The sequence below is a fragment of the Mobula birostris genome, chromosome 13, assembly GCF_030028105.1.
Source record: "Mobula birostris isolate sMobBir1 chromosome 13, sMobBir1.hap1, whole genome shotgun sequence".
NCBI lineage: Eukaryota > Metazoa > Chordata > Chondrichthyes > Myliobatiformes > Myliobatidae > Mobula > Mobula birostris.
Genome location: NC_092382.1, coordinates 39,342,152 through 39,414,240, shown reverse-complemented (window position 1 = coordinate 39,414,240; position 72,089 = coordinate 39,342,152). Strand labels below are relative to the sequence as shown.

At 44.5% G+C, this 72,089-nt stretch overlaps 1 protein-coding gene and 2 non-coding genes across 3 annotated transcripts; 1 reads left to right on the top strand and 2 right to left on the bottom strand.

Annotated features, from left to right (window-relative positions):
- The first annotated feature begins 24,854 nt into the window (after positions 1–24,854).
- On the top strand, positions 24,855–63,342 carry LOC140207902 (uncharacterized). The gene is made up of 7 exons (XM_072276446.1): positions 24,855–24,918; positions 27,863–28,197; positions 35,496–35,601; positions 38,120–38,215; positions 47,439–47,756; positions 57,007–57,133; positions 61,101–63,342. Exons 1-7 carry the CDS (start codon positions 24,855–24,857, stop codon positions 61,102–61,104), a joined length of 1,050 nt encoding a protein of 349 aa, XP_072132547.1. The 3' UTR covers positions 61,105–63,342.
- Positions 63,343–69,981: 6,639 nt separating this feature from the next.
- Positions 69,982–70,097, bottom strand: trnal-uaa (transfer RNA leucine (anticodon UAA)). Its single transcript has 2 exons — positions 70,060–70,097; positions 69,982–70,027 (listed from the first exon to the last, which is right to left on the bottom strand). It is a non-coding gene; the product is annotated as a tRNA-Leu (tRNA).
- Positions 70,098–71,405: 1,308 nt separating this feature from the next.
- On the bottom strand, positions 71,406–71,519 carry trnal-caa (transfer RNA leucine (anticodon CAA)). The gene is made up of 2 exons: positions 71,482–71,519; positions 71,406–71,451 (listed from the first exon to the last, which is right to left on the bottom strand). It is a non-coding gene; the product is annotated as a tRNA-Leu (tRNA).
- Between the last annotated feature and the right edge of the window lie 570 nt (positions 71,520–72,089).

The window sequence follows — 72,089 nt, the reverse complement described above, 5'->3', positions numbered from 1 at the left end:
GATTTTAAAACTTACGACAAGGAAGCAAGACTGAGTGGTAGAGCGAGGGAGAGCGAGAGCGATAGTGAGTGTGGAGAGCGCGAAAGTCAAAGAGAGACAGGGAGAGAATAAAAGCGAGAGGGAGACGGAGAGGGAGGGAGATTCGGAGAAAGGGGGAGTAAAAGGGAGAGAAAGACTGCGGAAGAGCATGAGCTAGAGAGAGAGAGTGAGAGAGAGAGATGGATTGAGAGAGATGGAGAGAGAGAGAGAGATGGTGAGCGCAAGAGTGGGAGAGCGTAAGGGAGAAAGTGGGACTGATAGCGGGAGACGGAGGGGCAAGAGAAACAGAGATAGAACGAGTGGGGGATAGAGAGAGTGTGGAAGAGGTAGAGAGATAGAGAGAGGGAACAAGTGGGGAGAGGGAGATCGAGGGAGCGCGAGAGCGATAGTGAGTGTGCAGAGCGTGAAAGACAGAGAGAGACAGGGAGAGAATGATAGATGTGATGGAGAGAGAGCGAGAGGGAGACAGAGAGGGAGGGATTTTCGGAGACAGGGAAAGCGAAAGGGAGAGAAAGACTGAGGAAGAGCGTGAGCTAGAGGGAGAGGGTGAGTGAGAGAGATAGAGAGCGTAAGAGTGGGAGAGCGTGGTAGAGAAAGTGGGACAGATAGCGGGAGAGGGAGGGCAAGAGAAACAGAGATAGAACGAGTGGGGGAGAGAGAATGTGGCAGAGGTAGAGAGAGAGATAGGATGAGAGAGAGAGAAAGAGAACGAGTGTGGGAGAGAGAGGAGAGGTAGAGAGAGAGAGAATAGCAGAAGAAGAACGGGAGCGACTGACGCGAAATAGGACCAGATATGGTCTACTCATATGCAAAGTGTAGGAGGAATCGATGTCAGGCAGCAACTATTGGAAATTGTGCACTCGCCGTTTAGGTCTAAGGCTCTTCAACAGGTTTGGGAATTTAAAAAAAAGATCCAGCTCTGCTTAAGGTTCTCAGCTCATTACAATGACTGCTTACTCTCTTCCATAGATGCTTCCTGGCCTGCGGAATTTCTGCAGCACTTTGTGCGTGCTACCTGGATTTCTGACATCTCCAGACTTTTACTTGTTTGTGATTCGTCTAATCCTGGTCAATATCAGAGTGATATTGGACGGTGCCAACACGAAACCGACCCAAGACAAACATGAAGCGAATAATGAATGAAAACGACCGTCTAATAGATTGGAGAAAGCAGAAATAGACACATGATAATTGATTGAACCAAGGTTCCGTTATTTTTGAAATCACGGAAGCGGAAAGTTGGACAGTCACTCTGAACAAGCACAAACTGGAAGATTATCATTCAGCGGACTAGAACACAGATTACTGGGCGACGCAGTGACTCAGCCATTACACATGTTTGCTTGAGAGAAGGGCAGGATTAGTAGCTAAACATTCCAGATGACTCACGCAGACCAGACGAAGGACAAAGAGGATGAGGAGCTGTGCTGCTGATGATGCAAAATGTCACAGAGGTAAAGTCATCCCAGATGCTCAACTAATCAGACAATGCGGAGCGAGCTCAAGAACTAGACATGTGGAATCACCGTAATGGGATTGTATCTGTAACCTGTAAGAGATATGTGCCGGGAGCTTATGGGCTAATGTAAAAAACAATAGGGCAGCGAAAGTGGGTGAATAATCTCCCCAGCGTGACTGTGATTCTCTTATAGCATTAGGTTTGGATGGGGTTTATGGTTTCGGTGTGTTCAAGAAGGTTTCCATAATCAACATGTAGTTGGAAGACCAGGGAAAGAGATATTCTTGACTTAGCATAGGGAAATAACATAATTGGATTTCCATTGGGAAATATTTACGGAGTATAATTCTGGAGGTTTTTCAAACGGTTATTGATAAGAGTAAGAGTGGACCTGCAGGAGGATAAATGCAGATTCGGAGAAGGTTAATGGCAGTAGAAATGTGCTGGAATTTTAGAGAGTTGTCATTGTGCCGATACTATTAGTTAAGTAAAGTATATGAATGTCACTTACCGTCCTGTTGGTCAAAATTCTTTGGGAGGAGAGTACAGAAGATGGGGACATTAAGGAACTTGGGATGATCAGAGATATTGCAGTTATTTTAACAAATTAAGAGGAATGATATGTGAGATTTAGGAAGCGGAAATATAATAAGATCCTGGAAGAACATTTAGACACGAAGAAACAAGTCATATTGTGAATCAGGAGAGTAAAAAATGACCAACACATATCCTCAGTGAGAGGATTAACAAGAATCATACACTGCATACACTGAAAACAACACTATACTGGGGAGAGCACAGCGCCACTGACGGGCAAAGAAAGAAGTTTATCCCTGGAGGCAAAGTTAATATGTGAGGAACAAAGTGAATATTTTGAATCAATTGCTGTTCACTAAGGAGAAGGACATCGATGAAGCGGGTCAGGAAGGATGTATGTTGATATTGACAGACGTGTTGATACTAAGAAGGAGGTGGTGTTGGGTCAAAGGGTACAAAGGTGAGTAAATCCTTTGATCGATTTTCCCGACTGAGGGAGTCAGACAACATATCGGGAAACATGCAGTTTAATTTTGTTGTCATGGCCAGCACACATACAGTTAGGGGACTTTTCTGTTCCGTACTCTTCACTGATGGTTGGTCAATAATTTGACGCCCAATGAGGAAAGAATCACACGGCCATGTGACAAATTTCTTATTTCCACACTGACTGTGGTTCTCATCTGAGACAGACTGCCTACAGAGGTGATGTGAACAAACAGACAGAGTGTTCAAAGAGAAACTGGACAGGTAATTCAGGATCATTAACCGTCCGGCTTGCAGCAAGAGAGTGGAAAACGGAACAGTGAGAATGTTACACCAGCAGTTCGATTGGATTTGACTTTTTGATTGGTTTACTCCATCCCGCAATGATCTCGTGCCCACTAATGATATCAAAAACTCAGTCTGGTCTCCCCGAGATTTGAAACTTACCTCGGAGTACACGGCCAGCTTGTGTAATAAGGACTCACTTCTGTAAAAATGCTGGTACTGTATTCCGAGAACTCTGATCTGCCAAAGCACAGCAAAGGCCAATAAAGGCAGTGACTAGTACAAGATTCTAACACATGGACAGAGATTTCTCGAAACATGACACTGATGACCCAGAGCTGGACAATCCCAGTTTTGCACTGTTACGCAGACATATAAACACCAACACTGCATAAAAAGGGACGCTGGCCCTTACAATACCGCACTGTAAGGACGCGGACCATTACAACAGCTCGCTCCAGGCAAAGGACAATGAAGTTTGCAGTAGTTAGCATCATGCTGTACGGACATAGACCTTAAACACAGCTGTTATGGTACTGTGTTGATACATATCGACACAACAAATCGCCCCATACGTCAAGGCCACCAATCTTTACAACTGTTAGCGGCATGGTGTAAGCACACAGGCCTTTACAACATCTGGTCATACTGGAACAGCAGTGGAGGGGCAAAACTTATTATTATACACGGACACTTTGCATGGTGTGAACAGAGATCTGTATAATAGCTGCAACGAACAGAAATTTAACAGTCATACAAGCATCATTATATTCTGCACTCCATGACAAACCCATAGAGCTGACTTACACAGAACCAAACTCGAGAAATACAAACCCCAACAGAACCAACACTGCTCTGTGATGACGCAGATTTCCAGTACAGACATTTGCCGTAAATAGAAAGACTTGAAAAAAAAAACACCTTGCAGTATGAAGACACATGCCAAAGCAAACAATATTCAGCCCGCTGTGTACCAGACTTCAGCAAAACTGGAGGTATGCAGACCTCTAAAACCATACTGCCCAGCATAGCTCCAGCACTGCACAGCAGGGAGGTAGACACGTATTAACCAAGCAGTGTACTGCAGAGACACCATTTGCTATAGATTAACATGGAGAGAAAGTGCAGGGTGCTCTGCATATGAGATCCTAGAGGAACAGTCAGCAGTGGACTAGAGGGACCATTTAAATTACAATATACAGACATTCATTACTTGGACGCAGACCTATAAAACTCTCAGCAACCTGCCGTGAGCACACAGAACTGTACGCACCCAGCATTGTACTCCACCGTTAAACACTAGTGTATCCCCAGCTCTACAAAGACAGAGACATGTACAACCCTGACACTGGAATGTAATTCATGGGCAATATTAATTACTTCCCTCCCATTGGGCATTTTTCAGGCTGTTGATAAATGATAAGCTTGAAATGCTGTGCGCTTCAGTTTCCAAAGGTTCCTGAAATGCCGTCAGCAGAAAGCGGAGCAGAAATGTAGGCAGGTAATGGAAAGTTGTTAAAGCAACAGAGTGTTGTGTGACTAGTTTCTCCATTTCTGACTGGGATGCATAGTGTGGAGGCTTAGAGGAGCAGAATTCGTTGGCAGCATCCTAGAAAGCGTCTCCGGTATTCACAGCTTATAATATATAAGTTTGTGCAAATTTAGCATGCCATCTATACTTTGACAAGCTTATATAGATGTACAGTAAGGATATTTTGACTGGCTGCATCTGGTCTTCTATGGAAACGCCAATGTCCTTGAATGGAACAGCCAATGGGAAGTTGCGGATACCGCCAGCCCTTCACAGTAAACCACTCCCCTCCACTGAGGCCATCTACAAGGAGGGAATTTACAGGAAAGTAGCTTTCATCATTAAGGACCAACCACCACCCGCACCCCGCCCCCCATCGTCCAGGTGATTCTTGCTTCAAGATATTCTCATCATGAACGAGTTACAGGAAAGTCAGTTCACGGAACACAAGGTTCAGGCTCTTGAAGCACAGAAGATAATTTCACACACCCCAACGAGGAGATGACATTCGAGTACTCTAAAACACATGTTCTCCATATTTGTTTCATATTTATTGTCATTCTTTTTTTTTCATTATTTGCGCAATTTATCGTCTTTGTTGTCTTTGTGTATTGGTTTTTTGGCCGCCGTTGTTGTCTGCAGTTTTTCATTGATTTCATTGTGCTTTCTTGTAAATGCGGTGTATTGCGCAAAAGTGACACTCAGGGTAGTAAAAGAACAATACATTTATTTTAAACATTGAACTTTACAAAGCATGTCTTGTGGGGAACAGTTGAGTAAGATTAGGATGTTTTTCTTTGGAGTGACGAAGGATGGGAGGTGACTTCAAAGAGCTATGCAAGATTATAAGAGGCATAATTCGAATAGACAGCAAGAGGATTTTGGAAGTGGCGAAAACAAGAGAACATAATTTTAAGGTGATTGTCCGAAAGAATAGAGGGAGTCTTAGGTTCATTTTTTAAACACAGAAAATGTGTGCAGTTTACTACTAAGGTAGTAGTAGTAGTAAGATAGTTTCGTTTCTCTTAAATTGATTTGGCCTATCATAGTGTAAAAACATGGTGTTGAATTTGTGAAATGTGCCCAAGAAAGCTTCTTTCCTCAATATAACGGCGGAGTGCTTGACAGGGTAAAGTACTGGATCTGCTCCTGAGAAATTAGGTAGGGTAAATGGCGGATGTGCTTGCCGGTGAGCACATTGCCTCCAATGAACAGAATACTAATAAATTTTAAGTGATTCTGGAAAAGCACGTGATCTGCTCACAAGTTAAATTATGAGGACAGACAGTCCTCATTTATTGTCATTTAGCCATGCATGCATTAAGAAATGATACAATGTTCCTCCAGTATGATATTACAGAAACACAAGACAGAACAAGACTAAAAAACTGACAAAAACACATAATTATAACATATAGTTATAACTGTGCAAAGCAATACCGTAACTTGACACAGAACAGTGAATTTCCTGAACAGAAACTGAATGAGGTTTGAGCAATAACGTTGGATCTTGCAGTGGTTAATGCTTACAGGAAAGTAGCATCTCACAAGTGGGAATGTTATAGTGATAAGAAGAGCGTGAGGTCAGGAGTTCAGGGCCTGCATGTTCCTGTTCGGGTGAAAGATAAGACTGGCAGGTCTCTGGGCAGCTGGCTAATGAGAGAAACTGAGTCTGTGGAAAGGGGGAAGTATATTCTGCACATAAGCAATTTTGAACTAGTTAATTTCTTGATAATTACACATGTTATTAAGGTTAGCAGGGTAAAGGTGGCTATGGGAAGGACCTGGAAGTCAAGATGAGACGAATTCCCAAGATTGTACATATATGACGAGTCAAACGGACATTAGGGAGAAAATATGTTCTGCTAAAAATCAATATCACCATCTGTGTGTGTTACAAAAGACATATAAATATTTTAATAAACATGTCTCTACGTTTTGACGGTGTAGGAACTAGCAGAAGTGAAGCAAAAACGTGAATTCATCAATGATGTTTCTTTTTCCGTAAGTTAATCAGCAAGCAGGGGTGTTAGATCCTTACAGTCCAGGAAGATAGATACAACCCCAGGGCCTTAGTGGAAAATGAGGAAACACCTTACAGAAACCCTTAGATTTGTTTGTTGCTTCATATTTGTCCTCTGGTGAGATTTTGGACAACAAGAGGGTAGACAAACTGTTACCATTTCTAAAATGGGTCGCAAAAACAAGTCGGAATATAAACAACCAGACGTCGATAGTGGGGAAGTCGCCGGAGAGGATACTGAGGGCCAGCATGCAGCAGCATTTCAGGAGACAGAGTCTGATACGGAACCGTCATTATGACACCGTGGAATGTCATGCCAGACAAATGTTTCAGATTATTACAAGGAAGCAGCTAGGATTGTAAATGAAGAGAACATAGTACATGTTCTCTGCGTGGATTTTAGCAAGGCCTTTGCCGAAGTCTGTCATGGCAGACTCGTCCAACAGGTTAGATTGCACGGAATCCAGAGAACGAGAGCTGATTGGATTCACATTTACCTGAATGGTAAGAGGCAGAGGGTGATACTTGAAGTTTGTTTCTCGGACAGGAGTCACATATTTACTGATGTCTCACAAGGGTCAGTCCGGGGCATTTGTTTCTTAAACTTTATATGAATGATCTGGATGTGAATGTACCCAGTTTGCAAATGATACTGAAACAGGTGGTGTTGCAGATAGTGTAGATGGCCAAGAAAAACATCAAGAGGATCATCTTGGAATGAGAGATTTGGATTGGCAAGACATGGAAAGTGTTGGTAAGAGATGGAATTATATCTTTAGAAAGGGGGGCATAAGGTTGGAGAATGTCGAATCTTTCTGGTGGAAGTTAAGAAACCGCAAGGGGGGAAAAAACACACATTTGAATGAATATAGCTCTCCAAGTTCTAGCCGGGATGTAGAGTGCTGATTGCAAAGGGAACTAGAAAATGCACATATTGTGGGTAATGTCACAATTGCAATGGGGACTTTAATCAACAAGAGAATTGAGAACAACACACATCAACGTTGCTGGTAACAAACTTCAAGTATCACCCTCGGCCTCTTACCATTCAGGTAAATGTGAATCCAATCAGCTCTCGTCCTCTGGATTCCGTGCAATCTAACCTGTTGGACGAGTCAGGACGAAGGGTCTCGGCCCGAAACGTCGACTGTACCTCTTCCTAGAGATGCTGCTTGGCCTGCTGCGTTCACCAGCAAGTTTGATGTGTGTTGCTTGAAATTGCAGCATCTGCAGATTTCCTCCTGTAGGAGAATTGAGAAAATCAGGTTGGCGACGTATTGCCTGAGAGGGAATTTGTTGAATGCCTGCGAGATAGCTTTTTAGAGCAATTTGTGCTTGAGCCTAGTCGGGATGGGCCATCTTAGATTAGATTATGAAGATATGTAGTCCTCTTTTATTGTCATTTAGTAATGCATGCATTAAGAAATGATACATTATTTCCTCCGGTGTGATATCACAAAACACAGGACAGACCAAGACTGAAAAAACTGACAAAACCACATAATGATAACATATAGTTACAAACAGTGCAAAAATACCATAACTTGATGAAGAAGTCCATGAGCACAGTAAAGTTCAAAGTTTCTCAAATGCCCCACTTCTCACGCAGACGGGAGAAGGAAGAAAAACTCTCCCTGCCATGCTGACCACAATCTGACTCTGAGTCATCCGAAAACGTTGAGCTCTAATCAGCTCTCCGACACCGAGTACTGAGAGCCATCTCTGTCCGAACGATTCGACCTCCTTCTTGTTCTCCAAAAGCAGGCAAGGCCGGGGATTTTGAGGCCTACCCTCCGAAAGATCCCGACCACACAGTAACGACAGCAGCGAACGGGAGTTTCAGAAAATTCTCCAGATGTTCCTCTGTGCTTTCATGTCCATTCGCCATCAAATCAGAAATGTCCACGGCCCCTATTTAACAGATACGATATCATTTTTCACCAGAGGGCTGCGCACACGCAGGCGCGCCGCCATCTTCTCCTGTTGAAAGAGGGCTGTGTAATAAACTAGATCTTATTAGGGTGTTTAACATAAAGGAACCCGTAGGATACAGTGATGATAATATGATTGAATGCAGACTGCAATCTGAGAAGCGCAAGTCAGATGTATCAGAATGGCAATGGAATGAAGGGAACTACAGAAGCATGAGAGAAGATGGATTGGAGGGAGATACTGGTGAGGTTGACAGGACAGCAGTGCTAGCTGAAGCTTCTGGGAATAGGTCACAAGGCGCAGGACTGTCCCTCAGAAGTAGGTCTCAAATGGCAGGAGTAGGCACCTGTGGCTTACAAGGGCAGTTAACGACTGCATAAACGTCAACGAAAGACCATATAATGAAGCATCAGTGAGTGGGGACTTTTAAAGTTCGGCAGTTTGAAGGGGGCACGACTGCGCAAGTGCTTGAAAGTCGGCCCGTGAGACAGCGGAAGAGTTTAAAAAGCGAGCAGATTAACGAAGCGGGCGTCGTAGGAGCGGGTGGAGGAGTAGTGGGAGACAGAGTAGGAAGCCTTGGGCTTAACGGGGCTTCGGCAGGCAGAGGCTGAGGACGAGCTTGCTCCCAGTGAGGTAAGGCCGGGTAGGTTCCTCCAATAACTCTAATTAACTTAGGAGTAGTCAAGTCAAGTTATTTTTTATTGTCATTTCGACATAAATGCTGGTACAGTACGCAGTAAAAACAAGACAACGATTTTCAGGACCATGGTGCTACATGAAGCAATACAAAAACTACACTGAACTACGTAAAACAACACAAAAACTACACTAGACTACAGACCTACCCAGGACTGCATAAAGTACAAAAAAAAAACACTGCAAGCATTGAAATAAATAATAAACAAGACAATGGGCACAGCAGAGGGCAGCAGGGTGGTGTCAGTCCAGGCTCTGGGCATTGAGTCCGATAGCTCGGCAGAGAAACTGCTACATAAATAAACAGCCGAAAGGCGGCGTCCGGGATTCCGTTGCTTACTGTGCTCCCGCCGAGTATTTCGTTAGAATCGGATGTAGTCCAATTTATTGTCCAGGTTTGCGGACACTGGAGAGCAGAATGGACGGGAGAACTGACCGGTTAGGGCTTTAATTTCGCCCAGCACGTACTCCTTCCCGCTCGCCTCGCTTCCGCTTCCTTGCACACCGCTTACGGCGTCCACACCTTCGGCCACCGTCATCAGGCGACTCCGAGGACTGCAGGCCCCAACCCCTCAGCAAGCCGAGGTCGCGCAATTTAACCAGCAGGTCTTCATGAAGGTTTGTTTTTGGGCGATCTCTGTATTGTAGCAGTATCTGCGATGGTAGATATTCGCTCTGTTATCCATGTACCCTAATAGAAAAATTGTGCCTTAAAATTAAATTTAAAAACTAAATTATAGTAACACCAGATCCGAAAGGCCGCTGCTGCCCGTGCCGTGCTGCCTAGAAGATAATGGAAGCAGCAGTTAGGGCAGTCGAGTACTCCGTTTGCAGTATGTGGGAAGTCAGGGCGGGAACAATTATCGCTGATGACTACACCGGTAATAGGTGCATCCAGCTGCAGCTCCTGACAAACCGAGTTAGGGAACTGGAGCTGGAGCTGGATGAACTTCGGATCATTCGTGAGGCAGAGGCAGAAATAGACAGGAGTTACAGGCAGATAGTAACCTCTAAAAGTCAGGAGGCTGGTAGCTGGGTGACTGTCAGGAGGGAGGGGGGGGGGAAATAGACAGAATGAGCAGAGCACCCCTGTGACCGGTCCCATCAATAATAAGTATACCGTTTTGGATGCTGTTGGTGGGGACGACCTACCAGGGACAAGTTGCAGTGGTTTCGTCTCTGACACCGAGGCTCAGAAGGGAAGGAGGGAAAAGAGGAGAGCAGTAGTAATAGGGGATTCGATAGTTAGAGGGAGAGACAAGAGATTCTGTGGGAGAGATCGAGAATCCCGAGTGGTCTGTTGACTCCCTGGTGCCAGGGCCCGCGATATGTTGGATCGGGTTGTCAGTATTCTCAAGAGGGAGGGTGAGCAGCCAGATGTCCTGATCCATGTAGGGACCAATGATGTGGGTAGGAAGAAGGAGGAGGTCCTGCGAAGTAAATTTAGGGAGTTAGGTTCAAAGTTGAAGGACAGGACCTCGAGGGTTGCAATCTCAGGATTGTTACCTGTGCCACGTGCTAGTTAGGCTAGAAATAGGACGATAATGCAAATACGTGGCTAAGGAGTTGGTGCAGGAGGGAAGGCTTCATGTTTCTGGACAATTGGGCCTTGTTCTAGGGAAGATGGGACCTGTTCCGACGGAACGGGTTGTACCTGAACTGGAGGGGGACTAACATCCTTGCAGGAAGGTTTGATAATGCTGTTCCGGGGGGTTTAAACTAGGTTTGCAGGGGGAGGGGTACCAGAGTGATAGAGCAGATAATGAGCTGGGGGAGGATAAAAGTCATGCGAGAACTGCAAGTATAGATCATGGAGTAAAGCCAGATCTAACATATAAAGAGGATTTGAGGAAAGAGAAAGTGCATGTACTTCAATGCAAGAAGCATCAGGAACAAAGGTGATGAACTGAGAGTTTGGATACATACATGGAAGTATGATGCAGTGGTCATTACAGAGACTTGGCTGGCACCGGAGCAGGAATGGACTCTCAATATTCCTAGATTTCAGTGCTTTGAAAGGGATAGAGAGTGGGGAAAAAGGGGAGGAGGGGTGGCATTACTGGTCAGGGATACTATTACAGCTACAGAAAGGGTGCATAATGTAGCAGGATCCTCTTGTGAGTCAGTAAAGGTCGGAGGCAGGAACAGGAAGGGAACAGTTTCTCTATTTGGAGTACTCTATAGGCCCCCTGGTAGCAGCAGAGATACCGAGGAGCAGATTGGGAGGCAGGTTTTGGAAAGGTGCATAAATAACAGGGTTGTTATCATAGGTGACTTTAACTTTGCTAATATTGATTGGCACCGGATTAGTTCCAATGGTTTAGATGGGGCACAGTTTGTTAAGTGTGTCCAGGACAGATTCCTGTCACAGTATGTTGACAGGCCGACTCGGGGGAAAGCCATTCTAGATCTAGTATTAGGTAAATAACCGGGTCAGGTCACAGATCTCTCAGTGGATGAGCATCTGGGAGATAGTGACCACGGGCTCCCTGGCCTTTAACTTTATCATAGAAAAGGATAGAATCAGAGAGGACAGGAAATGTTTGATTGGGGAAGGGCAAATTATGAGGCTATAAGACTAGAATTTGCGGGTGTGAATTGGGATGATGTTTTTGCAGGGAAATATACTATGAGCATGTGGTCGATGTTTAGGTATCTCTGGCAGGATGTTAGGGATAAATTTGTCCCGGTGAGGAAGGTAAAGAATTGTAGGGTGAAGAAACCATGGGTGACAAGTGAAGTGGAAAATCTAGTCAGGTGGAAGAAGGCAGCATACATGAGGGTTAGGAATCAAGGATCGGATGGGTCTATTGAGGAATATAGGGTAGCAAGAAAGGAGCTTAAGAAGGGGCAGAGAAGAGCAAGAAGGGCTCATGAGAAGGCCTTGACGACTAGGGTAATGGAAAGCCCCAAGGCATTCTTCAATTATGTGAAGAAAAAAAGGATGACAGGAGTGAAGGTAGGACCGATTAAAGATAAAGGTGGGAAGATGTGCCTAGAGGCTGTGGAAGTGAGCGAGGTCCTCAATGAATACTTCTCTTCGGTATTCATCAATGAGAGGGAACTTGATGACGGTGAGGAGAATATGAGTGAGGTTGATGTGGATGAGCAGAGGGATCTGGGGGTACATGTCCACAGATCCCTGAAAGTTGCCTCACAGGTAGTTGGGTAGTTAAGAAAACTAATGGAGTGTTAGCTTTCATAAGTCGAGGGATAGTTTTTAAGAGTCGAGGAGCAATGATGCAGCTCTGTAAAACTCTGGTGAGGCCACACTTGAAGTACCATGTCCAGTTCTCGTCGCCTCACTATAGGATGGATGTGTAAGCATTGGAAAGGATACAGAGGAGATTTACCAGGATGCTGCCTGGTTTGGAGAGTATGCATTATGATCAGAGATTAAGGGGACTAGCGTTTTACTCTCTGGAGAGAAGGAGGATGAGAGGACACATAACAGAGATATGCAAGATATTAAGAGGAATGGATGGAGTGGACAGCCGGCCCCTCTTCTCCCGGGCACCACTGGTCAATACAAGAGGATGTTGGTTTAAGGTAAGGGGTGGGAATTTCAAGGCGGATATTATAGGAAGGTTTTTCACTCAGAGAGTGGTTGGTGCATGGAAGACTCTGCCTGAGTCAGTGGTGAAGCAGATACACTAGTGAAGTTTAAGAGATTACTAGAGAGGTATATGGAGGAATTTAAGGTGGGTGTTATATGGGAGGCAGGGTTTAATGGTCGGCACAACATTGTGATCCGAAGGGCCTGTACTGCGCTGTAGTATTCTATGATCTAATCTATCTATTCTGTGATCTATGATCTGTGCTCTATCACAGGAGAAAATACAGTTTGGCTTCCTAATTATCTGCAATACCTGAATGTCAACTTGCAGCACTTTCTTTACAGGGATCCCCATGTATGTTTCACTATGCCACCGAGTTTGTTCCTCTCGGAGTGCATGGCGTCACATTTCCCCACTTTCTGTCCAGCTTTCACATCCTCAGTCGTTCACTTTTGCATCCCCAAACCCTCGCTACAGCCTTCTCACTACTGACCCTCCCACCCAGCTCTGTAACAGTAGCAGAGATGGATATACTCCCACATACAAATCACTGATGTAGGCCGTGATCAGATGTGGTCTCGGAGCAAATCCTGTGTTATGCTACTGGTCACAGCTTCCCAGTTTGAGAACGATCCATTAATTCACTCTCTGCCTTCGAACTGCTGCCTAATTCTTAGTCCACACAAGCACATTTTAGCAATCCCAGTTCCTTATCATTACATTTCTTAAATTCCACTATCCCCACATTCACCAGTTGCCAAATTTCCAATCTGTGTACCGTTTCCCTGTCGTTACTGTCCTCCCAGTCCCGTGCGTTGGGACTTGGAGTCTGAGTCTGCATCTCTACCTGTAGGAAACTGGTGCAGCATACAATGGAAATATTGATCATCTATCTGAAACTCTGCGTAAACGCTCTGTAGGAAATCTGTAACTAAGACTTGGTCTCAGTGTGAACCGAATGTCTCTGTGGTCTGCGACTGTGGAACTGATCAGCTGGCAGTGTCTCTGTGCTCTGTAACACACCTTGTGTGTGAGAGATGAGCGGCTGCTTCGTTGCTTGTATCTGAGTCTTCGCATTCTTTCATTCACAAAGAGCCATACAGAATCTATTCATCTCCCAATTTACGTACAGATTTTATTATTTAACTTCTCTGCCCATTCATTTGGATAGTGAAGCATTTCTTCTCAAATTTCATTTGCGCTCTAGCAGATTAGAGAAGTTCATGAAAGTCTATTACATTCTTGCACTTATGACTGAATGGTTTAACTTCAGGAGTCAGAAAGATTTATAAGCCTCAATTTAAGGTGCATCTGGAGTGTTGCATTTAGTTTTAGTCGCCCTATTTTAGGAAGGGTGCTGAACAGGGTTTAGAAAAGGTTTAAAAGAGGAGTTTGAGGAGGAGATATAAAAGGGGGAGTTGCATAAACTTGTCGTTCTTCCCAGAGTGCCAGAAGCCAAAGGTTTACAAGAGTCGTAAATAGAGTAGACAGCCGGTATCTTTCTCAGAGCATCAAAATACCGAAAACCAGAGGGCATGAAGGTAGGGTGAAAGGAGAAATCATTCAAAGGACATGTGTTTTGAAGTAACTAAAAGAAAAAAAAAACATAACAAAGAATGGTGGTGTTTGGAATGCATATCTGGGGTGGTGTTGGTGGCATTTTTGAGGCTCTTACACAGGCAACCAAACACACAGAAAATGAAGTGATGTAGAAAACATGTTGACAAATGGATTAGTTTAATTAGCCATCACTGGCTCAATGAGGCACATGAGAATATAAGCCAAAGCCAGCATCGGAAATATCTTGCCAGATTAACCTACTGCAAAGTTTTGAGGAAATTTCAAGCAGTGTAGATAAGGAAGATGCAGCAGATGTGGTGTACTTAGATGTTTAGAAGGCATTTGACAAGGTGCCACACATGACGCAGCTTAGCAAGATAATAGCCCATGGAATTAAAGGAGAGTTACAAGCATGGGTCGAGCATTGGCTGATTCTCAGACAATAAAGTGTGGGAATAAAGGAATACTATTCTGGCTGGCTGCCGGTTACCAGTGGAGTTCCACAGTGGTCAGTGTTGGGACGGTTACTTTTTACGATGTATGTCAATGATTTGGACTCTGGGATTAATGGATTTATAGCTACATTTGCCGATGATACAAAATAGGTGAAGGAGCAGGTAGTGTTAAAGAAACAGAGAGCCTGTAGAGAGACTTAGATAGTTTAGGAGAATGGGTAAAGAAGTGACAAATGAAATAAAATATTGGAAAGTGTATGGCCTTGCACTGTGGTGAAAGAAATAATCGGGCAGACTATTATTTAGATGGGGACAGAATTCAAAATGCAAAGATACAAAGGGACTTGGGAGCCCTAGTGCAGGATACACTAAAGGTTAACCTCCAGCTTAGGTCAGTGGTGAAGAAGGCAAATGCAATGTTGACATTAATTTCTAGGGGTATAAAATACAAGAGCGGGGATGTGATGTCGAGGCGCTATAAGGCACTCGTCAGATCACACTTGGAATATTTTGTGCAGTTTTGGCTCCTTATTTTAGAAAGGATATACTGACATTGGAGAAGGTTCAAAGAAGATTCACGAGAATGATTCCAGGAATGAAAATGTTACCATACGAGGAACGTCTGGCAGCGTTTGGTTTGTATTCCCTGGATTTCAGGAGAAAGGAAGGGGGCGGGGGGCGGATCTCATAGAAACATTCCAAAAAAATTGGATTAGCCCATGTTTAATTGGCAAATGGCCTATTTCTGCTCCTATATCTTATCGTCTTATGGTCATTTATGTCAGCAAAACCTCACAGAGCAGAGGGCCGCTTCCTGTTCTGCACTGGTATATGTTCTAACTCGAGAAACAATCACTGATTAAGGGAATTTATTTTACTCTCATCTTTAATAGCTGTTCCTTCTGTCCTTGACTGTGATCCATAATAATATAATTCTTATTCAGGGGAGACAGCCCTGCAATTGTTCTGAATAATATGAAATAATCCATCAATTATCTTCACAATTCCACCCAGTGCACTCATTCTCCCCATGCACAGGAAGCCTGGCATCGCTGGAACCAGTCCAGTCAGTGTGAGGAATCGTTCCTGCACTCCCACTGCCGGTGGAATAACATGCCTGAGGAAGTGTGAAGAGGCCTGTAAATAAGATTCAATGTGTATTCTCACCAGAGTCCTATAACACACATCTCAGTAAGACAACACTACATCTCTTTTCCAATCCTCCTGCATCACGGCACAACATTCCGTTTGTCTCCCTTATTTCATAATGTATCTTTACGTTAATGCTCAGTGATTTGTTTAGCAGGATCGTCAGGTTGCTCTGAAACGTCATGTCTGTCGCCATGTAAAAATGTCTTTTCCCAGTGTGTCTCTCCCGGAATGGATTACGCCACATTTCCCCATACTTCGCCCATCTTCCACATCCTCAATCTTTCACTTCAGTCCGCATCCCCAAACCCTCTCTGCAAACTTCCAGCTACTGGTTTTGTGAACCGAGCTCTACAACAGTGTCGAGTGGCTACTCTGTACCTCCTGCCTTGACAGGAGCTGACTGAAGTGTCTCCCTGTGGGTAGAAGGAAACTGTGTCAGTGATGGTGGCGGGAGGGGATAAAAGTCAGATTGTCATGTGAAGTGGTCGGTACAGCCGGTGCCAGTGTGAATCTGTCTGTCTGACTCGCTCCTTCTCTCTCCTTCTCACATTTCTAACATCCTAGCTGACACTTATTATTCACTTCCAGCCATCCTGTACCTAATCATCTCCCACTTTAGAGTATTGTTTTCTGTATTTTAACTGGTCTTCTCATTCCTTTGCAGATAGAATTATTTTTCTCAGTTTGTGCATTTCTGTGTGTGTGTGCATGTGTGTGAAGGAGCTGAAGGACTGAAAGACAGTTCAGAATGGGAACCACAGGGACAAATGTTAGGGTTCGGACGCTGTTGGTGAACTCTGTTTACAGATGAGCAATTAGCCAACAATAACGTGAAATCTGTTAATGTGGCTACTTCGTGACAAAGCTCAGTCTTTGTCATTAGTGCTCTGACATTATTTTCACCAGACGAATCACTACTGAGGTATTGACTCAAAAAATGTGATGTGTTTATCTTTAATCAGTCCAATATTTACATAGGAATCTATGGTGTAGAATTGGAGTGTTTGTTCAATCTACTGTGAGTAAGAAAGTTAGTCTGCGGTATAACCGTATCTCCGGAGACTGATCCTCTGTATAAAGCATAACTGTTTGGAATGCATTAACTCAGTGTCTGCCAGAACTGTGAATGCAGGAGCAACAACAGTCACAGATCCTCAGAAATGGAGAATCCTCCCATCTCGCGGATAGAAAAAGTTTTGTATCCTTCTGTTTCAGACTTTGGAATTCCCGGTAAGCCGCAGTGTCAGCTACAGTCGGTGGGAAATGAAGCTTAATTCCAATCTTATGGTGGCTTCAATCGCTGGAATCCCCTGCCACATGTCCAGTCTTAGTATTCCGATTTTCAAGAATGTAATGGAAACTCAGGGCTGAGGATTGTGTATCTAAAGACGGAACGCTGCAGAAATGCAGCGATTTGGCCAACATCTATGGAAATCAATGGATTCAGCAGCGCTCTTCCATCCGTTTGTGTTCAATGATATGATGTCTGGGTCTGTGTACTTTTGGTTTTGCAGCAGCTGCTCTGCATTTGCAAATATTGTATTTACTCATCCGCAGAGTTTATACCAATTGATTGTCTGAAATGGTATGTGAGCGCTTAGCTGAAATAAGCGTAGGAATCAAACTATTATTAAATGTGTGCACTGCGATTGAGTGTGAAGCAGTTAATGGACAACACGAGAGGTCATTGTTGAGCCAGTGATGACAACCAGAGTGTGGCTTCGTAGTTATCAATACGCCGTTACAGACATCTGACTACCGTACCGAGGTGTCATGTCTGTCTGTGAGGTTGTTTCTGATCGCGCTGTATCTGTTGGAATCAGTCAATATTCTGTTGTAAAGTCAATGAAGTGGCAAATACTGGACCAGGAAATAAACATGGGGAATGGTAGAAGCGCTAAAGCCCAAGCAGCTTGTATAGAATGCGAAACCAACTAACACTCTTGCCAGGAGCGTCTCTGAGAACAGAGCTCAGAACAGACACATTAACTGTTATTCCACATATTCTGTTTTGCCTGCATGTGTGTTTCCAGCATTTTCGGATCATGTTTTGTCCTTTGATGTTGTGTCGCTAACAGACAGCACCATGGAAGTTTGACTGGTTAATGGAAGAATTCCGGATTTACTCATTTTTACCTACACAAATCCGGGAGGCCTTGTTAGTAAATATTCCACCCACTATTAACTCAAGGAGGTAGTTACCCAAGTTATGCGTTCCGCTCACATTTCACATTTCGGTCATAGGGAAATTATCCGTATTAAGTTTACTTTAGTTTACGGTGTAAACTTCTTTTTCTACGCACTTTGTGTACCCTCTGTCGTACTTTCCACCGCTAAATGCAAGGATAATGTGGAAATATTTCAGGATCCTCTCAAACAGATGGATTGGCTTCTGCTCAGTATATCCTGAACTTGTTCTCCGTCTGTCTTCCAGCGAATCTGGTGGCGATTGTTATTCTTTCCCCGGGGAAGTGCGGTCTCTCCAAATGTGTCACTCGCTACATAGTGGGAATGGCAGCGGCCGATCTCCTGGTCGTTATCTCGGATCCGTTGCTGGAGTGGACTGCTTGGCATTCTTTTCCCCGATCATTCCTGCTCAGCACCCCGTTTGCAGATTCTGTGGATGGCTGGTTTTTGCGAGCACCGCGGCCTCCGTCTGGCTGACTGCCGCTTTCACCGTCGATCGATTTGTGGCTATTTGCTGTGAGAAGCTGAAAACAAAATATTGCACCGAGAGAACGGCGTCTGTGGTTATCGGGACAGTGAGTGTGCTGGCCTGTTTGGAGTGTGTCCCCTGGGGCTTTGTATAGGAGCATTTTGTAATAATTGATGGTGACCCTGGGGTTGTGTTCCTACACAGAGCTTCCAAAACTCTCCGCTATGGGCGACATTTGAGTTGTTTCACTGGATTTTAACCCCTTGTGTCCCATTCATTCTGATTTTGCTGCTAAATATTCAGACTGTCAGGCGGATTCTAGCGGCTAGTCGAGCCCGCAGGGGGCTCCGGGGACGAAAAAGTGGAGAGACCGGGAGATGGAGAAACGACACAAATCGATCGTTTGGCTATTCAGCATAACCGGTAGTTTCATATTGTTGTGGGTAACACAAGTGGTATTTTATATCTATGAACGGATTTCAATGAGAACAATGTATTATTCTGACACGGATCCCCGTTACGTCGTATTAGTGACAGCGGGAATGCTGCAGGTTCTCAGTTCCTGCACCAACACCTGTATTTACGCCCTGACTCAGAGCAAATTCCGAGAGGAACTCAAGAATGCGGTGAAAGACCCAGTGAATCGGATTTTAACACTCATTAAACGTTAGAAATAAATGCAGTGTGCATTAAAATTCTGCCACAGTCACTCCGCTTATTCTGTTCCCCCACTTGTGGGTAAATGGAAACAATGTGATAAACAAAGTTACAACACAAACACGAGAAAATCTGCAGATGCTCGAAATACAAAACAACCGACAGAACATGAGATCCTGATGGCTATGGTACAAGATCTTCTACCATATTCATATATCATGCCTTCAGTCCATTATTCACCCATTTTGATGTTGTCCACCTATTACGTTTCAACTCAACCTCTTGCCTGCAATGTTGTCTTATCATCAGCCTTTGCTTGATCAGAGTCTCACTACAAAATCCATCTGTTTTGTCAAACAACTACAACTTCTTCAGCACTATAACGGCGGTTCACATCTCAGTGATAAATTAATTTTAACCCACTCCAAAACACTTCAGCCAACCTGCCCGCATTAGACCATAAAGACAAATTAGGGCATCTGGCCCATCGAGTCCGCTCCGCCATTCAATCATGGCTGATCTTTTTTTTTATCTCGTCCTCAACCCCATTCCCTGTCATTCTACCCGTAACTTTTGATGCTGTGACCAGTCACGAACCTATCAATTTCTTCCTTTAATACACGCAAAGACCTTGCCTCCACAGCAGAATATGGCAACAAATTCCTCAAATTCACTACCCTTTGTCTCAATAAATGTGTCTGCTCTCTGTTTTGAAAGGGCGTCCCTCTATTCTGAGGCTGTGCCCTCTTGTTCTAGAATCTTCCACCATTGGAAGCATTCCTTTCCACATCCACTCTGCCTAGGCCTTTCAACCTTCTGAAGGTTTCAATGAGTTCCGACTTCCCCTCCCCCCATCCAACCACCACCATCCTTCTGAATTCCAGTGAGTATGGACCCAGAGCGATCAAACTTTCCTCGTACGATAACCCTTTCATTCCTGGAATGTGAAACTTCGCTGGACCCTCTCCAATGCCAGCACATCTTATCTAAGATTTGGTTAAAAAAAAACTGTCCATAATACTCAAGGTGAGGGCTCAGCCGTGCCTTATAAAGCCTCAGCATCACATCCTTGCTCTTGTATTCGAGACCTCTTGAAATAAATGCTAACATGGCATTGGCCTCCCTCACCACAGACTCAACTTCCAAGTTAACATTCAGGGTGTTCTGCTCAAGGACTCTGAAGTCCCTCTGCATCTTACATTTCCTGTTAAGAAAATGGTCTACACATTTGTTTCTACTACCAAAGTGCATGAGCATACATGTTGCAACATTGCGATCCATTTCCCACTTTCTTGCCCATTCTCCTTATCTGGCGAAGTTCTTCTGCATCCTGTTTCCTCAGCACGACTTGCCCCTCCATCAATCTCTGTATCATCTGCAAACGTGGCTGCAAAGCCATGTATTCCATCATCTAAATCACTTATATACAGCATAAGAAAGCGGTCCCAACACCACTTCCTGCGGAACACGACTAGTCACTGGCAGCCAAACAGAAAAGGATCCTTTTATTCCCACTCCCTGCCTCCTACCGATCAGACAGTGCTCTAACCCAAGGATATTGCACTTCGCGGGTTCAGGAGTAACCCGTCCCTTTTGTCCAGGTCGTACCTTCCCCAGAATCTCCTCAACAATCTCATTCAAAATCGTTTATGCCGATCATCAGAACGGCAAGAAATTATCCCTGAATTCAATGAGCCCAGCGATAATCAACACCCTTCAGCGATTGTCTGTCTGTCATCAGTGGTCGTTTAACAAGAGCTTCTGGTATACAACAACTGCTCATACGTCCATCCTCCAGCAGCTCCCGTGGCTGCACGTGAACGTGACTTGTGGGTGTGGGTGGGGCGCGTGGGTGGGGGGGGGGTTGCCATAATCAGACCCTACAGCATGCTGTAGTATGACCCGAACGCTAGCAGAGTTAAGCAGCCCCTTACATCTCTTTTATTTGGTCTATCTGCACAACATAATTCCGGACATTGCCCAAAGGTGAAGCGGATAAAGAACCGAAAGTACGAAAAGAGGTGCAGCTTGTTTCTTTTTACTTTTCTGATCTGGCAAAATGGTTGTATCATACCAGATATAACTGTGAAAATACCTGTATACCCGGAAACATACATAAACACTGTAAAATATTGTGAAGGTTGCAGGAAATAAATGTTCAGGGCTGTTTCTGTGCTGTAGTTTCTATGGTTTCTATGGCTGTGTTGCTTCAACCAGGCTCTATACAACAACAAAGAGAAATATTGCACATCACAAATCCGATTAATTGCAGTCAGAAATAGAAGCAGTTAGCCCATTGTAGTTCAGCACAGGCAGAAATATGGAATACGCCACATGTTGCTATAAGATGACAGTAAGACAGGTGATTATTGAGGATTTGCGATAATTTAAAATATTTGCTCCAATAGGAGTAAACATTTCAAGGAAGAGTTTTCTGCAGATGGGGACGGATGTGAGACACAACCTTGATCAATCTGCCGTAAATCTCCACTAATCACACTCAGACTCCTTTCTCTGGCCTCCAGGAGAGCCACTCGCTGGATTGGAACTGCCGAACAGCGGACACGAACAGACACATTAGTGGTAGAAGGTAAACTCAAAACATTTAGAAGTGTAATATTGCACAGTAGGTTGAGAGGGTTACCAGATAAGAGAAGGCAAAGTGTTTGCTCTCCTGGAACATGACAACTATCGTAGGCGCAGTTAATTTCCTAAACGGACCTGACGCAGCAATAAATAAAGCAGCTGCCGATCTTAGAAGAGAATCACCGACTCTACACAATCAGAACCAGAATGAGGTTTAATATCAACGGCATGCGTCATGAAATGTGTCGTTATGCGGCAGCAGTACATTGCAATTCATAACAATAAAAACAAAGCTAAATTATATCCGTGCAAACAGGGAACAAAATATCGTGAGGGAGGGTTTATGGGTTCAATAGACATTCAGAAACCCGATGGCTAAGGGAAAGAAGCAATTCCGATATTATCATTGCAGATCCAGACACTTCACCGACGAGACGGACCGGGCCCCTTATGATCAAACCCCACATCCGTGGTCACAGTGATAATGTCGCTGCATGTCCAGTCACATCATTGTCCACACGGAGAACTAAGCTGCTTGCCCTGTCCCAATATGCTCCACACGATTATTGTCACTGGCAATGCGAAAGTTTGTCTTTAAACATGTCGCTCAGCAGAACAATACCACCAAAGTTGATGTCCAAATATCATCGATACCATTGTCACAGGTTACGAAAGGAAAGTGTGACAATATTTGTTATATATTGAATTGCTAATGCCCGCTCACATGCCAGAAAATATAACGGCTGTTTGTTCAGCAAGACGCAAAAGTGCACAGTCAATACCTCAGCATTGGCATCACTGATTTTACTTGCAGGATATAAACTTCAAGATCATATGATTTTTTTTAAATTTCAGAAGAATATGAGTAAACAAACAAGCTGTTGCGGAAGAACACTCGCTGTGTTTTATTCTTATCATAACATCAGGCCGGGGTTACACTACGAGCAGAGAGGAGAAAGCGACTGTTTAACGCACAGAGTTACACACTCATAAGGCTAAGGGAATCTGTTGTACTTACACTGAAGAAATTTGTGACTTACAGGTTCAAATTTAAATCTGATCACTGCTCAGTTGGTAAAGCAACTGAAGTTACGTATTCATCGGCCTCTTGTATTCAGTGGCTGGACGTAATGGTGGCGTCAGGAGAATCTAACAATGTATTTAGTTCGACGCTTAGTGTGCAATGGTCTATAGAACAATTGTGCTTCTCTGATATTTTGTGTGACAAGAAATATGTTTTAATTTAACCTATATACTTTTAAACAAACGGTTAACAGCTTTAAACACCTTTCTTTCAAATGTACTGCGATGAGCAATGCCAATAAAAGTGCCCCTACGCTGTTTCTACATTTCTAAGCTTTAATAGAAGCTCACCGCAAACCACAACAAAGATTAATAACAGTCAAGAAGAGATAAGTTTCACGAGTTTCCATTCGACATTTGCAGGCTCACGGATATGCTATGCTACTAGTTTCGGGAAAATGAATACAAGACCAGTTTCCAAGGATTTTCAAATAATATATGAATGGGGTACTGCTCAAGTAGCAGAATAATGAACTTATCCTAATAACCGATTTAGAGCACTGGTGTTTCTCTGTTTTTGTGTGATCAAAACTGGAGGCTAAATTGTACAATGTTAGAACGGCATCGTTGCTTGCCAATAAATACAAAGTCATTTCATAGAAAGATGCGGATGCCCCTGGATTAAAGCCTGTTCTGTCATGGATCAGAATCCGGGAAGGCCAGCTTTGAGTATAACCGACTTTTTAAACCCAGCGGAACAGCACCAGCTGCAATGCAGTGACAATGTCTGTATGACTGCGGCGTGGACTCTTGTATAGTATACGGGTACGGGGTATGGGCTGTAAGGACATTATTTCTCTCCTTTTTCCCTTCTGTTTCAACAGCATCAGAAATTCGCAAGGAAGTGAGGCACTGAACACATACGAATATTATTGCCACCTATATTTGACAGCATCTGAAAAGAGGATGCTCTCCAAGTTGCATGCCATCTTGGACAATGTCTCACATCCACTACATAATGTACTGGGTGGGTACAGGAGTACATTCTGCCAGAAACTCATTCCACCGAGATGCAGCACAGAGCGTCATAGGAAGTCATTGCAGCCTGTGGCCATCAAACTTTACAACTCCTCCCTTGGAGGGTCAGACACCCTGAGCCAATAGGCTGGTCCTGGACTTATTTCATAATTTACTGGCATAATTTACATATTACTATTTAACTACTTATGGTTTTATTACTATTTAATTATTTATGCTGCAACTGTAACGAAAACCAATTTCCCCCGGGATCAATAAAGTACGACTATGACTATGACTATGGCTATGACTGTTTACTATATCAGGATGACACGAGAAATACTAATGAACCAGTTGTAAGACCACAGAAGGACCGTTTACAAAGAATACTTACCGACCAGTGAGTGATATGATGCACATTGTGCTGGAGGGAACCCAGTTACTGACAGTTAATTCCATTATTCCTGTTTCTGTATCCCTCCCCCATCTCTCTCTCACTCATTCTTCCCTTCCTCCCCATCTCTGCCTTTGTTGTCTACTTGTGACTCTTGTCTAACACGGAAACACGCTTGCAGAGAATGCTGATAGTCCTTTTCTCTTTCATAGAAGTTCCACATTCCAAGCTAATGCAGCTCTGTGTTCCCCATTTTACGCCAGCCAAAGAGAAATCTATATGTGATTTTTGACTAATTTACCTCTTTCTTTACACAGAATTTCTAAAGAAAATGCATTCTATTTTCTTATTTAAGGAATATGTTGTTTTGCTTTAAATAGTTAATTCCACCGAAATGTTGTGAGTTTTTTTTTGTAATTCTAATATATGTAATAACAGCAGCACTTCTCTACACACTCTTCCCTCAGCTACTGGTTAAACTAAGTTTAACTCTTCCTGTCATTTCGTGGAAAATAAATTATGTCAATTCAAGGTATGCTGCTGACGTCACCGGGGGGGGGGTTCTCTCTCTTATTAATAAGAGTCGCTTTCACTCAGTTCCCCCAGTTTCAGTGAGAGCAGCCTCTCCTGTCACGGACAGAGATCCGGAGGGGCACCGAGAGGAGAGTAAGGACAGACCGGCTCGTTCCGTCATGGATCAGAATCTGGGAAGGACAGCTTGGAATATAACAGGAAATGCGAAAAGTATCTTCTGCATGGTTCCATATATCTTTGCAGGTGATGATTCGCTAACGGTAGATTTTCGAATGATGAGTGTGTTTGTCACCATTCAAGAGATTTTCTTCCCCGTCCTCGCTATCATTGCTCTTCCCGGTGAGTCTCTTTCCGAAGATAACTTATGAAACCGTAATGAACTGTATAGTTTCCTTGTCACGTGCACCTCTCATAATTATAATTAAGGCTGCTCTCGCACACACCGGCTGTTGATTCAGCAAATCTTTACTCTATGAACTTCGGTAATTTACTGTTCTGAGGACCCGTGTCTAAGAAAATTTGTGCTGGAGGTTATGTTGATCCAGAGTAGGTTCAGGAGACTGATTCAGGAAATAAAAGATATAATGCTTGATGCGTGTTTGATAGCCCAGAGCCTGTATTGGCAGGAGTTAAGTGGAATAAGGCTGTGAGACCAGGGAAACTTACCTGTAATTGAAAGTCTCAGATGGAGCCGTCGTGCAGAGGATGCGTCCAACAATAGGAGAGTCTAGGGCCAGAGAACACAAACTCCGAATAGATGAATTCCTCCTCAGAACAATGCTGTGGAGGAATTTCTATTGCCAGATGCAGTGTGTCCGTGGAACGCATTGCCATAGACGGTTGATGTGGCCAGATAATTGGGAGTATTTTAAGCGGAGGTTAATAGGTACGTAATTAAGAGGGGCATCAAAGTTTATGGAGAGAAGGCAAGAGGACAGTGATGGGAGTGAAATGATTGAATGGCTTATAATCGCGTGCTTGGTCAGGCTGCCTTAGTTAATGCTCCGCATGCAATGGTCGAATTTCTGATGAGTAAACTTACTGTCACGTACCCTGTGACGGGTTAAAGAACCAGCAGAAACAGAAAACACTTTGGAGTCTGATATTGCTATTAACTAATGTTATTTATTAGTAACTACGCAATACAATAATATAAATTCATAAATATTAAATAGGTCAGCAGTGATTTTATATATGTGTGTGTGTGTGTGTGTGTGTGTGTGTGTGTGTGGAAAAAGGGGGAAAAAACAACAAAAACAACAAGCTTCTTCTTCAAGCCTGGGGGTAAATGGATACATTCTTACGGTGAAGAGTAGGGTTCAGTTCAGCTCGTGGTATTGTGTTGAGTAGTGCTGGAGAGAGATATTTGTAATCCAGGGTAAATGTAGAGAGATGGCAATTATGTCGATATTCCACAGATTCCACGGCAGCAATACAAGATAATTGTACGTTTTATATCCAAATTAGTTCCACTTCACACACGAAATATCACCGACAGTGATCTTCAACGAATATCCTTTCAAAACAAGTGGTGCCGCACTCGAATTCAGCTACGGGTCATCCTAAATTTGTGGCCACAGTATACTCCAACAGAATCTACATATGGATTATCACCTACAGTAGTCTATCACTGAGGGGACCCTCTTCAAGGGAACCACCACCCAGGCAAAGTTCAAGACACCGGTAGATTCCACAAGGTTACCCCAAACACACAACGTGATAGCCACTTATCCAGTTCCACGACATACGGAATAACTGTGGTTTGCCACGGGGGTGTCTTTCTTCCAGTGAACTACCACACCCAAACAAGGGGACCACACAAGTGGTACAGTATTCACAAAGGAACTCCCCTGACCATAGAACCCACTCCTGTGGGTTAACTACGTGACAACCACATGTTCGTGTTCTAATGAACTCAGACTCACCCTTACGAGTTACTTGGAGAGAGTCCAAGCAGTGACCTCTTTGTCGCTAGGTTTCATCTGTTTCAAACCTTCCTCTCCTCTCTTCTCTTCCTGAAAACTCGTTCCAGTTGCAGAAAACTTGTGAGAGTCATTTATCAATACTCAGGATCGATCTCAACTTACCCCTTTTCGGGCTACTGGAAGTTTAAACCAGGACCTCACTCACTGGTGTCTTTCATTGATCGAATCCAACTTAACTCTGAGCATGTGTTTCTCTGTGTCTGTAACTGTCCTTGATAAAAAAGTAAGCACGCTGCAGAGAAACCATAACATCGATGGTCCATCAAATAACGCCGCCCCCGGTTCCCATGACGACCCACGAGCTGCTCGGTGCTCTCCCTCTCCGAACTCACAAGCAGGCAGTCTCCTTGTATAAGTGTAAACATGCTTTAGAGCTAGTATAAACACCATCTCAAGGCAGGCTTCTTCCTCTCTCTCTCTCTGTAACAGCTCAAACAGTGACCAAAAGTCATTCTCATTCTAGCGACGTTTTCAAGTGACAGTCCACAGAAAATACGAACCTTAGGGCTTCATAACACCTCCCTCCTTTCGTGAAAATTTTTGATCAGAGAGCAAAATTCTTCCTTAACTATACGTTACAGAATATAAAGAAATACATATGTGATTATCATGGAGCACATTACAGAAGCGTATATAAGTACTAGTGACAGTCCACCAGAAAATATGAACCTCAGGGGTTCATAACATTGTATACAATCGTAGCACACAGCAGCCTGTCGGTGATCATGATGTATTTTGTCGGTAACAAATCACTTGCATTGTTGCTGAAAAAAACAAAGCATCATCGACACTTCAACGAATGGCATTCGATTGTAACGGCGAAAGTACAAGAAGGAGGCGGTGAGACTCGTGGTATGACTTGAAGGTGATGTCGACGAACAGCTACATTGATAAGGTTCTGGGCTGCTGCTCCATTTGTTAGTCCAGCCGCCCTGGGAAACGATCAGGGACGGGAATCTGCGCTTCAGCTAAACCTGGTAGGTGTGAAGGACACTTATTTCACGACAGTTGAGATTCCACAGATTCCGCAGGTGCATCATTCAGCTCTTTTCCCTTCAACACGTACGGAATTTCCCAATCATCAGCCATCTTTATCTGTGTCCGTCGTTTTCTGCTTTGTTGCTGATATTCGATAGAACAGATTGCACTGAGTTTCCCCTACTTTGCAAAACGGTTTAGTTGTATTGATTATAGTATTCTGTCAAGTAGAATAATTTCTATCATTGGTACCCATTACATGGTCGCTTTACGAGAACGCTTCCTGGTGTGTTTACGCCGATTGTTTATTTTGTTCGCAGTGAACATGGTGACAGTATTCATCCTGTCTCGGGGAAAGTGCAGCCTCTCCAGAGTTGTCACTTGCTACCTGGTTGCCATGGCCGTGGCGGATCTTCTGGTTCTTATCCTGGACCTGATACTGAGCAAGATTCCACTTATGTACACCCCAATCAGCGTTTTCATCCGATCAATGCCCAAGGGATGTAATATCCACGCTGCTCTGCTTTACACCGTCACCGACTGTTCGGTCTGGTTTACCGTCGCTTTCACCTTTGATCGATTTATCGCCGTTTGTTGCCAGAAGCTGAAAACAAAATATTGCACCGGGAAAACCGCGGCCGTAGTTTTGGGGACAGTGAGTGCGATCAGCTGCTTAAAGAATAGGTACTGTTATTTTCGGCTCTCAGAGGTATACACATGAGTAATCAATCCATTCATTTGTATTTCACTTGATTTCAATTTCACAACTCAAATTGACCTATTTTATTACTTCCTCAGGCCTGTACTCCCATTTGTTCTGGTTCTGGTGACGAATGTCTTCACCGCCAGACACGTCTTACTCTCAAGCAGAGCTCGTAGGAGACTAAGGGTTCCCGGCAACCGACAGGGTACCAGAGACACGGAGATGTAGAAACGCAGAAAATCCCTTAATCTTACCGTGTCTGTGCTTCCGCCCGAATCGCTACGAGAGCTGGACATCATTCTACACCTTCTGAGCTGTTGTACAAACACGGCACTTTACGCCGTTACGCAGACCAAGTTCAGAGAGCAGCTAAAGAATGTGTTAAAATCTCCGCTTGCTCTCATTGTAGTGAGGAAGTCGTGACGTAGCATCACCTCCCCCCAAACCTCCTCCCCCCCCCACCCCCCGCACCTAACCAACGTTTCATACATTGCAGCGATTTTCTGTTCCTCTGGGCCGGGGCTATTCTTCTTCTACTCACGTCCCCCAAGGTTCAATAACATGGAAGGGTACTTGATACAGCCGCAATGCACTTCCCTCATTCGCCGGACTATCTTCCCATCTCAGTCCTTCAAATCATAGTGCACTTTGTCCATAGTTCCACCGTGTAGTACTTCTGGCCGCCTGGATGCTTTGGTCCAGCTGCAAGGCCATACTCTTGCGAGGGCGTCTGTGTTCCCGAAACAACCATTTCATCCCCAACAGTGACGACTGAATTCGTGCTGACAGTCCATTGACGACTCAAATGGTGCTGCTTCCCGAACCCAGGCTGAGCTCGTCAATTTCATCTACGCTGCCTACAATCTCCCTCGCCGCCCTCAGACCAGGTTGGTCCCATTCTGACACCTCACTTGTCTCTCGATCACTCTGTCTCCAATTCCAGAGACAGATTATTGACTGACATATTTTGCAAAGCCATGCTACTGACTCTCATAGGTATCCTGACGATACCTCCTGCCACACGGATACTAGCAAAAGTGATATTCCGTTCTATAATTTCCGTGGATCAGAATTTCCTGCCAAGACATTTTACAGTAAATGGAGATTCCCTTCCATCATGATCGATGTTGCCGTCACCGACAGGTAACATCACTCCATCGCACTCAAAATAATAAAAGAAACAGGGTCTTTCCGTCCTCAGGTAGCACGTCACAAGCCTCCGTATTCAACATATTTTCCATAAATTTCACCATCTCCATAGCGACTCTACCATCAGGAACGGCTTTCCCTTCCGGATCTCCGCTTTCCAAAAATCGTTCTCTGGCGACTACGTCGTTTACTCGTCGTTGCTCACAAGTCTCCCTTATTCCTGTCACCACACTCTAGACATTATTTCCACACGGGCACTGGCTATTCAAACACAACGGAGGCCAGAGTGGTAACACACTTCATTTCCAGTGTTCGCTCCCTTGCAAGAAATAAAATGCTGATAATCCATCCAGCTAGAATCGACAAAACCCATTGTCAGCAGTTATGTCCTTTATAATCCCTGCCAGAGCAAGGTATTACCGATGCCGCGGAGAGAATTGTCCTGAAGGTTGTTCTGAGTTTGATATTTTACAGTTTGGAGGAGAGACATTTATGAACAAGGGCCCTAGCGAGTGACCACACGGACAGAGGCGGATAGATTTCAATTAACTTTGATGGTTGTTATTCTGTTTGCAGTAACATCGGGAATAGCCTAAACTGTTGTCAGAAAATCTCTCTGTATTATTTATTAAAAATCACATTGTACCCTGTTTATATTTGGAGGGATCCGATGTGACCGAATGCTTTCCCAACACGTGAATAGCTGCATAAGTGGTGACATTTTCTCACGTGAATCTCAGATTCATTTCTGTTGGAAGTTATCATGAACACATTGTAGTTAGTGGACAGCACATCTGCACCTTGTGTGCAATAGCTGAAGTCAATATGCACCGCCGGGAAACTAACAATAACATTGTAACTTCTTTCAGTGCAGATCGATGGGTCAACGGCGTTACACAGCTGACCTTTCCTCAAGTATTATATCAGCAGATACATTGCATGTGTCTTCCAAAAACATTCTGATAAATTCACTGCATATGGTGTCCCATCGCTGGAATCACAAGATCACAAGACAAAGGAGCAGAAGTAGGTCATTCGGCCCATCAAGTCTGCTCCGCAGCTCCCCCATGAGCTAAACTATTCACCCATCTAGTTCCAATTTCCGGCCTTTTCCCCATATCCCTTGATACCCTGACTAATGAGATACCTGTCGATCTCCTCCTTAAGCACCCTCAAAGATCGAGCCTCCACAGCTGTATGTGGCAACGAATTCCACAAATCCACCACCCTCTGGCTAAAAAAAAAAAAAATCTCTTCATCTCTGTTTTAACTGGATACCCTCTAATTCTAAGACTATGGCCTCTTGTCCTGGACTCACCCACTAAGGAAAACAACCTTTCCACATCTACTTTGTCCAGTCCTTGAGAGTTAAGATGTTTATGTAGTTCCATCATTTTATTTTTCACAATAACGTCGCTCCTTACCTTGTCGCATCACTAAGATAACGACAATATCCGAATTTAAACACGTCAGTCAGCAGAACCAAACTACCACAGATAATCCGAAATATGACTGTGCAGTAATGATATTGGTTATCCAGACCCAACTCAGATTATTTTCGTCTAAATGTATTGAACTGGCAATTCTCGCTGAACTGATCGCAAGTAGAGTACCTGTAAAAAAGTATTCACCCCAGCCCCTCCGCCGTTGGAAATCCCTTGTAGCCATGGGCACTCGCATGGTTGCCAGATATGCCCGCCTTTTGTCGGCTTGTGGAAGAGTTCATGTTCCATCCTACACTGACGTCATTTCCCAGCTTCTCCGTCGCTATATCGACGACTGCATTGGTGCTGCTTCCTGCACGCCTGCGCAGCTCGTTTACTTCATCCACTTCCACCCTGCCCTCAAATTTACCTGGACTATTTCCGACACCACCCGCCTGGATCTCTCTATTTCTATCCCAAGATATAGTTTATCTACTGTTGTCTATTAGAAAACCATCAACGCTCACAGCTACCTGGACTATACTTTCTCCCATCCTGTTGCTTGTAAAAATGCTATCCGCTTCTCTCAATTCCTGTCATCTCCGCCGCTCATGCTCTCAGGATGAGACTTTCATTTCAGAACGAAGACGATGTCTTTCTTCTTTCATGAAATGGGCTTCTCTTCCTCCATCATGAACGCTGTCCTCAACTGTAACTCTTCCATTTCGCGCAGGTCGGCCCTCACACCACCCTACCGCCATCTAGGATAGCGAGCTCTTGTCCTCACCTGCCATCCCAACAGACTCCCCGTGCACAACATAATTCTCCGTAAATTCGGCCACCACCAATGGCAACCCACCAACAAGCACACCTTCCCTCCCCCCTCCCCTCAGTTTGCGTTTTCCACGGGGACCGCTCCCTACGTGGCTCCCTTTTCCATTCTTCCCTCACCACTGATCTCATTCCTGGCTCTTATCCTTGCGAGCTGAACAAGTGCTACACCCACCCCTACACATCCTCTCTCACTGGCATGCATGTCCTCAAAACTGTCCTTCCAGGTGAGGGGGCACTTCAACCGTGAGTTTGCTGTGGTCATCTTTTGTATCTGCAGCTCCCGGTGTGGACTCCTGTGTAACGGTGAGACCCGACCTTAATTGCGAGACTGCTTCACCGAGCACCAACGCTCTGTCCATCAGGAAAGGCGGGACCTCCCAGCCGCCACCCCTTAAATTCCACATCCCATTCCCATGCAGACATGTCTGTCCATGGCTTACTCTACTGTCGGGTTGAGACTGACTCATTTTGGTGGTGCAACACCTTACATTCTGCTTGGGTCGCCTCCAACCTGATGGCATGAACATCGAATTCTCGAATGCTCCCCCACTTCACCATCCCTCATTAACCATTTCCCTCCCGAACCTTATCTCCACACCTGCCCCTCACCAACCTGTGGTCCTCCTGCTCATTTTCTTTCTTCTATGGGTTTCTGACCTCTCCTTCTGGATTCCCCTTTTCCACCCTTTATTACTTTCACCACTCACATATCTAGCTCTTTACCGCAACCCTGCCCCCATTCCCCTTTCAGTGGTTCTTCTTCTCCTTCCGCCAACTTCCAAATCTGTCTCATCTTTGGTCTCCAGTCCTGATGAAGAGTCTCCGCCTGATAAGTCGACTATTCACCTTTCCACAGATGCCGAGTTCCTCCAGCATTATGTGTGAGTCTTTTAGTAAGAGAATTCCATGAATATATGTGGGGGGAGGGTAGCGTCTAATGCTAGTTCACATCTTCACTGTTATGCTCTATGTGTTTCATTTAGCAGTTCTGTAAGGGCAACCTGTATTGTTGTCAGCCTGTTGGTTTCGTGTTGAAGATAAGCGATAATGAGGATCGTGGGCCATCCAATTAGGATGCTAGAACTGGAAGAAATCCAGAGCTAAGAGTCATAAGTTCAGTTGAAACTTTTACTTCTGAATTTTCTCCGGAATTAGAATTTTTTTCTGCACATTAATGCTACCTTTAAAGTGCATATTCCACACGTCCATATGCAGCATTCCACCAGTCCCTTCTGTGTCCTGTTTGCCAAACGGAACATTATTCTATAATCTGTCGACGTTTTCATCCTTATTGTGAATCCTGAAACATTCGAGAAATAACTGGCATTGATAACTTCTTTCAGGCAATAATTCCCGATTCTGCGAAAAAAAAAACACAGAAAATGCAAACATTAGGTAATGATCATCTTGGCACCTTGGTAGGTCAAATATGAAGAGACAGTACATTGGTAAATCCAAGACCCTTAACAGTGTTGATGAGCAGAGGGATCTTGGTATCCAAGTTCAATGTTCACTAGAAGTGACTACACAGATTGATAGGGTGGTTAGGAAGGAAAACGGCATGCTTACCATATTAGACGAGACATTGCGTTCAAAACTCAGGAAGTTATGTTGCAGCTTTATAAAACACTACTTAGACCACACCTGGAGTATTCATCCAGTCGCCTTATTTTTGGAATGGTGTTGAGGCTTCGGAGAGGTTTACCAGCATTTGACGTGGTTTAGATGGCAGGTGTACAAACTTAGGCTGATTTTTCTGGAGCTGCGCACTTAGAGTAAGACTTGACAGGTTTGTAACATTATGAGAGATATGGGTAGAGGAGACAGACATCTTTTTCCAAGGTTGAAACGCCTAATAGGAGGTGATGTATTTAAGGTCAGAGGGACAAATTTTAATGTAGATGTGGGGCAAGTGTTTTTTTTTTCACATGGAGAGTGGTGGACTGTGCTGGCTGCGGTGGTGGCAGAGGCAGATACAATAGGGACTTCTAAGAGACGTTTAGATCGGGACATGAATATTTGGAAAATGTAAGGATATGGACATTGTGTCGGCAAAACGGGTGCGTTTAGTTCGCAACACACACAAAATGCTGGTGGAACCCAGCAGGCCAGGCAGCATCGATAGGAAGAAGCACAGTCGAGGTTTTGGGCCGAGACCGTTCGTCAGGACTGTTCAGTTTAGTTGCCATTTGTTCGGTTCGGCACAAAATTATAGGCCGAAGGAGATGTTCCTGTGCTATTCTGTGTTCTGTATCCCATGTCGAGTGGTTTCGGGGTCACGGAGGCTAAACGAGAGAATGAAAACAACAGGTTAGCTGAAGTCCAGCGAGAGAAATGTGAGAACACCCATTTCTGCAGCAGAAACAGAAACGCCGAGTGTGCTTATATGGTGCCGGACTGAGGTGCGGTGGGCAGTGAGATAGCTCAAAGGTATGGCGTTTTTATTGGAAGAATTATTGTGTATCAGAGTGAAAAGGACGTTAGCAATAACTTGGGCTTTAGTGGAGTCATAGCCAACTATAGCACAGTAACAGGCTATTTGGATCATGTAGTCCGTGCCAGATTATTTAAACTGCCTACTCCCATTGATCCGCACCAGAATACTAACCCTCAATGTCCTTAACGTTTATGTGCCTATGCAAACTTCTCTTCATGTTGCACTGGGAACCGGTTCCACACTCTCGCTACCTCTTGAGAGAAAAGGCTTCCCCTCATATTACCTCAAAAACGTTTCACATTTCACTGTTAACCCATGACCTCCGCCTGTTGTCCCAGGGAGCCGCAGTGGAAAAAAAGGCTGCTTCAGTTACCCCATCTATGCGCCTCAGAATTTTGTACCTCAATCAAATCTCCTCCAAATCCTCTAAATTCCAAGGGGAAGAAATCCTAAGTGATTCATTCTTTCCTTACACCTCATGTCGTCTAATCCCAGCCATATCCCCGTGGGTTTTCACAGTACATTCATATAAGTGGTTTGAAATATACCGGCACATTTGCAGTTTGTGTGTGAATTGTGCGTTCGGCCAGGATGGAGATCGAATCCGTGATTCTGTGACCCAGGGGAGAGAAAATGGGAAGGGACGGGCGAAAGTTTTAAAAATCTAGATACTGAAAATATGACATGATTGGAAAAAATGCAACAGGTGCGCCAGGCCGGTTATGAGTTGTGAGGACCAGGGCGATAGTGATACCCTCCACCGATCACGTAATTCCGTCACCCGCTCCAATTTTCCTGCAGATCTGTAGCATCTGCGTGGTTGTTTAATGTGTATGTGAAGTTTCATCTTTCATCCGTTCAGACAAGGCACTGAGAACCAGATCTCATTGTTGATAGACAATTGTTTCTGGACTCCATTCCACTGTTGCGGTCTGCTGAGGTGCAGCCAATGTTTCTGTCGAAATTACGCTATTTATGCGAGAATTAATCTTTTGATTTATCTGGTCTTCTCAAAATTGAGTACACCAGTTAAGCGTCTCTCCAGAACTTCTAAGGCAGCAACGCAGGTTGTCTATTATTCCCAAATAATTAGATTATTGCATTAGTTTAAAGAATTTTATTTGTTTTTTTTAGCCGACGTATTTAATTTAAATACTTAATATATATATATACTTACGGAATATTCAGTTGTGTTTTTTTTTGCTCTATTATAATATCTTGCATTGTACTACTGCTGTAAAGACAACACATTCCATTACATATGCCCGTGATATTAAACTTGTTTCGGATATTGCCTTCAGAGACCCAACACCGGTCACATGATCCCGATAAGCGCCAATCTGCAGCATCTGTTTCCGAGGTCCCACCCCGATGTGTGAGGTGACAGTCACATTGCGCATGCCTAGTTCCGAAATGGCCGGTGGTTTTCTTTCCGTTGTGTATTGAAGCGGACAGCGTCGGGACTCTGGGAACGGATTAGTGTCTGTGGAGAAAAGACATCTATTCCCGTAGGTGAGTATAGAGGCCGGTCCCGACGGCTGTGATTTGGTGCTGGGCAGAGAGACCTTTTAACGTGTTCGAACTGGTGTCCTCGTCCCACTTCCTGGACAGAAACTGCCTGAGGCGATCTGGCGTTGTGGGATCTTCAACTGAAGCGCCTGAGACGAGCCGCCACTCAGCTTCTGGTGCTCTGGCCCTAAGAACGGGATGAGGCGGTGATGCCGGGACGACGCACATTCGTTGTACTTGGGGAACTTTCCGTCCATCATCCGGCACCGGTAGCGGATCCAAAGAGGAGGCTTGTTTCTGTGATATGTTCAGCTGTGACCACAGTTCTCTGCAGTCGTGGCAGAACAGTTGCCTTACCAAGGCTGATGTATCCTAGTGGGATACTCTCTACGGTCCCTTCATAAAATTTGGTGAGGGACAAATGACATATCGTTTGCTCTAGCCTTGTTATTTAGGATATTTTATACGATTGTATGTACTATTAATTCAGTATCAGTATCCCTTCTTCCGGAGGGTTTTCAGTGAATGTCCTTCATTCTCTTCGCCAACCTCGTTTCATCGTCTCGTTCCCTGCACGTCTTGTTCATCCTCTGTCCAGACTGTACCCACCCCTCAATGATATGTATCAACCATGTTGTTCAACCTCTGTCCAGTCTGTACCCACTATGTCCATGATATATATCAGCCACCTTTCTTCTAAACTTTATCTTACTTGTGACGTATTTTGCCCAACTGATTTAATTCTTGAATTGTGTTTTGCTTACTCGGCTTTATTGAACACAGCACGAGAGATGGTAAAAAAAAAAAAAAATTACAATTTTAACTTCAACATTGCAAACTAGTTACAGTGTTAATCATTGTTATGAAACTGGAGGCTTTTACAGTTAAGTCTGTTATTTCCTGTTTCGGTTATTTTTGTGTGAGTCACTTCCTCCTTTGCCAGTGCAACAGCCTGCCAGAACTGCATTCCCATTCTGACATGTCTATCCACGGCCTCCTCTACTGTAAAGATGAAGCCACACTCAGGTTGGAGGAACAACACCTTATATTCCGTCTGGGTAGCCTCCAACCTGATGGCATGAACATCGACTTCTCTAACTTCCGCTAATGCTCCACCTCCCCCTCGTACCCCATCTGTTATTTATTTTTATACACACATTCTTTCTCTCACTCTCCTTTTTCTCCCTCTGTCACTCTGACTGTACCCCTTGCCCATCCTTTGGGTTCCCCCCGCCTTGTCTTTCTTCCCGGACCTCCTGTACCATGATCCTCTCATATCCCCTTTGCCAATCACCTATCCAGTTCTTGGCTCCATCCCTCCCCCTACTGTCTTCTCTTATCATTTTGGATCTCCCCCTCCCCCTCCCACTTTCAAATCTCTTACTCACTCTTCCTTCAGTCAGTCCTGACGAAGGGTCTTGGCCTGAAACGTCGACTGCACCTCTTCCTAGAGATGCTGCCTGGCCTGCTGCGTTCACCAGCAACTTTAATGTGTGTTGCCAGAACTGCAGGGAGTGTTGCACATATTTATCGCTGGTCACTGCCCCTCATTGCGAGATAGTGGCTTCAGGGCTATATGCAACAGATTGATAACGGGGTGGGGAGGATGTTGTGAGCATTGACTGTACCAACCGAATTACCTCTGAGGAGGACAAGTGGAATTGGTAATCCGCAGCTGCAGAAATGAATGATATCGGGGGGGGGGTCGTCTAGTGTGGATAAAAGTCAGAAACGTGAAAGAGTAATCACTCTCGATGTAATCTATATCCCCGCCCCCCCACACTCAACCAAAAAAAAAAAACCCACTGGAATAATGAGGAGCAGATCAGTCGGCAGGTTTTGGAAAGCTACAAATATCACATAGTCGTCGTCATTGTTTCTGATATTCGTTCTCATCTCCTGATTCATAAATGTGAAAACTGGCAATATATGCTGGGTGTCGGGTAAGGATTTCTGACATACTGTGTAGATGGCCCATCTAGACGATGTTCCATACTGTATCTAGTACAAAATAACGAACCTCGTTTGGTGACAGAACTCTTCGCAGGTTTCCTTTTCGTAGATGGAGACCAAAACTGGGGAAATAGATTTAGGATGAGATGGAAAGATTTAAAAGAAACATAAACAGCAACATTCGTCACATAGGGGTGGCTGATTATGTGCAGTGAGATGCCGCAGGAAGAGGCAGAAGCAGTTTGCACGAGTGCATGGAGGGGTAGGGTGTGGCGGGATATTGGCCCATCACAGGAAATTGGGACCATCGTGGTGGGCGTCATCGTCAGCATGGTCTCGTTGGGCCAAAGTGTCAGATTCCATCCGGTATTGTCTCTGTGACTATCATTGGGATGCGCTAGATATCACTGGACAGACACACAGACATGATGTGGGAATTAATGGCAACGGGGAAAGCTTGGTCCCTAAGCCAACTGCTGTTCTGATACAGGGGATGGACATACCATCATACTTTGCAAAGTAATCATACTCTGTCTGACTGACTGTCTGCTTGTTGTGTGTAATTCAGAGAATCACCAGCAGGGGGAGGTTCCTGCACCGGGACAAAATTGTAAACAAGAAGAGGAGGATCAAGAATCGTCAGTCAGAGTCAGAATGGACACAGGTATGTTCACTGCGATCTGTATAATTAAACTTTTGTCCTGATGGTGCAAATGTCGCCAAAAAGCCCATTGAAAGAGACTTACACGGGCGCTAAGTGGAAGAGACAGAAATACCATCTAATGGGTTCATCAATCCTATAAACCGGCCTTGAGTACTGGAAAAACAAATAGGAACAGCACAGGAATATAGCACAAGAAATGGTCGAATTACTGTTCTCCCCATGAGGAAAGGGATCATTGTAGATAACTTGCATTTGCTGATGTGTTGCTTCATTAATGAATGGTCGGCCTGAGGGCCAAAGGTGTTTCATGTTCTTCTGTGAAATGTGACAGGACTCTGAAGGATATAAATAAAAGGTGGCTTGCACAAGGAACCGGAGGGCTATCAGGGCAATAAAGTAGGGTTAAATGGAATCCCAGTGCATGTTATATATTTAAACAGGGGCAATCTAACAAAGTGCTGAAGGAATTCAGAAAGTTAACCGTATGCATGGAGGGTGAGGAATAATGAATGATTTATGCCAAGAGTCTCCGTAGACTGATTCTATGCTGGCTTGGCCTCACAAAGCCGAGACAGGGCTGTCAAGGTGTTCATCTGAATAAAGTCAGATTTAATTGTCAGTCATCCATGAATAGCAATGAATACAGACAAATGCGACATCGTTACCGTGGGGTCAAGGTGAAAAACGTAGTGCCAACAGTCACACAGCAGAAAGCGCGCATCGCAGAGAACAAGATATCAACCATATAATGATGTCAGTATGATACAGCCACGAGAGAGAGAAAAAAAAAATAATAGTCCTGACCCGATCCGTGAACGCCACAAAAAAAAAAACGTAGACGAGGAGCAAATTATTTCACAGAAACATTACCCTCCAGCTCAGGAAATTGCTCCTCATCTCTGTTAAAAAAAGACGCCCCTATATTCCAAATTGTGCCCTCTGGTCCTAAACTTCCTCATTAAAGGAAATATCCTCTCCATCTCCAGTCTATTTCGGCCTTTCAATATTCGATAGGTTTCAGTGCGATCTCCCCTCGTTCTTCTTCATAGTATGTACAGGCGTAGGGGTTTCGAACGCTTTCTCCACGTAAGCGTTGATGCTCTGGCAAGAATATACGAACCTCAGCCTTAGACACACCTAATAACATGGTCTTCCATAGCTGCCTGTGACAAGGAATTCCACGGATTCACCACACTCTGGTTAGGAGATTAAAGAGATCTGGTATGCCACTGAAGACTGGAAAATGTCGACAGATACAATGTGGAAAGCATTCCGACTGGTTTCAACACCGTCTAGTATACAGGCTCCAAAGCACAGGATCGACAGAGATTGCAGAGGATTGTAGACACAATCACTTCTACCACATATCTCACTATCATAGTCATAGCACAAAAACAGGCCCTTTGATCCATACAGTCCACGGCAAACCATGAATCTGCCTACTCCCATCCACCAGCACCTGTAACTCGGAGAGCCCTCTGTATCGTTCTCAACCACAGATTTATTGCATATTCATTTCATATAATTATTTTATTTTGGTTGTTTTGCACAGTTTGTTGTCGTTTGCACACTCACTGGTTCTATTACGGTTATTATATAGATTTATTCTATCAGAAGAAAATGAACCTCCAGGCTGTTTATAGTGATGTAAATGTGCAGTGATAATAAATTTAGTTTGGAAGTTGAAGAATCCTTCAATGTGATGGAGCAAGTAACGTTGAGAGAACTTATACCGACCACCCCACCCCCCCGATTCGTCACCCCCTTTGATGCGGCCTATGCTTGAGGTGTCAGGTGGTGTCATTGGAACTCTGCTTAGCTGCAAAATCGTAAGCAGAGCAGGTAAAAAAAAAAAAAACTTGTTTCTTTTAAACTTTCTCAATCTCTGCAAAATCCATTGTCTACTCAGGGGCATATTCTACAGAAGTACGAGGGGTAGTGCCAAGGAAGCAGACAAAGGTAGGGCTGTGCATACCAAAAAAGTAGACGAAGAGGAGGCTGTGGATGTTGTCTACATTGACTCTAATAAGGCCTTTGACAAGGTCCCACATGGGAAGTTAGTTCTGAAGGTTCAGACACCAGGTACCCATGGAAAGGTTGTAAACTGGATTCGAAATTGGCTGTGTGTGAGAAGACAGAGAGTGGTACTGGAAGATTGCTTCTCAGACTGGAGGCCTGTGACTAGTGCCTCAAGGATCTGTGCTGGGACCATTGTTGTTTGTTGTCTATATGGTTGTGTTGGCGCGTGGCCAAATGGTTAAGGCGTTCGTCTTGTGATCTGAAGGTCGCTAGTAAGAGCCTTGGCTGAGGCAGCGTGTTGTGCCCTTGGGCAAGGCTCTTAACCACACATTGCTTTGCGACAACACCGATGCCAAGCTACATGGGCCCTAATGCCCTTCCCTTGGACAACATCGGTGCGGCTGATAAGGGATACTTGCAGAATACTGCCGGTCTTCCATACAACCTTGCCCAGGCCTGGGCCCTGGACCCAAATCCATGGCCTCACGAGTCTAACGGATGCTTATATTATCAATGAAATAAAAATATGTCAATGATATAGATAATAATGTGGTAAATTGGATCAGCAAGTTTGCTGATGACACTAGGATTGGAGGCCTGTGGACAACAAGGAAGGGGAAGGGGGATCATTAGAGGGAACTTCTTCACTCAGAGAGTGATGGGAGTGTGGAACGAGCTACCATCTGACGCGGCAAATATGGGCTCACTCTTAAGTTTAAGAATAAATTGGACAGGTACATGGATGGGTGAGGTCGGGAGGGTTATGGACTGGATGCAGGTCAATGGGACTAGCGGAATAATGTTTCGGCACAGACTATAAGGGCCAAATGGCCTGTTTTCTGTGCTGTAGTGTTCTATGGTTCTATAGGTGTTTGATAAGCTCGTGACCTAAGGCAGAAGGAGATGAGTTATACAGCTCTCCTTACATGCACGCGCATTTCAACTGTGAGTGATTATGCAGGAAGTTTGTTCATAACTCATACACACATACACACCTACATATATATATGATTACAAAGGGAGATAGCATAGGAAATATCTGAACTTTCACAACGCTTTCGTCTTCATTTCCAGAACAGAGAGGTACAGGGGAAAACAAACAAAAAAAAAAACACTTTTATGTTGGACCAAAAAGTGCCAATATCACAACAGCTAAATTAATGATTATATGCTCCACAGAATGAAAAAAACTGTAGTCGTTCTTTATTCATACTGTTTTTCAAAAGGATATTATGCAGAAACAGTCGCAGTTTCCCCGAATGCACGAAGAAAAATCTACTTTGCAGAAATAATGGTGAAGGGGTGTGTGTTGTTGTTAATACTGATAGGACGATTTAGACCATAAGACCTTAAGACAAAGGAGAAGAAGTCGGCCATTCGGCCCATCGAGTTTGCTCCGCCATTTTATCATGAGCTGATCCATTCTCCCATTTAGTCCCACTCCCCTGCCTTCTCACCATAACCTTTGATGTCCTGGCTACTCAGATACCTATCAATCTCTGCCTTAAATAAACCCAGTGACTTGGCCTCCACTGCTGCCCGTGGCAACACATTCCATAGATTCATCACCCTCTGACTAAAAAAAAATTCTTCGCATTTCTGTTCTGAATGGGCGCCCTTCAATCCTTAAATCATGCCCTCTCGTACTAGACTCCCCCATCATGGGAAACAACTTTGCCACATCCACTCTGTCCATGCCTTTCAACATTCAAAATGTTTCTATGAGGTCTCCCCTCATTCTTCTAAACTCCAAGGAATACAGTCCAAGAGCGGACCAACGTTCCTCATATGTTAATCCTCTCTTTCCCGGAATCATTCTAGTGAATCTTCTCTGTACCATCTCCAACGTCAGTACATTCTTTATTAAATAAGGAGACCAAAACTGCCCACAGTACTCCAAGTGAGGTCTCACCAGCACCTTATAGAGCCTCAACATCACATCCCTGCTACTATACTCTATTCCTCTAGAAATGAATGCCGACATTGCATTCGCCTTCTTCACTACTGACTCAAGCTGGAGGTTAACTTTAAGGGTATCCTGTACGAGGACTCCCAAGTCCCGTTGCATCTCAGAACTTTGAATTCATTTCCAATTTAAATAATAGTCTGCCCGTTTACTTTTCCTGCCATAGTGCATAACCATACACTTTCCAACATTATACTTCATTTGCCACTTCTCTGCCTATTCTCCCAATCTATCTAAGTCTCTCTGCAGACTCCCCGTTTCCTCAGCACTACCGGCCCCTCCACCTATCTTCTTATCGTCAGCACACTTAGCCACAAAGCCATCTATTCCATAATCCAAATCGTTGATGTACAATGTAAAAAGAAGCGGCCCCAACACGGACCCCTGTGGAACACCACTGGTAACCGGCAGCCAAACAGAATAGGATCCCTTTATTCCCACTCTCCGTTTCCCGCCAATCAGCCAACGCTCTATCCACGTATGCAACATTCTCGTAATTCCATGGGTTCTTTTCTTGTTAAGTAGCCTCATGTGTGGCACGGTGTCAAACGCCTTCTGAAAATCCAAATATAAAACATCCACTGTACGTCCCTTGTCTAGCCTACTGGTAATTTCCTCAAAAAATTGCAATAGGTTTGTCCGGCAGGATTTTCCTTTAATTAATCCATGCTGAGTTCTGCCTATCTTGTCATATGCCTCCAGGTACTCTGTAACCTCATCCTTGACAATCGACTCCAACAACTTCCCAACCACCGATATCAAGGTAACAGGTCTATAATTTCCTTTTTGCTTCCTTGCCCCCTTCTTAAATAGCGGAGTGACATTTGCAATCTTCCAGTCCTCCAGAACCATGCCAGAATCTATCGACTTTTGAAAGATCATCGCCAATGCCTCCACAATCTCCACAGCTACTTCCTTCAGAACACACGGGTGAATTCCATCTGGTCCAGGAGATTTATCTACTTTTAGACAATTCAGCATCCTGAGTACTTTCTCTGTCATAATTGTGACTGCGCACACTTCTCTTCCCTGCCACCCTTGAGTGTCCAGTATACTGCTGATGTCTTCCTCAGTGAAGACTGATGCAAAATATTCGTTCTGTTCCTCTGCCATCTCCTTTTCTCCCATTAAAATTTCTCCAGCATCATTTTCTATCTGCCCTATATCTACTCTCAACTGTCTTTTACTCTTTATATACTTGAAAAAGCTTTTAGTATCCTCTTTGATATTATTTGCTAGCTTCCTTTCATAGTTAATCTTTTTCCCTCTTAATGACCTTCTTGGTTTCCTTTTGGAAGGTTTTAAAAACTTTCAAATGCTCTGTCTTCCCACTAATTTTTTCTTCCTTGTATGCCCTCTCCTTTGCTTTAACTTTGGCTTTGACTTCCCTTGTCAGCCACGGTTGCATCCTTTTTCCACTCGAAAATGTCTTGTTTATTGGAATATACCTGTTTTGCACCTTCCTCATTTCTCGCATAAACTCCAGCCACTGCTGCTCTGCTGTCTTTCCCGCCAGTGTCCCTTTCCAGTCAACTTTGGCCAGTTCCTCTCTCATGCCACTGTAATTTCCTTTACTCCACTGAAATACCGACACATCAGATTTCGGCTTCTCTTTTTCAAATTTCACAGTGAACTCAATGATGTTATGATCAGTGCCCCCTAACGGTTCCTTCACCTCAATCTCTCTAATCACCCCCGGTTCATTACACAATACCCAATCCAGTACAGCCGATCCCCTAGTGGGTTCAACAACAAGCTGTTTTAAAAAGCCATCTCGCAGACAGTTTACAAATTCTCTCTCTTGAGATGCAGTGCCGACCTGATGTTCCCAATCCACTCGCATGTTAAAATCCCCCACAATTATCATAACACTGCCCTTCTGACAAGCCTTTTCTACTTCCAGTTGTAATTTGTAGTCCACATCCCTGCAGCTGTTTGGAGGCCTATAAATAACTGCCATCAGGGTCCTTTTACCCCTGCGATTTCTTAGCTCAACCCATAAAGACTCTGCACCTTCCGATCCTATATCACCTCTCTCTAATGATTTAATATCATTTCTTACTAATAAAACCACGCCTCCCCCTCTGCCTACCTTCCTATCCTTCCGATACACCATGTATCCTTGGACGTTCAGCTCCCAGAGACATGCATCCTTTAGCTAGGTCCCAGTGATGGCCACAATATCATACTTGCCAATCTGTAGCTGTACAACAAGATCATCCACCTTGTTCCTTATGCTGTGTGCATTTAAGTACAGCACCTTAAGACCAGTATTTGATACTTTTCGCTTTGATTTCACTGCAACTTTATTGCATTGCAACTCATCCCAATGGCTACAAATTTGCCTCATCACCTGCCTGTCTATCCTGACATCTTTACTGCTCACTATCTTAGATTTATTTCTGTTTTCTCCTTCCTCCGCTCTGTCATTCCGGTTCCCATTCCCCTGCCAAATTAGTTTAAACCCTCCCTGACAGCTCTATTAAACTTTCCCGCCAGGATATTGGTCCCCTTCGGGTTCAGGTGTAACCTGTCCTTTTTGAACAAGTCATACTTCCCCCAGAAGACATCCCAAGTATCCAAGAATCTGAAGCCCTGCCCCCTACACCAGTCTCTCAGCCACGCATTCATCTGCCTGATCCGACTATTCTTGCCCTCGCTAGCACATGCACAGGTAGCAATCCCGAGATTACTACCCTGGAGGTCCTGCTTTTCAGTTTCCTTCCTAACTCCTGGAAATCTCTCTTCAGTACCTCCTCCTTTGTCCTATCTATGTCATTGGTACCAACATGTACCAAGACAACTGGCTGCTCACCCTCCCCCTTTAGAATATTCAGGACCCGATCTGAGACATCCCGTATCCTGGCACCTGGGAGGCAACACACCATGCGGGTATCTCTATCAGGCTCACAGAATCTCCTGTCCGTTCCTCTGAGTATGAAATCACCCACGACCATCGCATTTCTCTTCTCCCTCCTTCTCTCCTGCACAACAGCGCTAGGCTCAGTGCCAGAGACCCAGTCACCGTAGGCGTCCCCTGTCAGGTCATCCTCCTCAACAGCATCCAGAACAATATATTTGTTGCTAAGGGGGACAGCCACAGGCGTGCTCTCCAGTATTCGGGCATTTCCCTTCCCTCTCTTGACATTGACCCAGTTTTCTGACTCCTGTAGCCTAGGGATGACTACCTCCCTGTAGCTCCTGTCTAGCACCTCTTCACTTTGCCTGATAAGCAGTAGGTCATCAAGCTGCAGCTCCAGATCCCTAACACGGTCTCTGAGGAGCTGCATCTCGGTGCACCTGGCGCAGATGTGGCCATCAGGGAGGCTGGAGGTCTCCCAGGATTCCCACATCAGACACCCCGAACAAAGCACTAACCCTGCAGGCATGCTATCTAATTCTACAGGAATGAAACAGGAAAATTACGTCTACTCACCCACTTACCTCGCCAAACAGGCCGGGGGGTGGGGGGAGAAAAAAAGAGTTGGTGCTTCGCTCTCGCCTCTTCCCGTTTACCTCCGAAGCCCGTTGAAGCCAAAGCCCTACACTCTGCTCCCACTCACTCCGCTGCCCGCTTCGACAGCTGCCCACTGTACAGGGTGGTCTCCTTTTTAAACTCTCCGCGCGGTCCTGTTGACATCACACGCCTGCGCAGTCTCACCCTTCTTGCACTCGAAGACGTTTTTTTTTAAACCTGCCTTCCTTCAGAATTCAGCTCCCACGACGCTCTGTAGTCCCGATCCAAAAGAGAGCCGTTAGTAGCAACCTGCCTTTTTAAACACTCCGCGCGGTCCTGACTTCACGCGCCTGCGCAGTTTCGCCCTTCTTGCACTCGAAGAAGTCTTTAAAAAAAACTTTAGGTGGGGAACACCGTTATTTTGGCATGAACCTATAGCATGCTCTATAGACATATATGATGCTGCTGTTCTAATAATAATGTTGGAAAATCGAAGTCGGAAATGTAGTTTAAAGTGCACAGGGTTTGGGGAAAATTACACATGAAATCCAGCGTACATTATAACAAGGTTCGGCCAAACATTCATTGAGAGCTGACGCTAATGGATAGTCATTGATCATGTATAAGAACGTTGGGAGAGATTGATAAGGTAGAGAGTGACAATTCTGACTTACACTTCCTTATTCTAAGATCGAAATCTGGACTTGGGAACCGGCCATCAATAAGACTTGTAAGCATGAGAACATGTGGCTCCCCCGGTTCGTTCCTCCCACGAGACGATGAAGGCTAATCTGACCCAAGTCTCATATCCTTGCTCCGATACGTATAGCATCCAAGAAGTCCAAACACTCTTTAGTCTCGGCTGGAAACAGTAAATGAGAGCCCCTAGGCGTCCCCCCTCCCCGACCCCAACCAGCACCATATTCAGAGTTCTCTAAGATAGAGAATGTCAAATGTTCACCACCCGCTTTGAGTAGAAACACGTCCATGATTGCATTTTAATTACATGACGACTCACTCAGAACCTTCCCTCCAGTTCTGGATATCCTCGCCCACCAAATCACACCGATTCAGGATCCTACATGAAACTAATAGATCCTAAGCAAAGACAAAAGTGTAGCAGATTTCACGACACGTGCCGTCAATAATAATCCTGATTCTGATCCTGAGATGAGAAGGTGCTCAAACACCAGAGGTGCAGATGGGTGGTATAATAGGGTAGAACGAATTGTAAGCGGACTCGGCTAACAACATCACCAGTAAAATCAGGGTCTTACATAACAGCGGTACTGTGTGCGTGCGGGCACTCTCGCTTGTGTGTGTGTGTGTGTGTGTGTGTGTGTGTGTGTGTGTGTGTGAGTGTGTGTGTGTGTGTGTGTGTGTGTGCGCGCGAAAACAAATCGGAGTCGCTGGACGGGGCTCTATCCAACGAGCTCTGCCGCATCTGACGACTGAATCAAATGATGTAGCCCAGAGAAGTGCGGTTCTATCTCCGAGTGTAATGGAAGGCAGATGTTGTGCTCTCGATATGGCGCTGCTGCCGTTCCCAGCGCTTGTTCTGTGTTTCTTCATAACTGTTTGTGAGGGCCTCCCGGACGGTTGGTGTTCAGAGAATCAACAGGGCGGTGCGTGGATGCGGGATAGAAGATTAGTTTACAAGAGACGATCTACGTATTGAGCTGGGTATGGTATTTTAAATATCTGTAATTATTGAGCTGCATGCATTTCTCCGGTCTCTGCGCCTTTGTTGCTTTAACCTCATACGATATTCTCATCCTCAGGTGAGTCTCAGCGTTTTACCATCGACGTAGAGCACAGTAAAATATCCGCAACCGTCGGGGGAAATGCATCATTTTCAGTGCAGCCGTCGGGGGAGATGTCAAGTGGAAGCTGGACCTTTAACGAGAAAACGGTCTGTCAGTGGATCGATCAACTCGTGTCTATTGATAATTCTTATACATCGCGAGCTGAGCTATCCACCTCCACCGGGTCGCTGCTGCTAAAGACGGTGAACAAGGCAGACAGTGGAGAGTACCAGGTGAACATGGTTCCAACCAGCGGCCCACAAACCTCAGCGACCGTCACTCTCGAAGTCACTGGTAAGTGAGACGTTGGTTTTGGTCACTCATTTATTGGAGGGCTGTTTTTTTTTTATTTTTTTCTTTGTTTCATCTTTACCTTCCAACTTACTTTGTTACACTATAAGTCACTGAGATGGTTTATCTTTTGTTGAACGGAAAATGTTAGCCAATACATAGGATAACTTTGCCCTGCATTTAGTATGGAATCTTGCCAGTTAGGCATCGGCTGAATCAAAAAAAAATAAGATCTTGGGGGCTTGTGGGTGTGGAACCCGAGGCCGTGTGACCGCAGCCCAGCCTGGCTTTCACATCTAGCATGATTATGCCAGTTTACTTTAAAAATGAACTGCTCTTTGACACAGGACTCATTTCAATTTTTCACTCATTTCCGTTTAGTATTCGAACTGTGTGTGTATGACTGGTTGTGTGTGTTTGTGTGTGTGTGTGTGTGTGTGTGTGTGTGTGTGTGTGTGTGTGTGTGTGTGTGCGTGTGTGTGTGTTTGTGTGAATGGCATTGAGCTAATATCGCTTTGTGTGATCTTGAGGGCAGTTTAACCCCGGAATATCAGCTGAAGAACCCTGTGACGCCCCGGAACACACTGACAATAATGTCACCGCTCTGGAACACTGATAAACTCTTTCAAAGTAGACTTATAATGCAGAAGTTCAGAATCAGAAGAGAATCCCGCGTTGAAATATAAAACGATTAATAGAAAAACAGAGGGTGTGAAAAAATGTGTTTATCGGGGGTGAGAAGAATGTGTTTTGGCACCTGATGAAATTATCAATCTGATCAAATGTCTCGTTTGTATTGGCTCATGTGTTTAACTGGAAAGTTGCTTCTGTTGCTGCTGGCAAGGATGGAGTTCAGGTGAAGGATGCCCATTTGCTTTCAGTGCGAAGCAACTTCCAGCAAATCTATTCAACCACGCTAATTGCCCTAAAATATTCTCATGATGCCGCCAGTGCTGTGTAATCTGACCTTTCAGATTCTGCTCAACCATCTCAAATAACCACAGAGGAAATTGTTGCATTTTACTCTGGTGACGAAAAGGACAAATAATGCGTTATGACATAACTCTGAATTTAAAAAGAGAAATTATCAGAAACATCGGCAAGCTAGGCAGACATCATGGAGAGATAAATTTAATGCAACAGGCGCTCAGATGGATGACATTTCCTTGGATCCCGTTCTGAGAGATCAGTGATGTTCTCAGCAAACCATGGGTTCCGTTCTGCTTTGCATGTGTGCTACCAGATTCTCACGAACGGGAAAATGTACGCCCTGTTTACCCAATTTCCCCCTGGGATCAATATGACTATGACTATGTCTATGACTATGACTGTTGCAACTTGACCACATCACTGCATCATCAACTGATCGAGGTAGATTTCATCTAAAGTCTCCTGTGTGACCTAGCAACTATTAAGTCTTTAGTTTATGTTAAGAATTGAATGTAGACAACACTATACTTTGACAGATCTACAGGATAGCTTTTGGGTTGTTAAAGTAAATATTTGCATGCTTTCAGTACACGTTCAGGGTCACTGTTTCAACACGTGTGGAAACACAACGATACCAGTGTTGGTTACCAATACACACTCACCTTCAAATGCTGTCCACACATTTCATTGTTGCTTTCGAGCTAGAATTTGGTTATTGAGTGAGGAGCTTCACACTGTTCAATATTGTGAGCAATGCTTGTCGTAACAAAGTAAGACTTTTAAGCCAGTTTCACTTTCTAACAGCAAAGAAATATACTATAGATTCAAAGAGTCATACAACATGGAAACTCGCCATATGTACTCCACCTCGGACATTGGGACTTTTAATTTGTGTGTGTTTCATTGCGATGTCCTCTCAGTATTTTAAGCTATTGTGACTACACGCCCAAAGGCATCATACATTCCCCACCCTCCTCAGTCCTGGAATTTTTCCTGTGAAGAGTCATCCTTATGTTTTTTTTTTCTTTTCCAGTGTGCAGTCCAACTATTACTCTGAGCTGAAAAAAGGCTGAAAATTTGCATCACTTTAAATTGACATTATACAGTATAAAGGACAATTTGAGATGCGCGGTAACAAAGGCTATGTGCGCGGGAATATTTCAGCTACTGCCTGGACGCGCATCTGCACAGCTCAGAGGGAACCCTAGTTGTTAACCTCCTCGGGATCCTCTCCAAACGAGAGATACAATTTCTCACAAGTGGAACACAAAACTGCTCACAGTACTCTAAGTGCTGTCTGACCAATACCAAAACCTCTGCGTTATATCAAATCAAATTTCTAACACATATTCCACTTCAATCGACCTCGTAGACTCCTAAGCAATTTTAATTTAGAATTTACGCACTGGGCCTTTCAGTCTACTATGGTAATCAAGGACAGAGAAATAATGGATGGTAACATAAAGTCGTGACCGCAGGGGATTTTAATTTCCCACATATCGATTGGGATTCCCATACTGTTAAAGGTCTAGACGGGTTAGAGTTTCTAAAATGTGTTCAGTAAAGTTTTCTAAATTAATATATAGAGGTGCCAACTAGAGTGGATGCAATATTAGATCTCCTATTCGGAAACGAGTTAGGACAGGTGACGGAAGTGTGTGTATGGGGAGCACTTTGGTTCCAGTGATCATAACACCATTAGTTTCAACTTGATAATGGAAAGGATAGATCTGGTCCTCGGGTTGGGGTTCTAAACTGGAAAAAGGCCAAATTTGAAGAAATGAGAAAGGATCTAAAAACCGTGGATTGGCACAGGTTGTTTTCTGGCAAGAATGTGATTGGTAACTGGGAGACCTTCAAAGGTGAAATTTTGAGAGTGCAGAGTGTGCATGTTCCTGTCAGGATTAAAGGCAAAGTGAATAGGAATAAAGAACGTTGGTTCTCAAGGGATATTGGAACTCTGATAAAGAGGAAGAGGGAGATATATGACATGTATCGGAAGCAGGGGGCAAATAAGGTGCTTGAGGAGTATAACAATGCAGAAAGATACTTAAGAAAGAAATCAGGAGGGCTAAAAGAAGACATGAGATTGCTTGAGGCAAATCAGAGTGGATAAATCCCCAGGACCTGACAGGGTATACTCTCGGACCTTGAAGAAGACTAGTGTTGAAATTGCAGGGGCCCTGGCAGATATATTTAAAATGCCAGTATCTACGGGTGAGGTGCTGGAGGATTGGAGAGTGGCTCATGTGGTTCCGTTATTTAAAAAAAGGCTCTAAAAGTAATCCAGGAAATTATAGGCCAGTAAGTTTGTCGTCGGTAGTAGGTAAATTATTGGAAGGAGTACTGAGAGGTAGGATCTAAAAGTATTTGGATAGACAGGGACTTATTAGGGAAAGCCACATGGCTTTGTGCGTGGTAGGTCATACTTAACCAATCTATTAGATTTATTCGAGGAAGTTACCAGGAAAGTGGATGAAGCGAAGGCAGTGGATATTGTCTACATGGACTTCAGTAAGGCCTTTGACCAGGTCCAGCAAGGGAGTTTAGTTAGGAAGATTCAGTCGCTAGGTATACATGGAGAGGTAGTAAATTGGATTAGACATTGGCTCAATGGAAGAAGCCAGAGAGTGGTGGTAGAGAATTGCTTCTCCCAGTGGAGGCCTGTGACTAGTGGTGTGCCACAGGGATCAGTGCTGGGTCCATTGTTATTTGTCATCTATATCAATGATCTGGATGACAATATGGTAAATTGGATCAGCAAATTTGCTGATGATACAAAGGTTGGAGGTGTAGTGGACAGTGAGGAATTTACCTTGCAGAGGCATTTGGACCAGCTGGAAAAATGGGCTGAAAAATGGCAGATGGCGTTTAATGCAGACAAGTGTGAGGTATTGCACTTTGGAAGGACAAACCAAGGAACAGCATAAATGGTAGGGCACTGAGGAGTGCAGGGGAACAGAGGGATCTGGGAATCCAATTAAAACATTCCTTAAAAGTGGCGTCACAGGTAGGTAGGGTCGTAAAGAGAGCCTTTGGCACATTGGCATTTATAAATCAAAGTATTGAGTATAAGAATTGGAATGTTCTGGTGAGGTTGTATAAGGCATTGGTGAGAGCTGATTTGGAGATTTGTGTACAGTTTTGGTCACCAACTTACAGGAAGGATTTTAATAAGGTTGAAAGAGTGCAGAGAAGGTTTACAAGGATGCTGCCAGGACTTGAGAAACTCAGTTACAGAGAAAGGTTGAATAGGTTACGACTTTATTCCCTGGAGCGTAGAAGAATGAGTGGAGATTTCATCGAGGTATATAAAATGATGATGGGTAGAGATAGAGTGAATTGAAAAAGGCTTTTTCCACTGAGGCGAGGGGTGAAAAAATCTGAGGGGATGGATTAAGGGTGAAGGGGGAAAAGTTTATAGGGAACATTGGGGGTGGGGGCTTCTTCACACAGAGAGTGGTGGGAGTGTGGAATGAGCTGCCAGATGAAGTGGTAAATGAGGGGTCACTTTTAACATTTAAGAAAAACTTACACAGGTACACGGATAAGATGTGTTTGGGGGATATGGTCCAGGTGCAGATCAGTGGGGCTAGTCAGAAAACTTGTTCGGCACAGCCAAGAAGGGCCAAGAGATCTGTTTCTGTGCTGTAATGTTCTATGGTTCTATGGTTAATTAGCAGCCAATTTGCCGTAATTGTTCATTTAAGTCTACAGGGAATAATTTTCCAGGTCGTGTTTGCCAGAGCTCTGGTAACTGAGGAGCAGGTAGAACTGCTCAGTTAAAATAATGGAGAGCTGTGTCTGCTCATCTGCGGCAGTAACCGAGGGGCATACTGAGCCCATGCTTGTAAGCAGGATGGTTCAGATCCAGTCTTCACAATGCAACATCATTTGACATCATGACGTATTGTGGAGTGAAGCTCCCGAAGTTCTGAGAAGTAGAAATGTTTCTCACAACACAGAGCCCTGAGCAGTACGAATGTAACTTCACGAAGTTGAGGAAGCAAACCCTTCGGTAATAAAATACAGCCACTGGATAAACTAAACGACCTAACCTTGTAGTTCTTGCAGAGCTTCAAAGAACACAACGTTCAGGTGTATAGTCAGAAAGCGCCGGAAACACTCCGAAGGTCATGCAGCGTCTGTGAAAGGAAAAACAGCGGTTGGCAACCTAATGTAGGACGGAGAGCCGAAAGAACAATAACGGCACACTCAAATGTGAAATGAACTATCACTGGATAGGGACAGTATTCCTCAAACAATTCCACAGAGAATTTTAGACTTGAATCGTTTCTTGCTACACTGAGGCTACCTGACTGCTGGAGTGTTTACTGCGATTCCTGTTTTTTTATTATTATTATTATTTAATATTTCCTGCGTCTCCAAAGTTTCTATTCTCTTTTGCTTAAAATTCTGTTAAATCCAAATCAACGGGAGAATGAAACTAAATATTCAGTTAACCCGCCCTGATAGACGGAGGACCAGTGATGTGCACTCCCAGCGATATAGCAGCCAGCATAATCGAAACCCCACCCACAATGGACATTTTCTCTTCTCTCTTCTCTCTTCCCCTATCCCTCCCCTCGGACAAACAATACAAAGCGTGAGAGCACGTACCAACAGGCATAAGGTCATAAGATGGAATCTTGCCTTTGCAATCTCCCTTAGCGTTTGACGGTGATGACCTTTTGTGGTAGCTCTTACGCTTTATTCTTCATTGTTTCTCTTTTACCTTATTCTAGCCCAATGTACTGTCTATTGATTTGATCTGTGGAAACAGTATGCAAGAAAAGACATATACCATGATACAATGTGACAATAGTAAAGTGTACCATTCTGCAGGACAGGACTCATTACAAGCAGGCCTAGTCAATGGGAAGGGGATTGAGATGTTCACACGACCGGAAGAAAGCATGGACACAAAGGGTTGAGTGGCCCACTTGTATTGGTAAAACGTGGTCTGGAATTTCAAGAACCTCCGAATGATTGTGCCCAGTCGTGTTTCATTATTATTTTTTTTTTCTTTTGGCATTACTTTGCTTCAAGCAAGAATTAGAAGAGTGATTTTAATATTGCATTGTACTGTGACTAAATCCTTCTCTCTACATGAAACCAGGAATAACAGAATCGGTATCAGAACTAGGTTTAATATAATTGGTATATGTCATGCAATATGCGGTTTTGTGGCAGTACATTGCAATGCAACATTCGAACAATAATTTAAAATTACAATATGTATATTGAAAAATAAATAATTAGTATAAAACAAGTGGGAAATAGTGAGTAGGTACCATTGTACAATCAGCAATCGGACCAAGAAGCTGGTCCTGAAACGCTGACTGTGTGTCTTCAACCTTCCGTACCTCCTCCATAACGAGAAGTTGACTTGGTCTTGATGATGGGGGATCCTAACGATGGGTGCTGCCTTAAAGTATCAAATTTCTGTGGTGTCCTCGATGACGGGGAGGCTAGTGCCCATGATGGAACAGGCTGAGTTTACAACCGTCAACAGCTTTTTCCGATCCTGTGCAGTGGCCCCTCCTCTTCAATGCCAAGCAGGGTGCTCGTTATTGCTCCAGACACTAATTCGCAGCTAGAATATGTGACAGACGTCAGCTTACGTCTTGCATATCAGACTTGAGGTTGAAGTTGATAGCGCTCAAAAACGATAACAGTATATTTCAATATTTCCTGCAATTTCAGCCGAATTCTATTTGAAATAACCTTCTTGAAATGGGTGTCTTTTGACATTGCAAATCAAATAAGCCCTGCGCTTTGCTGCTACTGTTTATCAATTGACTCAAACCACCAGCAATATCAACTTCTCAAGTGGCCATTTGACCGTCAAATTATGCAGCAACTTGTCATAACAAAGGCAGGAATGTAGTCATTCAAAGCGGAGCTCGGCTCGTAAATGTATGTGATGGATTGACGGTGGAATTGATCAATTAGAGTTACAGTGTCAGAGAGCAAAACAGCACAAACACAATCTCTTCACTCCAAGCTGACCACAGTGCCCATCCAGCTCGTTCCTGTTTCATGTGTTCAGCCCGTGCACCTCCAAACACATCCTTAATCCAGGTGTTTCTTAAATGATACGATTGTACTTCCCTTAGTCATTTCTTCTGGCAGCTGGTTCTATGTACTCACTACCCTGTGTCTAGTGTTTTTCACATCATTCTCCTCTTACCCTAGACACCTGTCCCTTGTTGTGGACTACCTGAACCTCGGTAAAAAGACCTTTACCACGCACATTTTCTGTGACGTTCGGAACCTTCAACACCATTACCTCCAACCCGGGTCTTCGTGTCCTGCCAACATCCTTGTATTTATTTCTGGAGTACTCCTTCCAGATTAACTACGTCGTACTAGCAGAGGGTGACCATATGAAACGTCTTTCCTCCTGTTACCTGTGTTTCTATGCAATCCACTGTGCAGAAATCCACACTAGTTGGGAGTGGGGGGTGGACATTGTGTGGAAGATATTGACTTTATTCGGTCCGCACGTGTGAATGAGAGGACAATTAATTCGCAACACAAGTAGAAAGGCACACATTATCCTTGCCTTCATCGGTCAGGGTGTTCAGTTTAAAGGTTGGGAAGTAATGATGCAGTGTTCAGAACTTTGGACGAGTCGCATCAGGAGTACTCTGTGCAGTCTGGTCACCCCATTTCCTGAAGTAAATAGAGGTTTTTGATTGAATGCTGAAAATGTTCAGCTGAATGCTGCCTGGCAGAGAGGTTGGACAAAGCTGGACTGTTTTCTATGGAGCATTGGTGACTGAGAGGAGACCTGACAGAAGTTGTATAAAGTTATGAACAAAGTGGATAGAGACGTTTTACTACTGCGGAAATGTCACTCTGGAGACGAGGGTTTTATGAACCGAAGCAGGAAATTTAAACAAGATGAGCATAACAAGTTTTATTTTTGCACTGACAGCTGCATGTCTGGAAAGGCTCCCATGGAGGTGAGAGGGATTCAGGGTACGGACGTTTAGGAGGGACTCAAACACACACAGGAGCAGACGTGGAATGGATGATATGGAAGCTGTGCAGGCCAAGGTGCATTTTAAAGTGGCACCGTGGCCGGCAGCCATATCAAGGGCCAAATGCCTTGTTTGTATGATATACTGGTTCCTATTCTGTGATCCATTACCAGTAGAGAACAGTTCAGACTCACAATTTCATTGACAACTGTTCTTTTTTGTAAATGTTTTAAGCCTTTTTCCATTGTGAACAATCTCCAATCCACCAAAACTGTTCGCTCCATTGAGCAATGTCTTCCAATAACCTACTGTAGAAAGTTGTCTCTGCATCACTCGTGTGTTCTGCAATGAACACGTAAGTTGCTTAAAACAAGGTAATCGAGTGAGTTTATTGTCTAATCCCTTCCATAAACTTTATTGGTTAATTCAAACACTAAACAGACCGGGTATATGTGTAAAATCATGTGAGCACACAGATAAATTGGTCACAGATTTTTTTTTTTTCACGCGAGTTGGGGCATAATTAATTGCAGGGCATTCGCTAAAGGTGAGAGAGAAGAAATCTAACAGGAACCTCAAGGGCAACATTACCACCAAGAGGGTGATCGATATATGGCGCAACTGACAGGGAAAGAGTCTGAGATAGGGGCAGTAACGATAATTAAAGGTATGATGATAGAAAGGTAAAGATTTAGAGATATATGAGCCAAAGGTGGCAACTGGGACTACCTTAATTTGGAATCTGAGTCAGTGTAGACCGGTCACAGTAAGGCCATGTGTCCACGCTGGAAATCTTTATTCCTCTGTGTCCAGTAAGATTTTGAGTATGCATTTTAAACTGTAATAAAACAAAACCCCGGTTTGCAAGGTTAATCAAAGGAGAATGGACTTTGACTGTGTTTTTCTCCACTGTATTACCCTAATCGCATAAGACCCTAAGACATAGGAGCTGAATTAAGCGATTCGGCCCAGATTCTGCTCCGCAATTCCACCATGGCTGATCTGTTCTCCCTTCAACTCCATCCACCTGCCTTCTCCCCATAACCTATAATTTTCTGACTAATCTAAAACCTGCCAACTTCTGCTTTAACTATACTCAGTGACTTGGCCTCCACATGCAGCTGCGGCAACAAATTCCACAGATTTACCACCCTCTGGCTGAAATTCCGCCTCATCCCTGTTCCAATGGACATCACTCTAATCTCAGGCTTTGTCCACTAAATCTAGACTGGCCCACTATAGGAAGCATCCTGTCCACATCCACTCTATCTCGGCCTTTCAATTCTTCAAAGGTTTTCAATGGTATCTCATTATCTCTTCGTTTTCATTTCTAGAACAAGTTGTACCACCTCCAAGCGGGTTGTCACGTGGAGCAATAGCCGGGATTGTGATTGGAGTCGTTGCTGGAGTGGCGCTGGCGAGTGGTTTAGTTTTCTGGATCATCAAGACAATGACAAGCAGGTACATAAATTTCATTCAAACCTGCCCTGCATTTTGGTAATACTCTCCGATGCATGATGTCCAAGTGTAACCAGAGATTACGAAATTTAACACGTCGTTCTGTGTATCATTCCAGCTATAACCTCACTCACATTTTGTCTGTCAGTTATTCAACGTTCATTGAAATCTGCTCCTTTTTATTGTACAGGGATCTAATTAATTCTGTGAAGGGGTCAGGGTGGGCTGATAGTGACTTTCAGTGCTTTGTTACGAATAACTTAATTTCCCGCTTTCTGCTACACGTGCGTGTTCTTCAGATCCCTTCGGGATATTCAGTGTCAAATTCGTGCCACTGGACACATGCCATCTATATTAAGGAGAACTCATTACTCGAAAATATATAGTTTTAATATAGATGCCATGTATGCAATGGCAAGTCATCACCTCGGTGAACTACTGCAGTCTGTGTGGTAATTTTCCCCCTAGAAAACCCTGAGTGACTATAAATCACCACGTGACACAGTGTCTAGAACCGCCGGCCGGTAGTTCCAGTGGCGTGGGTTTCAACCAGACCTCAAGTGTTATCTGCCTGTTGAATTTGCTCTAGATTTTACCACGTGAGGTTACCCTTACATCCCAACAAGATGCAGATTGGTTCATTCACTTCTAATTAGTCATGAGGTGGAGTCATTGGGGATTAATGAGAATACCAAAAATTAGAGGCAGGACTCGTTTAATCGGCCCCTCTAACGTGTTCCACAATCCAATGCCATCTGTCCACATCTCCCATTCTGCCCAAATTCCTCTTTGCCTTTAACCTTCCATGCAACCTACCCCAACAATGACCTGTCCTCCACCTCACAGCAGGACTGCGAAATCCAGAGATCCTCCAACCTCTGCCAGAAGCACCCACCTCTCAGAGTAATAAACAACCGCGGTTCCTGTCAACCCCCCACCCACCAATCCTGTGCTACTGACCCCACGATCAAGACTTTCCCGAGGTGTAAAACATAACCACATCCGTCCTGTCCTCTACCCTCGGGAACCGCTATGTTTCAGTAAGGATACCCCCAATCCTCTATCAGCCCGAGCAACATGCACACAAATTAGAACACAGAACATTGCAGCACAGGAACAGACCTTCTGTCCCACAGCACTGTGCCAAACTAATTATATTAGTAACCAAACCCAACCAAATGATTCCATTCTGCCTACGAAATGTAGACTTCCAATTTTCTGTTCATTCATATCCCTATCTAAGAGCCTTTTGAACAACACCATCGCATATCACTCCATCACCACCCAAGACAGCCACTACTTTTTGTGTCCAAAACGTTCCCACATTTAATTTGAATGTATCCCTCCCACTTTAAGTGCATTCCTTCCGGTTTTAGACATTGCAATGCAAGGAAAATAATACTATACCCCTAGCTAAGCCTCTCATGATGAGTCACTCCACGTATCAGAACAACGAATCTCCCTTCGACTGCCTCCAGTTCCAGTCTCTCCTTAAACAAATGAACCCAATCCATGCCCGTCAGTCCCGGTGTGGCCTTGCCAACATATCGGCTGTGTATCCATATCTACTTCTTCCTAAACTCCAACCATCTGCCAATGACAAGGATTTGGACAAATGGGTGCTTAGTGATGGGCACAGTCGTGGGGTCGAATGGTCTATTTTTGCCCGCTCCATGAACCTTCACCAAGGGTTATTCCATTCACCTTTGGTGGCCCGGCTACCGATCACGAATAAGCTTCCTACCCCTTCCCCCACGCACACACACGGAGGACCACGTCCTGAGAACTCATTTACTGCTCTCCAGAGATCCGCTACTATGGGCAAGACATGGGCCCCGCCGCTTGCAGCCATCTCAGCCACTGTAACGAGTCATCTGAAGGAGCTCATGAAACAGTGGGGCATTCGCTGGCAGTGCGGTGGTAACAGAATTCTAAATATAAAAATTTATTGCTGCCATCCCCAGCATTTACTAATGAGGCTGCTAACCAGTAACCGCCGACACATCATAAACAGTAAATACATGGCGCGATTAGTTGGAACTCAGGAGAGTTTTGCCACAACTGTACTCTTGACACCCATGGCAACCAGAGTCCAGACATCTCAGCATCCTGTTCTTGAGGTTACCTTAGTACAACGAGAACTCTCTTGTTGGAAACCGTTACAATGCCCTCTGAGGTCGCCCACTCTTGGTTTCAGTGACTTCACTGTGTTCCTTCCCCATTCACCACTGAGCCGAAAGTTTTATAGCAAAGTTATCTTTCCAAGTGCATGAAGATAAGATACAGGAGTAGAATTAGGCCACTTGGCCCATGGAGTCTGCTCCGCCATTTCAGCATGGCTGATTCAGTTTTGCTCCATGCCCCAATCTCCTGCCTTCTTCTATCCCTCCTGCCATGACCAATCAAGAACCTATCAACATCTGTCGTAAATATGTGTCAAGACTAGGCCGCCACAGACCCCTGTTGCAACAAATTCAACAGATTCACCACTCTCTGGCTAAAGAATTTCCTCCTCATCTCCATTCTAAATGGACGCCACCCTATTCTGAGGTTGTGTCCTCTGGCCCTCGGCTCGCCTAGCATAGGAAACATTCTCTCTACATCCAATTGATCAAAACATTTCACCATTCGACGGATTTAAATGAAATCACCCGTCATTATTCTTAATTCTACTGATACAGGCCTAGACCCATCTGAAGCTTTTACGAAAAACCGTTCAGCCTGATGATGTTTCAAGATGTGAGGTTACAGATACTCTGCAGACAGGCACAGGCAGCAGTTGATGTCGAAATGAACCCAGTCAAGAGTTCTGACACTGTAGATGCTAGACGCCAGGACAACAGATAGTCTGCAGAAGGTACTCAGATGGGTGGAGCCGAGCAGCATATGCTGGGGGAAAGGAATTGTCCACAGTACCTCAATGTCCCCCACTTGTCCTAGAAATGCAGCTCGACCTATTGAGTTCGTCTGGCAGACTGTATTCTTCCAGTTGGTTCGATGATGATTTCACAATCGGACTGCCATATCCTTCCAGTGTTAATGGCGTGTGGGGAAAAGTATGGAACTAATGGCCAAATTGAATACTGGGCGGCAGTCTTCTGTTTCTGTGAGTATCAGTGCGTGTGACAGAGTGTGAGAGAGTCTGTAGGTAAGTGTTTGTCGGTGTGGGTGGGCATCTGTCAGTTTCAGTATCTGTGAGTGTGCGAGAGTGTCTGTATGTGTTTGTATGTCAGTGTGTGTGAATAAGTGTGCAATTGTGTGTATCTGTGTATATCAAAGTGTCTCAGAATCTGTGTGTACCACTGTATGACTGAGATTGTATGAGAGACAGAGTCTGTGTGTGTGTGTGTGTGTGTGTGTGTGTGTGTGTGTGTGTGTGTGTGTTTGTGTGTCGGGGGCTGGTGTTGGAGCTGTGTATGTGTGTGTGTGCAATATTGGCTGCTCAGCTCTATCCAGGCTTCTCTGTTTTACCCAGCGTTATGTTTGCCGAAGGGAACATACCCCATGTGCAGACAAGAGACATACCATTGGCTTGTGGCAGAGAAGTGGTTACTCGGAAGTAAGTGTAAGTATATGTCTGTGGGAAATCCCCTCAGGAAAGTGGATAATAGGAGTAAGGTGCGGAGGAGTGGACCCAGCGAGAGGTGACAAAGAGGTCAGTGGAATTGAAAGGTCATAGTGGAAGGGAGGAAGTTGGGGTGAGAGGTAAATTTATTCACATGAAGGAGAAATCGATATTCATGCACTCAAGTTGAAGGTACTCAGACGGAATATAAGGTGCTGATCCTGGACCCTGAGAGTGGCCTCATGTTGGCCCAAGAGAAGGCAATGGGTTGAGAGTCGGAATGGTAATGAGAATCAAAATTAAAATGTTTGGACACAGGGAAATTCAGCTTATCGTGGATGATTCAGAAGTTTATTTATTATAAAATATGTATCATATGCAACTCTGATTTTTTTTCTTCTCCAGATAACCACGAAACAAAGGATGCAGTTGAAAACCGTTCAGAAAAAAAACATCACACTCCCCTCCCTCTACGAAAATGAATGACATCCCGATCATCAACTGCTATAACGCATCTCCCCAACCCCCCAAAAACCCTGCCGACACAAATGCGAAGGAACTGGATTTACCAATGTAGAGGAGGGCTCATCGAGAGCACTGGATATAACAGACCACCCCAAAGGATTTGGCGGTCAATTGTTGCCTCATCTGCAAGGACCTTTTCGACAATGGGGAGGGTTCGGCCAACGGTCCCCTTCGCTGTGACAACACCGAACTCAATATCAACTGCACTCTGGGCAAAGGTTAATGCCCTGTCAGCCATCAGCTATCTGGATGATTCACTGACTTTAAAGGGAAGGGCCAGCTATGGTACATAATTTCAGTGTTAGTTTACCAAGAAACAAAGACTACATGGACAACAACCTTTCTGATGACTAATATGTCTCAGCTTTCGCTGTGAAACACCCTTCATCTTATTAGAGAGAGCGAGAGCCTCTGATGTGCAGAATTGTCAGATGAATCAGTAGTCTTTGGGGTACTGCAAGTCCGTATCTTTATTGCACGCTTGCATGCTCGCTGGATGGTGCTGATGCATTTTTTTGCCCGTGAGGGTGAGGGTGTGTCGTTGCTTTGCTGCTGCTTGTGCGTTGCGGGTGGTTATTATCTGGGGGTCTTTGGTGTACCAACGTTTTGAATGACATCCATTCTTTTGGACACTTCTCTGTTTACGTGGATGTCTGCGAAGAAAAATAATTTCAGGACGTATATTTTATACATTTACCTAACACTATATACGCCCATTGAATCAATTAGATCTATTGAATACACAATGTGTGGAACCCGCTGGCAATTCTCGTCGAGACAAACACCAAGCATTTTTCTCCACCAACAACAAGGTACAGTTTGGCATATTGCAGGGAACTTTGCATCAGAAAACATTGGATTCAGTGATGAAACCTGTGATTAATTTCGTTGTCCCACGGAAATCATAAGAAACATCCATCAAGGTGTTTTTAAATATGAGCGCTGTCCCACAAGTAACATCACACTAGCGCCCCCACGCGTCTGTCATCACACATGGGTTCCCTTCACCAACATCAGCCGACACGTGCGCGGCGCATTACGTCACAGAACGCTACTCAGCTCGAGCTTGGTTCTTCTTAACGGCTGAGCAACTATCAAGTGACAGCTCCTCCCCCCCCCCCACCCACCGCCACTCCCGACTGTCAACAGAGTGTTTACGGGCTGGGTTATTCTCATTGATGCGAAGATATGTCAATTACTGGTTACTCCCAATAGCAGCCGCGCCAGCCGGGAGGGCGTTACGCCCGGTGATCCCATCAGCAGTTCCTCCCCCATACTCCCGGTCAAAGCGGAACAAATTTCAAAGTAAATGCACTGATTTTCGATTTTTTTCTATTTCCTTCCGAGGGATGTTGAGGGAGGAGAAGGGGTGAGAGACGTTCGTGAAGCGGTCTCCTGCGGCCGAATCTGATGCATCATTGGGAAGTAGAAGGAGGCCGCTCGGCCCATTGGCTGGGTGCCGCCTTCCCGGGAGGGTTCCTGACAGAAGGGGGGGGGGGAGGGGGATTTTATTAAAAGAATAAAGTGGTGCGGTTCGGTGAGGTGGACAGCGGGGACCTCATCTGTAGAAATGACCGATCCCACGGTAATGGTGAGCAGAGGGATTCACCACACTGGTAGGCAAACACCAGCAGAATTTTGATCGCAAGTAGGGCTAATGGTCTGTGGAAAGTGTGTAAAGGAGTGGCTTTGCGGGTCGATGGAACGGCCCGGGGTCTTATTGAATGACAGAACGCGCTGAAGTGGCCGAATGGACTGCTCCTGTACCTGTTGTCTGTGTGTTTAAAGAGAAGGAATAGTCAGACCCTTTCTGGGTCTGCAGGATGTCCCAGTATTGTTGTAGGAACCGGGGCTTGGAGCCCTGTTGTTCCCAAATTGTGTCAACAATTTGGCCGAGGGGCCGAAATCAACATTTCCAAGTCTATTGTTATATATATAATATGTAATTCTATATTGGTAATGACAGAGAATTGTATAATTTATGTTCTTTGTCTGATCTGAATGTACTTGCCCGCGATGCTGACGCTACTTGGTGTTTCTCAGCACCTGTACTTGTGCACTTGGCAATAAATTCAACCTGGTGTTTCTCAGCACCTGTACCTGTGCACCTGGCAATAAATTCAACAGGACTAGAAAAAAAAAAAAAACTCAGTGAGATTTGAGTTGTGACGGTCATCTTGGCATCCTGGTAGGTCAAATGTAAAGAGCGGGTACACTGTTAAATGCAAGACCCTTAAGAGTGTTGATGGACAGAGGCATCTTGGAGTCCAAGTTCATCGCTCCCTGAATGTGGCTGCAACGACTGATAGGGCGGCTAAGAAGACAAATGGAATGCTTGTATTTATTAGTCGAGGCAGAACATTAACACAGTGCAACAAAGCATTATGGTCACAGAGAAAGTGGGCTGCAGGTAGTCATATGGTACAACGTCACATCGAGTTACATTGTGAGGGCAAGTGTCCATCTTGTTATACCGGGGACCATTCAAGTTGCCTGTAAAAGCTCAATGGAAATAGTCCTTCAGACTGGCTGCATGTTTTCTGTTTGTTGTTTTTTTTTTTTATCTTCGACCCGACAGGTGGGTGAGGAGTGAGAATATCCAGGCCTGTTGTACGTGTTGATGATTACTTCTTTATCAGCGTCTCAGCTACCGAAGCCGGTTACGAGTTCCAGTGCGGGAGGAAGAACTGGCAGCGGCCCAGCTGTGGGATGTTAAGTTCCGGAGATCTCTCAGCACGGAGTAATGGTTTCCATGAGGTCGGGAAATTCTGCACATCAGTACGCTTTTGGTATCAGATATCAAGGACCAGTTTTGGGGGTACTGAGTGGCACAGAATGAAATAAGGTGAACTCAGATTGCGTCCTTTCAGGGGAAATCATTCCTGACAAGTAGATTGGAATTCTTTGCGGAAACATGAGTCAGGATTGGCAAAAGGGAGTCAGCGGATGATAAGTCGATTGATCTGAATCTGAATCTGATGCCAGATCAGGAGGAGTGAATGCAGGGAATCTGGGTGAATGAGTGGTTTGGTGGTTTATGAGCATATACTGTTGAGTCCTGACGAAGGGTCTCGGCCTGAAACGTTGACTGCACCTCTTCCTAGAGATGCTGCCTGGCATGCTGCGTTCGCCAGCAACTTTGATGTGTGTTACTGTTGAACGCCCGTTTCTGATGGCAGTGTTGTCTATGTCCAGGTATGCTGATGAGGGAGGAGGTGTAGGGACTGCAAGGGAATGTGTCCTTGATCTCGAGGGTGGGGTTCGAGTGATCGGAACCGGAAGAGGATCTCAGATATGAGCTGACACGTGATGGAATGACAGAGCAGGGTCAGGAGAGGAGGAGTGGTGTATCGGAAATGCCCTGTTCCCATTTAGACGGTAGTTGCATCTTTCAGGCATTTATAGCTCGTTTCCCGAGTGTGGATATGTTCGCCGGGAAGCTTCGTAGGGATATCCTAAGCCAGGCAAATGACTTCAAACGCTCATGAAGCAGAATGTTCCCTTCAACAATTACATCTTCTTTGTGACTCTCTGCATGCGGTAGGTGACACACCTAGGGGTAAAGTTGGTTCTCTGGTGCGATCAGTATAAAATGGGACGGAGGGCCTTTTCTCCCAGCCGTTTTCCAAAATGGAGGTTACTTGGTAGTCTGACCGGCACACTCGGCTTGAATTTTTGTCAATTTGTCCTTCACAGTGAAGATGCATGCACTCATTCGCCAATTCGGTTGTCCTCATTCCAACCTCTCCAGCATAATTTCCAATTGATACATTCTAAACTCTCGCTTATCCTTTATGTCTTAAATCCTGTTCGTCCTGGTCTTCTGTTGTCAGCCTGAATCGCACAAGTGCACTGTAGAGATCTCACGTGACCATCCAAAGCCAAATCTTCAGCCCAGTTCATATGCTCATCCTTTCGCCCTGTTTAATAACTCACCGGAGATCTAATCCATGTCTCATCTCCCACTCTCTGTCCCCTATTGGTGACACTTCCCGTGCCGCTAAGCATCGCTCTTTTCACACAGGCCCTCCGATATTTTATTTTCTTCACGTACTTCAGTCGAACCCAATTCCTAACTGTCCTGATTAAACGTTCCTGCAGCCAGTAAGTGACAGTGGGACTGGACGGGGTGATAGGATAAAAGGGCAGTCCTGCAGAAGGAGGATCCGCGTGTTGGCTTAACGAGAGCAGGTATACGGGGAGACTGTTAAAGAAATACCGGAGTTGCAGGAAAGATGAGAAAGGCAGTTCAGACTGTGGCAAAGACCTGACAGTAGATGAGCGGTGTTGTGAATATCCAGCTAGTCCAGCAGGGCATGTAGGGAGAAAGAAGTTGTGTTCAAGGAAACTCTACCGGACTCTGCCCGATGCTGGCTGAAATAGAAGAAAGCGGTTTGTTGGACGTGTTGAAATTGACGCTGAGTCCTACAAGCTGCAACGTGCGCAGACGGACGGCGGGCTGGCGTCCCGATGGTGACTCTGAAAACCTCTAGAAAGGTTCAGGAATTAGGTCTGAGTGAGATGAGAAGCAGCAGTGACAGGTAACTGGAGCATACGGAGTGCCGAGTTCATTATTTTCTCCACTATCCCCAACGGGGTGTCAGATCACCTTGGTGAGACGGCGGATGGGTAAACAGTCGTAGATCACTCTGACTGTGAGCCGGGCGACAAAAGAACCAGAGGGGCTACAGTGAATGTTGGCGGTTCTTACTGACGACGAGGTGACAGACAGAAGCCAATCTCTTCAGGCTGCTCCTACAATAGGAAGGACAGTTGTGAACGGCTGCCGTAGACAATGTCCAACCCCTGTAAGGTAACAGTGCATTGGGTTCCGTTGTCTGCTCTTTCCTGACAACAGAATTTTACCCTGAATAATGACTCAAAAATGTTATCAATCACGTCGGTCAGGTTAAATGCTCATTAGTTCCCCAGCTTCTTAGGCATGGATCACATTTACCAATTTCCAATCCCTTAGGAGTCTCCATGACTCCAGTGTTTCTGAAAAGCTCACTACTATTCATCTCCTCCCTCAGAACTCTGGACAGTAGCAAGTTGGTCCAGGTGATTTACTCCCGTTGGGGAGTTTCGGCATCCCCAACAACGTCTTCTTATTTACTGACATCGGCCCTCACCTGTGTCCACTGAATCTCCTGAATGTGGGGCAAAATCCAGGTTTCTTCACTTTTGAAGACTGACATGGCGATCTTACTTACTTCCTCCGCTATGTAGCTTAGAAACATAGATAGAAACAAATATCTATTGCACAGTATAGGTGCTTCGGCCCACAAAGCTGTGCCGAATATGTTCTTATCTTAGAAATTACCTCGGGTTACCCATAGCCCTCTGTTTCTCTGAACTTCATGTACCTGTCCAGTAGTCTCTTAAAAGACCCTATCGTATCTGCATCACCACCGTCGTCGGCAGCCCATTACACGCACTCGACACTCCCTGCGTAAAGATCTTACCCCTGACATTTCCTCTGTACCTACTTCCAAGCATCTTAAACCTATGCCCTCTAGTGCTAGCCATTCCAGCCCTGGGAAAAAAAGCCTCTGACTATCCACACAATCAATGCTTCTCATTATGTTCTTACGTCCATCAGGTCACCTCTCCTCCTCCGTCGCTCCAAGGAGAAAAGGCCGAGTTCACTCAACCTATTCTCATACGGCAGGCTCCCCAATCCAGGCAACATCCTTGTAAATCTCCTCTGCACACTTTCTATGGTTTCCAGATTCTTCCTATAGTGAGGCAACCAGGACTAAGCACAGTACTCCAAGTGAGGTGTGACCAGTAGGTGCAACATGACCTCTCAGCTCCTCAGCTCAACCCCACGATTGATGAAGGCTAATGTGCCGTGTGTTTTCTGAATGGCAATCAGCCTTCACAGCAGTGTTGAGTGCCCATTGACTCGGACCCACAAATCCCTCTTGTCCTCCACACTGCCATGAGTCTTACCATTAATACTATACTCTGCCATTATATTTCACCGACCAAAATGAACTACGTCACACCTATCTGGGTTAAATCCCATCTGCTATTTCTCAGCCCAGTTTTGCATCCTACCAATGCTCCGATTTAACATCTGACAGCCCTCCAAACTTTTCTGTTACAAATGTGGAGAAGCGGGGGTGTGAAGGACAGGAAAATCTTCAGAAAACAATTCAGCGGTTAATCAAACAGCGACGAAAAGAGATCAAGCTGCGGAGGGACCCAGTAAAGGAACAGGCTGACGTCACGGAGAGGATTAGTGTATCAAAGGAAACAGTACTAAAGTACAAAACACTCTTCCTGAAGGGCTAGTGAGACTATACTCTGGTGTATCTCTACAGACTGAAGGTGCTTATGTTAGAGCCACAGTGGACACAGGTTCTGAAATTACTTTGCTTTGTAGATCCTGTTCCGACCGGCATCGGGCGCACTTACCATTGTCGTCACTCAGTGCCCCTGAGATTCCGGGGCTTAGTACCGGTGAGTATCCATACAATGGTTACGTGTTGTAGAAGCTGGTGCTTACGGAGCAGATGTTGGAGTAACTGAGATTATTGACACACTAGTCTTGCTCTACCCGGATCCGATTGAGAAGGATGGAGCTTCTATTCTTGTGGGAACAAATACTGCCAATGTGAGAAGGCTCCTGGGAGCATGCGGGAGAGAAATGGAAAGATCATTTTGAACCCCTTGTCCATTCATCCTGTGTACAGAGCTGCTTTTGAGAAGGTGCCAGTTCCTGCCAAGTAATATGATGAACGGAAAGGAGGAACTGTGAGCTACACCCAGTCTAAACCTATCAACTTCTGTACTGGGCTTAGCTAGAGTAACGGAAATCCCTGCATTTACCGGCGTGCTCGAGGAATACAAAAGGGGATTAAACTGAGAAAATGTTGGAATGCGAAGAAGTACTTTCTACTGACAGTTCTGATTTTGATTTCTCCGATAGTACCTGCCGCACTATTAGAGCAACGGAGAACACGCCTTTCTGAGAGAAGTCTTGCCGGTTGCTTCCAGCAAAGTTCCAAGATGCTTTTCAGTACCCGCTGAAGCCACCGGAACACACGAGTGATAGATATAGGGACACAACCTCTAGTAGTCAGGAAGGGTCAAATAGGGACATTAATAGGGTAAACACTCAATCTTCCCGATGACCGTGAGTAGAGAAACACTCAATCTTCTGAATTGTCGTGCGTAGAGGCCGAGAGCCATCAAATGCTCCAGCTATCAATCTTTCCATCCTGAATTAATTTCTAAACCACCTTTGAAATGTCTCCAATGATAGCACATCCTTTCTAAGACAAGGGCCTCCAAACTGCTCACAATACTCACAGTAAGGCCACATCATGTACATTTTAAAGCCTCAAGATTATATTACATTCTTCCATCAATGTTTGCTAACATCTCATTTGTCTTCCTGACCACTTTCGCTAACTAAGAAATTCCCCTCAGGGAATTCAGCATGAACACTCTTAAGTACCTTTGCACTTCAGATTTTCCACTTTTCTGTAGGTTCAGAAAATAGCCTGAACTTTATTTATTTTGCCGAAGTGCGGAAGCACTGTTAATCCCTGACAGTGTGTTCTATGTGCTACTTTTTTGCCCATTCTCCTAATCTGTCCAAATCCTTGTGCAGCTTCTCTACATCCTGCAGACTTTCTTCATCTTCACCTATCTTCATCTAGTCCTCAAACCTGCCCGTAAGATCATCAATTCCAACATCCAAATCATAAAGATGTAAAGTAAAGGTGTCCATCCATCAATTGTATTGCATCCTGCTGTTCTATTTTATATTGTGCTACCTCAATTGTAATTTTCTTTTTGTTTAATCTAATACGCTTATCTTGTCCAGATTTTATTTTTTATAACTTTCGAAATCATTTTTACTACCTGTATTAAACGTTTCAGCTTTACGCGAATAATTTCAAATCGTTCATGTTCGATCCTCCGTCAAGGTGTAATTCATTTGTTTGTCTCTGAGAGGGTGTTTAAATCTGAAGAAATTCTGGTGGGCTTCGTAGTCGCCCAGGATTATTGCGTAAAATAACAATTAATGTTGTTATTATCATTATTATTTCGCTTGACTTCTCACAGTTTGTTGTGTTATACACATCGGGTGTTTTGACCGTCCTGTTACTGCGGTCCTTCAACGATTTTATTGTGTTCCTTGGATGCCCGCGGGAAAGTGGATTTCATTTTTGTACATGATGATATATGTATATAGATTTGCTGTGATGCAGAATTTACTTTCTGCTTTTAACTTTGAACCAGTTGGGCCGAAGGTTCTTTTCCACGCTGTACGTCTTAAAACATATACTTTGCAAAAAAAAAAAAAAAGTGTGTCCTATTAAACCACAGAAAGGGAATATAATCCAGTCCAGAATGATCAATCCGATATTCCCAAGTGCAGAGTGGCGTTAAACGCACGACACTGAGCTCCGCGGCAGATGTACAGGTATGCTTAAGAACGACGATGTAAAATGCCTTTTCATTATAGCGACCAACAACGTGTCTGAATGGAACCGATGTCATTCTGTCCAACAAATAGCCATGGCTGAGACGGTGACACAGACACTCTTCACCGAATCCTCTTTCTCTTCAAACTCGGCAGCCTAAATCCGATGTAATGTGACCCATTGTACTGCTGTCTGCTGTGACTAAAACAAAACCTTTATCTTTCTTGCGTCTTTCTCATCCTCCCAACCCATGCTTTGATCGCTGCAATAAAATTAGTGATTGCATTATTAAAACACCAATTGTAGAAGACAACAGTTGTCAGGAGTGGGATTCGAACCCACGTCTCCAGGTGGAGACCAGAACACTCGCGTCTATTATGAAACGACTTTCTCGGCTTAAGTCTGGCGCCTTAGACCACTCGGCCACCCTGACAACTCTCTTCAAACCCACATGAGCAGCTGTGTTTCATAATAGAGTGAACGACTACATTGGTGAGAGAGCATACATACAAACACTCACTATATGGTGGGATTTGAAATGAAAATGGAGTGATGCCTTGTCTCAGGTTTTCCAGCATGTGAGAATTTAAAGCTCACAGCAGCACAGCGCGCTGGAACTGGTAATGCACACAGTTTAGGTCATCTGTCATAGAAAGGATGACGAGGCTTTGGAGAGTGTGCAGAAAAGATTTAACAAGATGATTCCTGAATTAGACGGTTTGGTTTTGCAATAACGAGAGCTTCAACCATCTTGTGTTTTTTTTTCCTCTGGAGCAGCGAGGCTGAAGGGGAATCTGATAGAAGTCTCTTAGATTTTGGGAGGCATAGATAAAGGTAGAGCACACAGAAGCTGTCTCCATCCCAGAGCTGATATGCCTTATATCATAGAGCATACATTTCAACTAAGAGGGGAAGTTTTAAAGAAGACGTGACAACACCCTATCACTCAATGTTGGCAAGACCAAGGACAGATTGTGGTCTTGAGGAGAGGGAAAACCACAGGTCCATGAGCCATTTCTCATTGGAGGAAGTAATTTTAAATTGGTAGGTATTAGTATATCCTCTACTTTATCAGGAGACTTCAGGGATTCACCATGGCCTCAAAAACCTAGATGAACGTGTAGAGATGTGTAGTTGAGAGTGGATTGTCTGCCTGCATCAGGACTTGGCACGGAAATAACATTACCTTTGAAGGAAAATCTTCAAAAGGTTAGTGGATTCGGCCCAGTCCGTCACGGGTAAAGCACTACAAAACATTCAGCACATCTGCATAACGCTGTCATCGGAAAACTGCATCCACCGCCAGAGGTCCTCACCAACCAGGACATTTTCTTTTTACGCTGCTGCCATTAGGTAGAAGGTAAAAAGAGCATCAGGACTCGCACTGACAGGTGCAAGAACAGTTTACACTCACGTCCCCATCCATTGAATATTCCGACAGCCAATGATTTCACTTTAAACACTATTCTATATTGATTAGATGAGTATCCTAGGACCTCAGCAGACCAGGCAGCATCTGTCAAAAAGAATACACAGTCGACGTTACGGGCCAAGATACTTCTCCATGGGATTGTTTCTGAATAAATCGGTCACCCAAAAATCGGTGTACGATGATCTGTTGTACTGTGATGAGCAGTGTCAAAAACCACAATCTATTCTACCGTTTTCCTAATCCACACTAAGATCTTACGTTCTGTTGCAGAAATAACATCACCTGGATTGAATGTTTAACAACAAAAGATGTCAGGAGTGGGATTCGAACCCACGACCCCAGCTGGAGACCAGAACACTCGCGTTTGTCGGAAGGATTTTCATACCTTGAGTCTGGCGCCTTAGACCACTCGGCCACCCTGACTGCTGTTGTGTTTGGGAACGGAATGAATGCCTGATTTGAAGGCAAAGTTATTTACGCACAAACACACATATCATCCTGCTAATCGGAAATGAACGCGAGCTTGTTACAGTTTCGCAGGTTAGGCAGCTTCTTTGGGAAGTGAAGCAAAATAATTACAGATCGAAGACTCGTGAGACGCGTCTCAGCAAGAATTTGGGAAGGAGGTTTGCTGGGATGAATGAGAACGCTTGGAAGACTCATTATTTTCACATGTAGTGAAGCGGGGAGGAAACGTTAATAGACCGTATTGAATCTGAAAACATTGAGTGCGAGTTGATCATGACAACGTCAACAGAAACTGAACACAGTTCAATTATATCTCGCAACGCTGCTTTACAGATGGATGTTAGTGACTGAACTATAAAGCTCAATAGTCTGATGACTGTGGAAGAAAGCGAAGCTGCGATTAAGTTCACAAGAACATAAAATATCGTGCAGAAAGGCCATTCGGTCCGCTGTGTCTGTTCATCATTCTATCATGGGTGAGTTATTACAGTCAGAATGTTGTTCAGGCTTGTAGGTCAATGTTTA

Excerpts from the sequence above, each read along its gene's own strand:
- LOC140207902 (XM_072276446.1), top strand. The coding sequence starts at position 24,855 with ATGAGTGTGTTTGTCACCATTCAAGAGATTTTCTTCCCCGTCCTCGCT. Across the intron at positions 35,602-38,119 it reads AAAGACATCTATTCCCGTAG|AGAATCACCAGCAGGGGGAG; the intron begins GTGAGTATAGAG and ends TGTGTAATTCAG. Across the intron at positions 38,216-47,438 it reads CAGAGTCAGAATGGACACAG|GTGAGTCTCAGCGTTTTACC; the intron begins GTATGTTCACTG and ends TCTCATCCTCAG.